This window comes from Numenius arquata, chromosome Z (genome assembly GCF_964106895.1).
Source record: "Numenius arquata chromosome Z, bNumArq3.hap1.1, whole genome shotgun sequence".
Classification (NCBI taxonomy): Eukaryota; Metazoa; Chordata; class Aves; order Charadriiformes; family Scolopacidae; genus Numenius; species Numenius arquata.
This window is the reverse complement of record NC_133616.1, coordinates 51382093-51454181: the sequence shown is the minus strand read 5'-3', so window position 1 is coordinate 51454181 and position 72089 is coordinate 51382093. Positions and strand designations below refer to the sequence as shown.

Genomic DNA, 72089 nt, shown 5'->3' with positions numbered 1-72089 from the left:
GCTAGTTTGCTGGGGATTTAATGTTGCTTTGGGATCATGCTGGGCTAAGTCTAAGTGGAGACTAAGCCAACTCTATCTCTTAACAGTACCTGTGCTCAGTTCTCATCCTACAACAGAAGGAAGTAGAGGAAGCTCTTGTAAAGCAAACCAGCACAGCATGCTGCCAAGGTCAGACCAGTATCATACCCAAGCTAATCTCATCTATCTGAGACAACTTTCTGAGGATACAATGAATTATCACACTTTAAGCATGTGAAAAGTAATTCAGGCTGGGGCATTTACATCTTAGAAAGTTCAGTGGGTTTCTGCAGTGGCAGTCCCACAAAGAGACAGAATCAGTCCTCTGGTACTCTAAAAAGTAAAGCTTTAAATCAGAGTTTAAAGGGTTTTGTTTCAGCATGGATGATAATATTTTCAGCAGGTTCTGAGCTATCTTTGGAGGGACCCTTTTTCTAATTGTAGTTCTCAAGAAAATGGCTAGCAAAAGCTGACATCATTTAATTGTGTAATGGCTGAAAGTCACTTCATATCGTTTAGGAAAGGCATTGGTTTAATCTGTCTTTTTTTTTCTTTTTTTAATTAAATTTGTCACGGTGATGTATTTGCGTTATTAAATCACTTTGAATCTGCAAGAAGATTTTAAAAACAATATATTTTTAGAATGACTCATTTTCATTCAATCATCTGAATGGGTCTGGCAGGAGAAAGCAGGCTGCAGAAGGCACAGTGGGGACAATATCTTCCTGGAGAGGGATGCAGGCTTTTTCTTTTCTGCAGTGTGCATTGCATTAACCTTCCACCTGAGCTATAGTTGGAGCAAAAGTTAAAGGTAAAAAGCAATTTAATGTGTCTTAACACCATCAAAGGAAAGGAAATTTTTGTTATCTAATAAAGGTCATTATTATTTATTTTAAAGAAGCATAGTAAAGGCTTTGATTAGGTCTGACAATGAGCCTATGCCTGGAAGATGTAGGCATGATCTGCTCTAGCTTAAGTTTATAACCTGCACCCAAGTAGAGGCAAACTCTATGCATAGAGGCAAGCTCTATGCTTGGAAAAATCAGGGCTGAAACAATATTTTGTGCTTTGGAACCGAGACAAACAGGGTTGAGTTTAGAACATCCTTGCTTTGTTCACTGCTTGACAAAGTCCCTACTCTTGGCTCATCTACCTTGCCTGTCCCTCTCCTCTCCTGATAGTTTTACAGAAGCCACAACAATGCTCAAGAAGAGCTGGCTTCATAATTGTGCTCCAAAACCCACCGAATCTAGATAGTTCCCAGAACAATGGACATATCCCTTTGCTTTCCAGAGTCTTGGTCTCAGACTCTTGCAGCTAGAAAGTGAAAAGCAGTCTAGGATGAGTTTTGGAAAGAGTTCAGTAGCCAGTACTGAGTGGCTTGCCCTACAACTCTGAAAAACCGTTCTCCATGTTTAGCCACCTGTCTCTGAAAAGAGGGGACCACTGCATATTGTGAAACTTATTAATTGTTAACGGACTGCATGTAAAAAAAACTTGGTGTGTCCAGTTGGTGTAGCACATCACTAACCATTTCCCCTTGGATTATGGGGGCTTCATTCTGCTCTCAATCCTTGTCTTCTAGCTCAGTGGGCTGGGTACTTGGAGAACAGCTGGTCTTACTATTAAAGACTGAGGCAAAGAAGACATTAAGAACCTCAGCCTTTTCTGCATCCTTGGTCATTATGTTTACCCCCACATCCAATAAAGGTTGGAGATTCTCCTTAGCCCTCCTTTTCACAGAATCACGGAATTGTCAGAGTTGGAAGGGACCTCTAGAGATCATCTAGTCCAACTCCCCTGCTAAAGCAGGATTGCCTAGAGCACATTACTCAGGACTGCATCAAGACGGGTCTTGAAAATCTCCAGAGTAGGGGACTCCACGACCTCCCTGGGCAGCCTGTTCCAGTGCTCTGTCACCCTCACCGTAAAGTTTTTCCTCATATTTAAATGGAACTTCTTATGTTCCAGCTTGTGCCCGTTAGCTTTTGTTGCTAATGTGTTCCTAAAAAGGCATTTTCACAGCAAGCCTGACCACATGGAGACATTAAGAGCAGTGAGCTATGGAGGGAAATCCTACTGTGTGGAATCAAGTCTCAATGGTGTACCATAGCCATTCAACTTCTGCCTTAACCTTTCACACAAGCTCATCCTTCTGCATAGTCTGGAAGGCTGGAAGAAGGCTAATGTCATCCCCATCTACAAGAAGGGCTTAAAGGAAGATATAAGAAATTATAGGCACATCAGTGTTAATGTCAGTCCCTGGGAAAGTTATAGAATGAATCCTCCTGGGGGCTATCACAAGCTAAATGAAGCACATGATTGGGAAAAGACAGCATGGATTCAATAAGGGCAAATCATGCTTGGCAAACCTGACTACCTTCTATGACAAAATGATCTGCTTGGTTGATCTGGGGTGAATGGTGGACATTGTATACCTGGAGTTCTCCAAGGCTTTCAGTACAGTTCCCCATAGCCTACTCCGAGAGAAACTCATGCATTATGGTCTAGACAAGTGGTCTCTGTGGTGCACATGGAACAGGCTGACAGACCACAAAGTCATGGTAATTAGGTTGTAATTAGGTCCTTTTCAAACTGGTAACCTCTCACAAGTGGAGTCCCCCCATGGATCAATATTGGGTCCAACACTGTTAAATATTTTCACAAGTGACCTGGATGATTGTGTGCCCTGATGAAGTTTGCTGATCATACCAAACTGAGTGGGGAAGCAGACATGTTGGAAGGGAGAACCACTCTGCAGGAAGACCTGGATAGGCTGGAAGATTGTGCTAACAAGAACCTTATGAAGTGCAAAAAGGACAGGTGCAAGGTCTTGCACCTGGGGAAGCATAATCCAGGAGTGCAGCACAGACTGGGATCCACCTGATCAGCAAGCAGCTCTGTGGAAAGGGACCTGAGGGTCCTGATGGGAAACAGGCTCAATATGACTGAACAGTGGGCTGCAGCAGCAAAGAAAGCCAACAGGATGCTGTGCTCCATCAACAAGGGCATTGTAAACAGAGACAAAGGAGTCATTATCCCACTCTATTCAGCATTTGTCAGGCTACCCCTGGAACGCTGTGTTCAGTTTTAGTTCCTGCTATACACAGAAGATGTGGACAGGCTGAAGAGGGTCCAGAGAAGGGCCACAAAGATGAACAAAGGACTGGGAAACCTGCTATATGAGGAAAAGCTGAGAGAACTGGGTTTGTTCAGCCTGGAGAAAAGAAGGCTTAGGGCAGACCACGTTCCAGTGTTTAAAGCACCCAGCAGAGTCAGTCCCAGAGAAGATAAAGGGTGCTTTTCCAGAACTATATTACACCTACTTGTCAGCCAAAGGTATGACATCTCACATTACATTGACATCTAACAGTACTGCTAGGTCTTAGTAGTATCCCTGAGAAGACATTCCAGTTGCTCCAACAGTAACAAAAGGTACTCCTGCAGAAATTGGTCAGGGCAGTGTGACAGCTACCATTGCAAGGCATGATGAGAGGGACAGTTTTCTTTCATGATCAGCAATAAGGACATCACTCTGGATTCCACTGAGACCATAGTAGGGAGGACCTTAAGGAAATGTGTGACACATTTCCTTAAGGAAGGAAGGCTCATATGAGAGGGTTTGAGAGTAACATAGTCATGTTGAGATGATGCCTGCTCACATAACCCCAGTGCTGCTGAGGTTCTTTGAACTTAAAGACCTGGCTTTGGATATAGTGCATTTTTTGTTCAGACAAATCAAAATTTTTGGCATTAGAGGGTTTTTTCCCATTTGAACCCACTGGGAAATAGTAGGGAGAGACCTTTCTTTGATGAATTAATTAAAATTAATTTCCCACAGCCAAGCCAATCTCAGGCTCAATTTCTTTTTGGTCTGTCATTTTTTCATCACATTTTTATAACACCCTCCCAATGGCATAGAAAGCTTAGGTATAATTAATTCTCTTGAAGAGAGTTGTTGCTTTTTTCCATCCCTAGATCATGCAAGTCTTCCTCAGAGAAGCATGAATAGAGTTTCTTCACTGTCACCTGACAAAGGCAACAGGCAACAGCAAGGCAGTATGTGAATGATGTAAGCATAAGTCTGCACCAGTTGATGAACCACAGTGGTATTAAATGCCTGCAGAGGCTTAGGGTGGTCCAGAGCCAGACGTTCTGTGCCAAAGAGCAACACACTGGGAAATGTTGTTCTGCATTATCTCCAAATAAAAGGTTACAGATATTGCCGTTATTTTTCTTATCTAAACACTCTGTTGTGATGGCACATAAAAATCCTGCATGATCCTGGGTGAGACGCTCACTCTTGGGAAAGAACTGGAGCCAGCCTGGCTGAGAAATATGGTTTTTAGGCCTACCACTTTGAAGAAGAAAAATCTAGGTCTCTAGGCACAAGGAATTCCCTGGCATTTTTTCCCAACAGCATGGGAACTCAGCAAGAGCTCAGGTGTTATAGAAACAAAAAATTGTTTAGGTTGGAAAAGACCATCAAGTCCAAACATTAACCTAACACTACCAACTCCACCATTAACCTAACACTACCAATTCCACCACTAAACCGTGTCCCTAAACACCACATCCACACATCTTTCAAATACCTCCAGGAATGTGATTCAATCACTTCCCTGGGCAGCCTGTTCCAGTGCTTGATGACCCTTCTGGTGAAGAATTTTTTCCTAATATCCATCCTAAACGTCTCCTGACACAACTTGAAGCCATTTCCTATTGTCTTATTGCTTGTAACTTGGGAGAAGAGATCAATACCGACCTTGCTACAACCTCCTTTCAGGTAGGCATAGAGAGCAATAAGGTCTTCCTTCAGCCTCCTTTTCTCCAGGCTAAACAACCCCACTTCCCTCAGCCACTCCTCATAAGACTTGTGCTCTAGACCCCTCACCAGCTTCATTGCCCTTCTCTGGACAAGCTCCAGCACCTCAATGTCTTTCTTGTAGTGAAAAGCCCAAAACTGAACACAGAATTCAAGGTGTGGCCTCCACAGTGCCGAGTACAGGAGGACAACCACTGCCCTGATCCTGCTCACCACACTGTTCCTGATACAGGCCAGGCTGCTGTTGGCCTTTTTCGCTGCCTGAGAACACTGCTGGCTCATATTCAGCTAGGTGTCGACCAACACCCCCAGGACCTTTTCTGCTGGGAAGATCTCCAGCCACTCTTCCCCAAGCCTGTAGCGCTGCATGGGGTTGTTGTGACCCAAGTGCAGGACCCAGCACTTGGTCTTGTTGAATCTCACACAATTGGCTTCATATCTGTGAGCAAGAACTTCAAATCTCCCTTCCTGGCCCTCTGATCCCCAGAAGTTGGAGAAGGTCCCAGGTTCTTATCAGACGTGTTGGTAACCAAACAGTCAGGATGCCCTTAGGTAAACCATTGAAAGAGATGTCGAGGAGTGGGAGGGAAGAAGGTATGGAAGCAGAAGCAAAGTATCAAAGTTCTGCATACTGTTACTCACTGTCTGTGTTCCTGTGATATTTGGCGAACCTGCTGGTTCCAGTTTCTGGGGCCGTCTACCAGAACAAATTCTGACATCAGCTTCCAAAACTGCCAATGAAGGCCAAGCACAGTTGTCTGGTCCACTGCCTGAAACTTATTCCCCACCAGCTTCTTTGCTGCCTCAGAAAAACTTCTCAACATGCCTGAGATGGCTGGTATAGAGGACAAGAGAACAAAGAAGCTATTAATCTGAATTGGCCACTGTGAGGGTAGGGGTTCCAGCTCTACGTCAACAGAGAGGGACAGAAGGAATGAGCCCTGCAAACAAAGAGGTAATGGAGATATGCAACATTTAATGCAAGAGTGGAGCTGGTAAAAATTTTTCACTGGAAATGTCTCATCATTTCACTTTCTAGGTAAAAAGCAGAGAGGTTTGAAAAGGGAAATATGTGGGACCAAGGGCCTATGCTTTAGAGAAGGGCGTGTATTGCTTTGTGATCACCAGGCTGAGCTGGGAATGGGCCTTCTGTGCTGTGCAAGGAAGGCAAATGTTTTTTCTTGCAGAGTTTAGTTGACACAAAAATGAACACATAATGCTTCAGCTCTGGTCAGCACTTCCAATATGCGCACAGTTACACCCTCAGCTTCCCAGACTTATGAAATATTTCCCCTGGTGATTACAAGTCCTTCATTGCTCAGCAAACTAGAGCACTATCAAGAATGACTGTACAGAGAAATTCACAAACTGTAGAAAGAAGGATGAAAAGACCCCATCCTTGCCTCTCCAGAATACCTCAAGAGTCTCTCAGGCTTGCTGAGCAGCCATTCCCTGACACAACATGTGCCACACCACTATTAGTGTGTGTTTGTGCCCTTTCTCACATCTTTTGGTTTTACGTTAGTCATAAAATCTGGGTACTCTTTTTGTACCAAGCCAGGGGTTTTCAAGTCCCACAGGACTGTGGGACATCACTCACAATGAACTGTATTTGTTCAGCCCTAAGCATTGCTTCCATCCTGATTACAGCCTCTCCTGAGCCCTCTCTCAAAGCTACTAGTGGGAGACAGGCAGGAAGGGGACTTGCAAAATTTTTGCATTTCATTAATTCCTTACATTACTTAGTAATACATAAAAGTCTAAAGGAGTTTTATTTCTTACCTGTTTTGTGGTTTTGTGTTTCTTTTTTAAACAAGCCAAGAATTGTGTCTTCATTGCTTTTCCTCAGACTATGATAATCACAAGTGAGTAAAATACTAGAGTAAATACTCTTATTTCAGAGAACTTCCTAACTTGGAATAAAAGCTCATGATGAGATGCTTGATGTTTCACTTCTGATAACGGTTAGTTTAACAACCATGCAATAACAGCTGAATGCCTTGAGTGAGGCAGGACTGTCTTGTCTCAGCATCTGAGAGAGGAAATGGGGGTAGAGAGGAATTTTTTGACTAGAAAACACTTGCAGTCTCTGAGAAACAAACAATAATATTAAGTGAATGCTGCTCTATGGTCAGCTTTATAGAGGCTTACATCAGTTCCTGCAGGGGAAAAAAAAGTCAACAGCAGGTAAGTTTTATGTAGTGAACTATGTCTCCCCTTTGCTAAGCTGCTTATGAAACACAGTTAACTGTTTAAGGGGGCATTCTGTGTCCTCCATTTATATAAGTATGCAGTGGATTTTACAGCTAGTAAATAAATTTCCAACTGAAAAATAAATACATTTAAATATCTGACTGTCACCTCCGCTGCTCTAACTAATTTTAGTGGTGTCATAGCTTACAATAACATTTGCTAAGTCACATCTTTTAAATTTGTTTCATCTCATCATTCCCAAGAGTCTTTCTGACATACATTCCTTGGGTATTGTTGACATCTGAGTTGCAAAAGTCCTCAGACTCTGCTATGTAAAGGACAGCGCATCTCACTGAAACATCTCAAAGAGGGGTCAGTATCATAATCCTCACTTCACTAGTGGGCGAAAACGAGGAGCTCTGTAGCTCCGGTTTCTTCTCAGGCAGGTGAAATATACTTTAATAACTGGACAGTGTTCTCTCTTGTGTTTTACATGGGGATGGTTCTCCACAGCCTATTCTTGTTCATGACCGTAGTGTTCCTGCTGAGCTATCCCTTACAACCTCAGAGAATAGGAGAACTTGTGCAGACTGCCTAGGAAATTTCCACTAAAATGTTCTATTCTCATTTTTCTCCCATGTAGTGCAGAGCTGTGCTGAGCTGACCTAAAAAAACCATGAGCAATGGCCCTCTGCCAGCCCATGATTTTAACTGTGTAGTGGATTATTGTTCTGGTTTGGTTTTGGTGTTGGTGTTCTGGGATTTTTTGGGTGTGTTTTGGTTTTTTTTGTTTGGTTGGTTTTTTTGTTTGTTGGTTGGTTTTTTTTTTTGTGGTTTTTTTTGTTGGTTGGACTCAGTGATCTCAAAGGTCCCATCCAACCAAAAATATTCTGTGATTCTGTGATTTTTTTCAGAGTCAAACTCTATTAATCTACTCATTTGTAAATGCATTCACCCTAAAATGTTCACATTCATTCTGAGATTTGCCATCTCAGTCTTCACAAAAAAGATGATTCTTTGCCACTGAGGGGTGAATATCTCATGAGCATCTGTTCAGTTGTCCATAAGACAGGGAAACCTGGAAAGGTGTATTGTTTTCAACAGTTTAAAAGCCAGCTGCTATATATTGGGTTCACATATGTAAAAAATTCACAGCTTCTTGTGATGGATGGACCATTCAGTGGATAAGGAACTGGCTGGATGACCACACTCAAAGGGTTGTGGTTAACAGCTCAATGCCCAAGTGGTAACCAGTGATGAGTGGTGTTCCTCAGGGGTTGGTACTGGGAACAGTGCTATTTAACATCTTTGTTGGAGACATGGACAGCGGGATAGAGTGCACCCTCAGCAAGTTTGCCGATGACACCAAGCTCGGTGGCATGGTTGACACACTGGAGGGAAGGGATGCCATGCAGAGGGACCTGGACAGGCTTGAGAGGTGGGCTCATGCAAATTGCATGAAGTTCAACCAAGCCAAGTGCAGGGTCCTGCATATGGGATGTGGCAATCCCAGGCACAAATACAGGTTGGGCGGAGAATGGCTGGAGAGCAGCCCTGAGGAGAAGGACTTGGGAGAGCTCATGGATGAGAAGCTCAACATGAGCCGGCAGTGTGCGCTGGCAGCCCAGAAAGCCAACTGCATCCTGGGCTGCATCAAAAGAAGAGTGGCCAGCAGGTTGTGGGAGGTGATTCTATCCCTCTACTCTGCGCTCGTGAGACCCCTCCTGGAGTACTGTGTACAGCTTTGGAGTCCTCAACACAGAAGGGACATGGACCTGTTGGAACGGGTCCAGCGGAGGGCCACGAGGATGATCAGAGGGCCGGAGCACCTCTCCTATGAAGACAGGCTGAGAGAGCTGGGGTTGTTCAGCCTGGAGAAGAGAAGGCTCTAGGGAGACCTTATAGCAGCCTACAAATATCTGAAGGGAGCCTACAGGAGAGCCGGAGAGGGACTCTGTCAGGAAGTGTAGTAACAGAACAAGGGGTAATGGTTTTAAATTGGAGGAGGGGAGATTTAGATTAGATAACATAAAGAAATTCTTTACTGTGAGGGTGGTGAGGCACTGGAACAGGTTGCCCAGGGAAGCTGTGGATGCCTCATCCCTGGAAGTGTCCAAGGCCAGGCTGCACAGGGCTTTGAGCAACCTGGTCTAGTGGTTGGTGTCCCTGGCCATGGCAGGGGCGTTGGAGCTAGATGATCTTTAAGGTCCCTTCCAACTCTAACCATTCTATGATTCTATGATTCTCAGGCTATGAAACTGCAATAGCAAAGAATCCCATCTCAATTACGTGTGGGCTTCAGGATGATGGCTTACATAACCAATTTTGAAGTGATTGTACATATACTTTGGCTATTTTCAGCACCAATAAAGTGCAAATTGAAACAGAATGTAAAAGCTTAGTACCTTGATTCCATTTCAGTAGACATTCTCCCTTCTCATACAGACTGGCCTTTGCTTGGGTTTGACTTCTTCTTTGACCAGTAGCTGACAAATTGGAAAGATGACGTTCCATTTTGTGTAAATTTTAAATTTTCTTTTAGTAAAAATCAAAAAGAGCAGAACTACATTTTCAGTCAGGCAGTTGTTGCTTGCTGTGATTTAAGCCTCTCATAGCCCAGCTGAAATGTTCACCACGAGCTTACAGAAGTCTTTTTCTGACTCAAAACACCCTCAGCTGCTGCAGCTTGAGCTTGCCAAATTGTCGTGGTTTCGGACTAATTTACCAAAACCAGACCGACAGATGGCCCTTCCCCTCCCTTCTCCCCCCCCGAAAAGAGGAGAGAGGAGGAGAAAGGGATAAGGAGATTCAGAAGTTTAGAATGAACTAAACTACTTTAATGAAGAATTAATATCAAAATAAAAATAAAGAAGAAAATAATGAAATAGATACCATATATACAAAACCATATCGAGCTTCCAGGATGACAGTCACGTCACCGGCGGGCACTGGGGAAGTCCCAGGCCAGACTCAGCGACGGATGGGAACCAGATTCCAGCTCTGGAGTCAGGAACACACGGATCGGGATCAAATGCAGATGAGCAGACGGAGTCCTTTCTGGACGTCGGCCATCGCAGGAAGAGAGTTGACCCTTTGATCCCTCAGCTTTTATACTGAGCATGGGGCAGATGGGATGGAATACCCCAGTTGGTCAGGTTTGGGTCACCTGCCCTGTCCACTCCTCCCCACTGATGTGACCCCTCTACGTTTTTTCCGTTTCCGACCCTCTAAGGGGGCAAATAACAAAATTGGCTGACCTTGGTTGTTATAGCAATAAGTATAAGCAAGGGCCTCTCTGCACACCATCCCTTGGCATGGAGCACAAACATTGGTCTTATCATTCTGAGAACGAGCAGTTTTCTCCACAATATGCCGTTCATTTCAGAGAGTTAGAGGAGGCCTAGCTAGGATGTAAAGTTACAGAACAGAAAATTGGTTCAGTTTTACTTCAAACTGGGACACAAATACACTGCTATATCTGACCCTCTAGTATAAAAACAGGTTTGGTAGGAAAGCAAATCTCAGATGAAAAAATCGTTTCCATCCCACAGCACTAGCAGAATTCTGCTTTCCTCTAAATACTGAAGTCTCAGGAAAGCATGGGTGCTTGACATCACATGCTGCAGCCATTTGTCTTTCTCAGTTGCTCATTCACCACCTTTCTCAAACTATCTGTAAAATCACCAGAGACAGGCTGTACCAGAGCTATCTTCAACACAGAATATCCAAATGCAGTTGTAACCTTGTTTATCCTGAAGAGAGGAGGGACAGTAGGGGAGGGAGCATTAAAAGTCTTGGTTGAGATTTTTTAACTGTGGTTATTGATGCTTGCCACAAACCTCCTGCGATGCCAATACACAGGACAGCCACACAATACACATTGTGCCAGCATTGCCCAGTAGCCTTCATTCAAGTCCCATTCATTTTCAAAGAGACTTTTATGAGGCCTAGATTGTCCATGGTACTTCAGGAAGAAAAATAAATGAAACTATTAAAATGGACTTACTCAGGACAACCAAAGGTGAGTATCACTGCACACAGCTTTTAATTTAGAAGTTTAATATCTGCCTCAAGTATGTAGTCTATACCTCCATTGCAGTCAGTGAAGGCTGAGAGCTTGCAGTAGGACTAATTATTGCACCCCAGGACCAGTGTCTGAGAAGTGGATCACTAATGCATCTCTGAAACAGGAGTGATTTTTCACCAGAGCCACTCAAGATGTGCCCACTGATTTCTTTTTGTCTTGTTCTCCTCTGGATAATGTTTTACCTGACAAAGTTTACTTTTAAAGGGGGAAAGTGTAGATTGCACCATCTTAACCACTGGAATTATCCTTCTGTATCTTTTCAATAAGGCTGAAGCTGGTTCCAAAGAATAATTTTTCTCCATTGCAAAATTCCTAATAGCAAAACATACTTAAAATTTTATAATCACCTGTCAATGTGAAACCTTATCAGTGTTTTTGACAAGTGAAAAAAACCCCACATCCATTCAAATAATATCCATGTTTCTCCTCGATTCTGTTACCATTCTATTTGTATATCAGAATCCATACTTTGATTTCCAAGTGTAGTCTGGCAGGAATTTCACAGGAAAGCATTGCAAAAAATGTATGAAATCACTGGGTTTTTTATTGGCTGTGATTCCATTTTAAAAGAACATCATACCATTTACCCACATCATGCAGGAAAAAGTAGCAGGCAAATAACAAATGAGATTCACATTCACGAAGTGTCTACTTTAAATCATCTTCTAGTTGCTTAGAGAGTACTGCATGCATCTGAAAGAAAGCTGGGGAACATTGCTATTAGAAAATGCATGGCTAAGTTGAATTTTGCTCTGTGTGTATGAGAGAGAAAGAGAGAAAACAGGCAAATTTTTTAACGACAGTACTGAAAAATTTTACTAACTCAGTGCATGAAGAAATGATTATTCTGATAACATATATTCAGAACAGATACAGACAGCTCTCAGATACATAAGACATTACGTTGAGGTCACAACAGCTAGTTTCTAACAATGCTTATTCTAGCACAGTAAGCTTGCCAAAAAGATGTATTCAGCAGCATTGATATGGTCTTTCTTGATGACGGAAAGGGGCTGGGAAGGACCTAAGCCAATGTATGGTACGAAACATAGAGGAACTCCAAAGTGATTTAGCACATGATTTTATAGTTTGTTTTATTTTTTTTAAACACAAGAGTAGCATTCATATTTCATATTGCAGTCTGATTTCATATGGCTTTCTCTAAATATAAATGTGAGTTTACAAGGTCAATGGCAAACTAAATCATTACCCTCCAGGTGTGGAGGCCCTTTGCCTTTTTTTTTTACTAACCGGTAAGGTCTTAGAGCTGTGTAGGAAAATGGCTGCAGTGTCTAGCCACCAAACTTTTTGTGTAAACAAAAACTAGTTAAAAAAAAAAGACCTCATTTACCTGAGATTGAACAGAGCGGTGATGCAAATAAAACAAAGGCATGGAAAGACAAAGAGATATTCAGAATCCAAACAATGAACCATGTTCCTCTTTGGTCTTGTTTAAGTGCTTCAACACCTGCTTGAGTGCTGAGGGGGAAAGTGTCTGAGACATCACTTTTCACATCCACACATGAGCCAAAGATGTCTGTGTCCCATGTTGCCAGTTCAGAGTGGGAAGGGAAATGGATGGACAGAAGGTAGGGGAGAGTGCCTCCTCTCAAATCTGTTCAGCATGGCTTAGGCACTTCGGGGACAGTGGAATGATTTGAGGAGAGGTCCAGAACTCAGGTGAGGTGCCAAAAGTTATGTGAGGTCAAACCTGTCCAGTACCTATGGTAGATCTTCTGTCATGTTTTTTTATAGAAAGAAAAGGAAAATTAAAACAGGAGCTACCATCTCACATCTGGCTGAACTCTCTGCTGTCCATGGAGGAAGGGCTGCTGTGGGTGTGGAGAGGTGAGGTACAGAAGTGATGACATGGCTGGCCTGAGAAGATCCCACAAAGAAAAAGACTTAGCAAACATTAAATAATGTTTCCCTTTCTCTCCTGCTCTGTAACCCTGGCATGAGGCCTAACAAGCTCAGCACAGAGTACTTATGGACCTCTTCAGGGTTTGGATCCAGACGTTCACACAGCTCAGGAGGAGCTCAACTGACAAAAGGAGTATTTTTAATGCTCTGAGCCCAGGGATAGCACTACATGCTTATGAAATTTGAGCACAGACCACACAAGATCCTGACTTAGACCAGTCATTCAGTGGCACAGCTACTGAGGCACAGTTAGAAAAAATAATACCAAACATTCTTCCCTTCTCTCTCCTCTCCCTTTCTTCTCCCTTTTCCTCATCTTCCACACATGTGGGCACACACATGCACATCAAGCTGCCAGAGAGACTGTGAAAACAAATAAACAATTGGCAGTACCATTCTGCAAGGAGGACACGAGGCAGAAAATTCTGATTCTATGTCAGGAACAGTATTTGGCTGGATGAGGAATTGTGTCCATGATGGAGGCTAGAGAAAGGTCAACAAGCAAATGGTAAAGAAAGGCCAAAGCAAACTTGAACGAGCTCATTCTCTTTATTTGTTTCTTTGTTTGCAGATTTTTCTAGCACAAGGCCAGGGGGAAATATGAATAGATGCGCTTCTTTTAGCAAGGGCACATTTCTGCTGGTTCTACTTATGTATTAGAGGACACAGGCCACAGAGATTAGTCAGAGCATTTCAAAACTATTGATGTCGGTATGTCAATGTGATCTGGGCTAGAAGATTTCGCTAGCAATGAGTGCCTGAAGCAAAGAGCCAGCCTCTGCCTTTTAGCTTTCAGGGGTTTTGGATTTTGCAGAGCATGAAAAACAGTTGCTGCCTTTGTGACAGAAGGAGAGTTTTCAGTTCTTTGAAGTTTACTTAAGTAGGCTCAAATTACTACCTGCTGAACTTGCATGGGGTGAGTGGGGCACTCTCCCTAGAAAATGGTAAATTGCCCAACACTGCTATGCTAAACCCAAGCATAGGTTCAGAGACAAAGAGTGCTCTGGGTCATTAAAGTCTTAGTGAGAAGACACTCATTTTTCTTTAAATGAAAGTTAGGGCAAAAAACACTGACATTATCTGAAAGAGTAAAACCTGCCTTCTCTTTCCTCTGAGGAGCCCTTGGCTGCTTGTACTTAAATGAACATCTTGTTTGTAGCCTGAAATAAGTTGCATTTTTATTGGCTGATTCTGACTTGTCGATCAGTCAAACTTCCTCAGCCTCCACTTTGGATTTGGTAGAAACTTATGGTTGAAGTTATTTGTGAAGAAGCGAGGACTATCATCGCTGAATAAGATTTGAGTGAGGACGCCAAAATAAATATATTTCTTCTCTCTCACAATATTTTTTCTCTATTATGAGAGATACTGCTAAAAGGCACAGAGTTCGCAAGCTCACTCTGTTAAGCATGGTGCAGATTTCTTCTGCTTACCTGAAAAGATGATAAATATCTTTTAAAATTTCTTATTCAGGAAAGTGCTGAGATATTTGCCTAAACTCAGTTACACTGAACAAGTGCATCAAAGAAGTTCCATTGGTGTAAAATGCTTATTTTAGGTACGTAACGAAGTGTCTGAGATTGCTTTCCTTTTTGTTGTCAGTAGAAAGCACATATTTGCTTCCAAATGTCTTCCATATACTTAGGACACTTTTGTTGTTCCCGTGACAGGGACAAGCAATAGTAGTTTTTCCAAACAAACCCTGATTCTGTTGCAAGTTTGTGAGACTTAGATGACACGATGATCTTGTAGCAGCAACTACAAAGACCCAGCCTAATGCAAAAACTCCAGAATCAGCTCTTCAGATGACAAGCCAGACACCTGATCATGAGAGACTGTGTTCAGAATAAGTCTGTCTCTGGATGTGAGTCTGTGTATCTACTAGCAAGTCAACATCTCCAGTAGAATTTGGCTTATCTTATGCAGTTAATAACTCCAGTGCCGTATTGAGAAGCCCTCTGTATCTGTGTCTGGGAAAGGCAACAAAGACAATGGTGAGAGAGATTTCCTTCCAGCCTACTAGCGATAAGGGATGCCACACACTGTTATAATACTAATTAACTCCTGCACAGCACTGGATAAGCATCCTCACTTTATGCCTATACAGTAGGCAGAGTCTGATACCTAAACTTTACAGCTGGAGAAGCTGAGTGGAACAGAAAAATAAGTGGCCTTATGCAGACCTTATGCAGTATCATGCAGTAATTTAGCATGATACATAGCAGGCATACTCAGAATTTCTGGATCTTCAGGGCTATGGCTAACATTCACACCACCACACTCTCCCATACACTGCAGGAAGAGGTAGGCAGGACACAGCCACAACAATATACTGGAAACCAAATATCCATCCTGCAAGCACTGCTGGGAATGGGACAGTTGAATATGGCACTCGGCAGAAAGAGGAAGATTAGTTAATCAGTGGTCTATGTCCTTGGTTATTGGCTTCAAAGGATTTGGGGAGGTCCTCTACCAAAGCACCATGCACTCTTCCTGTGCTTTCAGCTCTTGTATGGCAACTGTCTGACCAAATCTTCTCTTTCAAGATAAGTGTATGGCTAATTCCCAAAGTAACATGACTCTTGCTTAGATTCTGAGGCATTTAACTTCTACCAGCATCTGAGGGAAGATGACTCACTCCTTCCACAGTTCTGAGTGATGTCAGCTGTGTAAGTCACAGATGATTTACCTTCCAAATGATCTCTTATTTATGCCAATGATGGAATTAAAACAGAAAAGCTCTGCTTCCATAGGAGAACTGAGATATCCCTTCCAAGGGCAGATGTGCTCACAACAATTGGCTAGTGTGAGCCAATCAACAAGAATATTAATAATAATGACTAATAATTATTATCAATAATAATAAAAAGAGAATTAAAGAAAATTAAAGAGGCCACTGTTCACACTTAGTGAACACTCCTTCCTGGTTAGAATGGAAATGCACGTGAGGTTGTTCCTTTTCTATGCTTAATGTACAGTTGCCTTATTTAACATACATAGTACTATGGCTTATAATAAAATTTGTGTAGGCTGCAGCTTTTTAATCTTTACATCCATTCAGAGGCATCTACTGGATGTGACTATGTACAAAAAAGGAATGGATGAGTCTTGGCGTGGAGAGAAGGGAAGAGGCAGTCAGAAGGGAATGGGAAGCGAAAGGACTCCTAGTGAGCAGTAGAGGGCAGAGGTGGGGAGGGCTGCATGATGGATGGCAAGATTGTAAATCCCCATTGGGCAAAAGAAAAATCCTTTGCAGTACTGTTTATGCCCATCCAACAGTCTGCAGCTATTACTTCTTGAACATGTCCTGCAGGGGCCCTGGTAGGTATTTGATGACTGTGTCTAGAATGCTCTCTTCTTCCTCCTCCTCCTCATCCCCACAGCCAGGAGGGATCGCCTTCTTTGGGCGTGTCAGACTCCCTTCAGCGTTAGCTTCCAATGCGGCCTGGGCCTCTGCTTCCTTTTCTTCCTTCTTCTTTATACCATACTGCAGGGGAGAGATAACACATTGTCAGTCACCCACTGAACAGGATGACTGACGAAGCCAGCCATCACACACGGTGCCTCATATTCTGCAGTATGAACATCACTGTTAATATTCTGCTTTTGCTCTTTTACACAGACATCCAAATTATCAATCCTAACACCTCCCCACTAAGTACAGCCCAGGGGATGGACAGCTCTCGCAAGAGAAGATGGTCAAATGCTCAGATCACTCAGAAACAAGCATGAGAGAGAATTTGGGATTATACAGCTGTGGGTATAGTCGTGTTAGTAAAATTTTGGGGTAGTGTTGAGCCTCCTCTTTTATGTTAACAAGTCTGCTCAAGTCCATCACCCACAATGATTTTGAAATTCCATCTGCAGCATTTTATAGTAAAGGTTTATTGAAGTGGTAAAACTAGCAACAACATAATTATCAACAAAAGAAACCAAACAAGACAGGACAGACAGGCAGACTGCAGTGAAAATGACAGTTTTAAATATTCTCATGCAGGAGATATCATACACAACCTCATCCCTGTTCATATAAGTTGGACAGAAAGACCTCTTTGTGAAATAAACCTCCATAAGAAACTCTGTCTGTATTTGCACACTGAATTTTGCACTTCTGGGGGCAAAGCTGACTCATACTATCTGAAGAGAACCAAGCTTAAGCCTACGAGTAGAATGGATAGCTGATATTTGCTACTCCCACTAAGAATTAAAGGCACATCACTAAGATTGTACATGAGTAACTAGAATCTCATTTTATGATTTTATATTCAAAATGGTAGATTTAGTAGAGGAGTAAAGATATGCCTGAGTGAATCAGACTAGGGAAAGAAGTGTTGTAGTATCTCTGCTCCCACAGTGACTGGGACTATCTTTCCAACTGCTAGTTTGAAGGCATGTCCAAGGAAAACAACTCTGAACTGCTAACTCTTATCTGCTATCTCCTCAGTCTTCATATATTTCAATAATTCTCAGGTTTTGTTGCTACTTCCACAAGTATTTGCACAGAAATTTTGGAGATTATGGGGACAGGTGATTAAAAAAAAATCAACTCAAACTATCACATGCAAATCTACAGCAACAAAGATACCTGCAAGCTACCCTCTTTATTATAGAATCCTAGACTCATAGAGTGGTTTGACTTGGAAGGGACCTTTAAAGGCCATCTAGTCCAACCACCCTGCAATGAGCAGGGACATCTTGAACTAGATGAAGTTGCTGAGAGATCTGCTCTGTTTATTCAGACCAATTTAAATTTTGCAGACTGTTTCCGCTTTTTCTGACAATAAATTGAGGTTAAACTTTCTTGGTTTCGTGATGATCAATGCAGTCTCAGGAGCTGTCCTGTTTCTCGGTGCCCAGCTGTGCTTCAAAGAGACCAGCTGCTCGTTTCAAGGATGCTTCTGGTACCCAGACTCACAGCTCACAGGCTGGCAGGAACATTCTTCTGCTCAGTCATTTCTCCTTCTAACCAGCCAGCTTTATGGCTTCTCACACCTGTCTGCTACTGCCCTATTAGCTCTTCAGCCACCAGTGACCTCACAAACGCCTGTACTTACAATTATCTCACTTCAGCTACATAAGGGAGGCATTTGACCTTTGTGAGGAAGAGGAAAAGCATTCAGGTTTGCTGTAGCACCTATCAGATTCAAACTTATTGCTCTGTGAAAGCCATTCCTTTACTTATGTCTAAATTTAATTAAAGTACCAAATGGAATTAAGATTGCTCTCAGTACCTCGGAAACATAAAGTAACTACCCCAAACACATTTAAAAGCCAGCAAAACATTTTGCATGACAACCTTGAAAAGAACTTTGAAAAGAAAAAAAATAGATATGATTTCAAAAACATCAAAGAATTATGTTGGTGCAAAGTACTCAGTATTTTCTAGTATCAATAGTGTGATACTGCTGAATAGACATGAAGTAGGTACTCTTTTCATTATTTTCTCTTTTCATTTTTTCCATTAAGGATAGACCAAATTGTTTGCCAGTATATCAAAAAATACATTGCTGTTGACATGACTTCCAAAGGGCTCTTGGGTTTGACAAGAAAGTCCTAAATGTTTCTGATCAAAGGCAATATTTTTGCTTCCTTTCTCCATCATCATCAAAATTTAGGATGACAGCCTGCAAAGTTGAAACTAATAGTTTCAAAACCGCATAGTTCTCTAAATCAATTCTTTCAAATCAAAATATTCGTTTAAGGACATTTGCCATGATTTTTATACCTGATGGATGCTGGTCACATAGATTTCATGGGAGAGATGTTCAAGGCAAATGGTATCTCCATTCACATCTGAGGCAAAGGAAGCATTTGATCAACTCATAGTTACAGGGAACACCACAAAGAAGATCCAACATAGGACCAGTAACCACTGCAGGGGGAATGGCATACACTGCTAGGGTGTGGACAGTCTGTATGGCTGGCTGATATTCACTCTGCCTCTCAAGTCACAGGTAGATGACTCTAGGTGATTCCCAATGTAATTTATCTACACACTTTACCTTCCTTTGCCAGCTAAAAGAGAAAAGATGTAGTGGAGACAACACAAATCATAGTAACACAAAAGTCCCCTGCATGCTTTCAAATCCTCCACCTGAAAACAAGTATCAGCTAATGGCAGGTTGATGGTCTATCTCATGAACTTGTTGAACATTCAGGCCACAGGGAACTGTGGAACAAAAACAACCACTCAAGCGCTACTGTGTGCTAGGACAGAGTGAAGCTCAAAGATCATATTAGCACCATGCTTGTCAGCCTGTGCTGACATGTTTCCTTAGGAAGCCTCTACTGATTGCCCTCAGAAAATTACACAGTGCTAGACAGACCTTAGTTCTTATGGCCAGTTTTGTGGGGCAGCTTTAGAATGGGGCAATACATGACCTGGAGAGGGATTTTTTTCACTATGAAAGGGCATTAAGGAAAACTAAATTCGATTGTTTCAGCTTACTGCCACAAATGTCAAGTACAGAAATTCATTTTCCTTTATTCCTACCTGTAGTGATGCTATAACATGTAGAAACAAGCCATTTCACCCTAGACATATGTAAGACCTAAATACAGATTTACTTTGGACAAAAGTATTCCTCTCTTGAAGAAAGATGACATTGCATCAAAACCAATTGTTATTAGAAAGGATCAGTTTTGACAATTCAATGTTATCATTTAAACTTGATGGCACTTTGTAATGCTTTACATTAAACAAAATACAATGTTATGATGATTTATAGGTGAATAAAATGACATTTTTCAGGTTTGAAACTTTCAGAGGAAATCAAGCTGTAGAAAGGAAATATTAATATGAATAAATTTTTTAAAAGACATCTTAGTGTCATCACATGAAATCTTTTAAGGAAAGTCAACAAATAACTAAAAAAAAAGCCTAAAAATAATGAATCATTTTGGTGCTCTGGCTTTCCTGAGGATGGGAAATATTGCATTATCTCAAAAAAAATGGAAGGATGAGAACAACTTCATCTATTTTCAAGGTCCAACCCCACAAAATTTAATATCAGAGGCTGTATTGGTGTTATTATCTGTTTGGCCTTCACTCTTGCCACTCTTGCCAGTTAATAATGTAGAATTATGGAGGTAATCCAGCAAGATACTGAAACTTTTTAAGTACGTGAACCACTTTGCCGCTCATCAAGTTATTACTATTCCATCACATAAGGATTGTTTTCACTGAGTCATATGTTGATGAAATACTTGAGGGCTGGAGTCCTCAGTCATCAGGGGGAAAGAGTAGGAAAAAAATAGCATGGTCCTTGGTTTACCCCACACTCACTGACTGCATGTCAGAAAAAGACCAGACTGACAATGTTGCTATCAGCTTGCTCCCCATGTCTTTGTTTCCGTATTCCTTCTGCTTTCCACAGGAAGCCAAAGTGCATAAACTAGAAACATGGTGAAAATTCAATCTAACTCTAATCGCATTAAGTGTGTCAAGGAATAGGGGGACTATTTAGCCAAGGTGGACCTGCAGCTAAAATATCGACCCACCACAAATATAGTTACCATTTCCTATGACAAGATAACCATTGCTTACTAAAAATTAGCATGTCTATCTAGGAAATATCTGGGCCACAGAACAAATAAAGCAGTAACATCACAGTTAAGACACTTCCAGAAGGAACCGCTTATCTCTGGGTCAGTTGTGGAATTGGCTCTCCAGCAAGACAGCTGTAATCAGGATGCAAGTGAGTGGTTATCTTTGGATCAGATTTGGAAGCAACTCCTTGGGAACAACAAGTGTTTTATATGAGGAAACTAAGGAAATACAGAAACAGCTTTGTGGGGGATACAAAGGCAATTCAAATACTGCATGGTGGGACCAGCAGAAGATTATCAGTGCAGAGGATCCTGGAGTCTGAGAATAAACTTCTGCCAAGATGAACAGCTTTCCCATTGACATGCCAGGAAGGGTGCCCCTGGTACTCCCATACTCTGGGTTGGGATTCAAAAGATCAACAGAGTGGTCTTGCTGACCTTGGCAGGTTGGGTTAACCATAATACAATAACCATAATATTATGTTATTAATATTTACCATGATTGTGTGCTGCTAAGATTATTATAGTTACTCACATAATTGTATCTGCTATTGACATGGTTGGACTATCATATTTTACAGTCTCTCTAAACTATTAAATATCACTATGTACATACTTTGTATAGTCACAGCTTCTTTCATCACTCCTAATACCTGGATAAGCAGGGAATAAGGACTGGTGCTCGCCTGTCCTGCAGCCCAGACTTGCAGCATCAGTTGCTGGGAATGTAAAGAAGATAAATAAAGACATGTTTCAGTCCTTGGAGTAGAGAAAGGAACCATGTTCCCTTGGCTAGCTTGACATATTCACAAGTCTGAATAATGCAAGGTTCAGCTGACTTTGGGTGTGCATGTGAAGCCTACAGCAAAAAGAGGGATGCAAAGAAATGTTGTAGTGCCTTGCTAAGACAAACCCATGAAGGCCTGCATAGCAGGAATTTTGTAATGGAGCAGCTGGACCTGTTGGGCGAGCACTTTCCGTGGCTGGTAGCAGCTGGCAATCGAGTCTCCTCCACTGTGGCTGCATCTGGGTGACTGAAATCTGGAGGTATGCATACAGGAACCCCACAACACAGCTGTGTACCATCCATGGTGCTAGGAATTGTTCATGACTGGTGTTTTCACTGTGGACAACTGGCAACATTGCTCTTCTTTCATTCAGGAAATACGTCTTTCTCCCAAGGTGCTCTGAGACACTGAAATTGGTCTTCAGTCTGCATCCCAAGAAATAATAGTGCATATGTGCTAACACTGAGTTTCAGTTTCTGGGAAAAGGTTGGCATATGAATAATACTGGTTACATCTCTCTTCAGTGATTTTTTCTCCTCGGTGATTTTGTGTAGCTGCAGGTGGTACTGAATCTATGTCTGAACAGATGTGGCAGATACAGCCACCTCTGGAATTACTATTTTATTTACCAGCTGAGCTTTTAAAAGCTACCAAGAGATTTCAATGCCTGTTCCTTATCTTGCTTCGTACACAAACTAGGGGAGACCTTGTCTCTTCTTACACAGGTCTGTCTATTAAATTTAATTCACATTCCAACCCACAACACAGTAAAAGAAGGGAAAAATTATCAGCCAGACTTGAAAGCATATGGTTAGAGAAGACACTGAGAGGGCAACTTGCTCACCCTTCCACCTCAAGGGTTAACTTCACCTGAACTAGTCTTTTTCTTAGAGACTTCAGCTGGTGAAGAACTCTCACCTGCTCTGGAACTTAACTACCATTTCCAATGAAAATATTTCTCCTTATATCTAACCTGATTCATTCCAAAATGCCTTTTTAAAATAAAAAAAAAAAAAAAAAACCTGAAAAAATTAATAGACACAGCTACTGCAAGAAGATTTGTCTATAATCTGTCCTTTGGGGCCTCATTTATTATGTGTGCTAAGTTATTTTTTTCTCTTCCATTACCAAAGAGAGTGCCAGCCCACATAAGAACTTCCTATCATTACCTCATGGAACCTTCTACCAGGACTATATATAGGACTGAAACAAATTGAGAGCAATAGATAGGATTTAACACTGAACTTCAGTTTCACAACTGAGAGAGTCTGGGCTACAGAAAAAGACTCCATGTGCATTTCATTTACACAGTCTGAAACCTTTCTGCATGATTTCTTTGGTCTCTCTCTGAGTGAACAGGCTGCCAAGTGTATCTTTGGCTTTAAGCATCAGGTGAAGATGAGGCAGTTTTCAGTCAGAGGCTTAGGAAAGTATCTGCCATTGTGATGGACTACGGTCTGCTTTTGTATTTTACTGATGCTTCAGTATTGTTTTCAGATCTTCCTGTAGTGAGAGTGCTGCTGTGCATTTATGTGGCAACGGCATATTTTTCTTTCCCTAAGAGTTTCCGGCCAAGCCCCTGAGTTGGGGATGTTGCAGAGAGAAGGGTTTTCCTACAGGAATGACAGTGCTGAAACACAGAGCCCTGAGTTCTCTGTTCTCAGCACACAGAGCCTGCTTTGATGTGGATCTTGCCCAGCAATGTGCACTGGGTCTTCTTCCACCTCAACATTCAGGATCTCTTGATTTCATTTTTGTGTGAACTTTGGCTCTTTTTCGTTTGGTTTGTTGGTTTTGTTGGTCTACTTCTCTTTCTGATTATCCCCATTTATCTCCAGCTTGATGTCCAAGTAGTGGCTATGGACAGAGGGAGAGGATTAGTCCCCAGAAAAGTTCTGGGGAAGCCTTTTAACACATTTGAAAGGAGGATGTTATCTTTGTCCCTCAATTTATCCATCTTAGTCTAAGCTCTGCCGTACACAGTTAGAATTACCCAGACTGCTTCACACAGCTCAGCCATGCTGACCCTGTATAGTCTCTGCACTTTGTGAGGAGCCATAAACAGAGAATCACAGCCTGCCACATGGGGAACATGCAACTTTCCAGCTGTAGTAAAGAATGAAAGGTAAGAGAGAGACTTCTAGGTGTCTCAGTACCTGTCACTCCCTAGGGTGAAAGGAGTGGGTGGGGAGGTATATGTCTGAGTGTTCTTGATACTACATGCTGCTGCATAGCTCTGCTGACCAGTTGTCATGGTTTCGGCTGAATTTACCAAACCCAGACCGACAGATGGCCCTTCCCCTCCCTTCTCCCCCCCCGAAAAGAGGAGAGAGGAGGAGAAAGAGATAAGGAGATTCAGAAGTTTAGAATGAACTAAACTACTTTAATGAAGAATTAATATCAAAATAAAAATAAAGAAGAATAATGAAATAGATACAATATATATAAACCATATCGAGCTCCCAGGATGACAGTCACGTCACCGGCGGGCACTGGGGAAGTCCCAGGCCAGACTCAGCGACGGATGGGAACCAGATTCCAGCTCTGGAGTCAGGAACACACGGATCGAGATCAAATGCAGATGAGCAGATGGAGTCCTTTCTGGACGTCGGCCATCGCAGGAAGAGAGTTGACCCTTTGATCCCTCAGCTTTTATACTGAGCATGGGGCAGATGGGATGGAATACCCCAGTTGGTCAGGTTTGGGTCACCTGCCCTGTCCACTCCTCCCCACTGATGTGACCCCTCTACGTTTTTTCCGTTTCCGACCCTCTAAGGGGGCAAATAACAAAATTGGCTGACCTTGGTTGTTATAGCAATAAGTATAAGCAAGGGCCTCTCTGCACACCATCCCTTGGCATGGAGCACAAACATTGGTCTTATCATTCTGAGAACGAGCAGTTTTCTCCACAATATGCCGTTCATTTCAGAGAGTTAGAGGAGGCCTAGCTAGGATGTAAAGTTACAGAACAGAAAATTGGTTCAGTTTTACTTCAAACCGGGACACCAGTACCCTGGTGTTCTGCTGACCGCTAGCCTGTACCCACTGTGTTAGTGGAAGAGGGCTGATTAATAATGGAAAACAACAAGGCAAAGTTGGGAAACTGCAGTCCTAAATTACATTGTTCAATGTACGTAAGCCAAACAGGAGCACAGCTCAGGAGAGAGGTGGCAAAGAGAAAGGAGGACAATAAAACTTCAGGAAGGAAACACTTCAGATGCAAAGGCAGACCTATGGATATAAGAGCAGTTTCTGCTTCATGCCTCGTCTCTCCTGGAACAGACCTTCCCAAGCCATCTTCTTGGGGGACATCAGAGTTTTTCAGCCAGCTTTGCTGCAGAGATTATTTGTAGACACCGCTTCTGTCCTTTGAGTCCTTCACCTCATTCAAGGCTCCATCTCCCCACAAGTTCCCTGTGCTGCATATGCCTTGCTCCTCTCTGCTAGCTCAGGCTTTCAGCTCTGTCAAAATCACAGACATCATTCATCAACTATCTTGGTTCAGCTCTTCCAGTATGCATTTCAGTCTTATCCCCTATTTCTCTCAGGGGGTTCCCATGGCAAGTACACAGAGGCCTGAAGGTTTCCACTTGCACTACAAGCACGAATCAGATGCAGATATGGATTTCAAAGGTCTCACCTGATCTTCATCTGCCTCCTATCAGCATCTTCTGATGACACTGGGGGAGTCTGACAGCCACTTCCTTCTCCCTCACAGCAACGTTGCTGTCTGAGAACCACACACCTGTTTTCAGCTATGATTAGCTGCAGGATTACAACACATTCCCATAGGAATACCCATTGCCCCCTGCACCCAACAGCAGTGTGGTCCAAATCAATAGATACGAAATTTGCTTTTCTGCTGCCCCACAATGGAGACAGTGGAAGACAAAGCACTGGTCTCCTGAGCAGATCTGATCTGTACTCAACAAGCCTTGCTACTTCACCTTGATTGGAAGCAACATCACATCTGTCCAATGCTTCCTGTTTGCATAACTGTAAATGAAAAACAGAGCTGCATCTGGTTCCTGGTTGCAGAGGACAGTGTGAACTTGCTGCAAACTTAGACCAAGGGGAATCTTTCCATTGGTCTCAACAGAAGTGGGAACAGACATATACAGTTGAAAGAGAGAGATGGGAAGAGTGCTTTGGCTTGATCCACTATGGACGCTAACTCTATGCTTAAGCAAACTGGCCATTCTGCTCACTGCTCAACTGCCTGGACTATGCTGGGCTGTCCCAGTCAAAATGCTTATTTCTTCTTACTAAATTAGATGGTGTGAACTACAATTTGTGAACAAATTTACTCCTCTTTGGAAAGCATGACTATGAGAAAGAGCAGGCATGGGTATCACATATCATGAATTTTTCAGAATATTCAGCAAAAAACGTGTTTTCTTTTTCTCTGTGTTTGCAAGTATCTTAATATGCTTCATCTTGTGTATGCAGCATCCATATTAAAACAATGTTTTACTGCATAACGGTCAGCCTCAGTGAGAGGGAATGAGGTTTAGAAAGTTTCAGGAGTGGAGGTGATTACATTACTGCTGAATAGGAAAAAATTCCATTTTGTAATCAGAGAAGAAATCTCCAGAGTAAGCAGAGAATATCTGACTCATGAAGAAGAGCATAGGATCAGAGGCTCTAAAATATTGATTTTAGGTACCTGGAGGGTTGACTGAAATCACCACACTGACTCATAACCACAGGGCCCAAGGTAAGTGCTGTGCTAAGCCTGTTAGATCCTTTGGAAAATCTCTTCCCCGTAACCCAACTTGCAGCTTTAATTAGGAAAATCTGGGTCAATTCTGTTCTTCAAAGCAGCTGAGACAGGATAAAAAGAAAGAAAAGTTACATATTCTGCACTAAAAATTACAGTTTAATTGGTTACAGGTTGCAGTGAAAATTCATTTTTCTCCATGATCACTAGGATGGGGTCAAGCTGCAGAAGCTTCCCACCAGAACAGAGGCATTTTCCAGTGATGCAGGTGTGCTCCTAGCCAAGTGGGATATGATTTCTTGTATTTCCAAAGTCTGCATTTAGTTTTTTACAAGGAAAACTTCCCAGAAGCCAATGGCAGGGGCCTTGGAAATGCACAACCACAGTTGCTTGTATAAGTTTAGTAGAATTTATATCATGGTTATGTATCTGTCAGCATAAATAAATCCCTTAGATATATTTGTGTTTATGTGTGCACTTTGCAAGATCAGAACACGGAGTATAAGCTGCTGCTCCTGCCTCCTGCAATTTTTTGCTTTGCCAAACAAAAGTCTTCCTTTTAGTACAAGGCTGGTAAAATTAATTCCCCAGTATGCTGCAGCAATTTAGATTTGGCATAACTGTTTATTTTCTATAGCCTCTGTTTACCATATGTTAAAATGTTAAAAGCTCTTTTTTCTTCCTTTTTTTGGTTTTTTTTTAATTTGCATTATTTAATCTTATTTTGAAATTCATTGTAGGACTAGGCTTGTGTTTCTACAAAAACCTAATACAAGTGCTTCCATGGATGAGGAGTGGTTCACTGCAGGATGAGTCATCAGATTTGTCTTGGAGTGTAAAGCATGGTGAAGGTGCAGGTAACTGCCAAAAGAAATGCTGTTTGTCCTCTCCAGGGGGATAGGGAACTCATTGACTCCTCATGAGGCTTAGAAATTATTATCATCCTGTATTGCTAGGTTTGTGCTTCCTAGGGCTCATCATTTCATTGCCTTATTGATCACAAGCACTTTGGCAGGCTGGAGGTTGAAGCCAGCTGAAATTCGGAGGCTGAATATCTAACTAGCTGATTCATTTCGGTAGACAAATTAAGTGACCTCTCTGCATCTGATCTCTCCACAAATCTCTGGGAGACCACTAAAAGTAGATTCTGTAAAAAAGTTTCTGAGTGCCAGTTTTGTTTCTAGCACGTTGCATTCATTGCTCTGTGCACGTCAGCTCTTCCTATTATGAACTTTAGGTTGTCCTTGGCATTTTGTAGTACACTAAAAAGTGCTCTTGAACATGTAGGAGTGTGTTACCAGCAAAGAAAAGTGGCAGAGCTCATCACAGCAGATAAAGAACAAATTAAAAAGCATTCTGGAAGTGGTATCATTGTATACAATTAAAAGTATGTTCCAGCTAAATTTATGTTCCCTACTGTAGTTCAACACTGTGAGGGACAGTTGCATTCAATTGTACTCTTCTATTAGATAACAGATTTGAGGGAAATGAAAAAGATGAAATTATATCTAAACACAGACAACAGATGAAAAACATAGGTTAACTGTTATACAAGAAAAAAAAAAAACTAACATCCCAAAATATTAGCAGAGAACCAACTAACAGTCCTAGATACAAAAGAAGTACTGACATCACCACTGCTGAGAATCCTGGGGACTAACCTGGAAGGAAAATAGTTCCCTAAACTGACATTTAGGTATGCATCTGCATTTTTTCCCAGGTTTCTGTGTGACCTATATGGGAGAGAATTAATTTCTTCTTCGTGGACAGAGAAATTAAGATTTACTCTTCCAAAGGAGTTTCAGTCTGCTCTGAAACACAGTCATTGCTTATGATGATGCCACATTGAAATATAACAATTTGCTTCCATGCCATTTGCAGAAGATTATTCTGCCCTCAGTAACTCCCCTGGATTGACAGGATGGATTTGACAGAATATTAAGCTCCCTCAAACTTTTCACTAAGATTTTTTTTTCCTTCAGTAACCTACACCAATGTTTTCAATGCTGACTTTGCTGACAGCACAAGACAATGTAATTCCGCTATAGTAAGAGCTCAGGAAAGATTAGTTAGGTGATTATCTTTAGTCCTTGCTGTGACATTATTTAATTTTTGTCATCAACTCCTTGGGGATTTTTCTGTGTGGAATAAATCTTACCATAACCCATTGTGGCTAGGATCTAATTAGCACACCCACCCTGACAGTATATCTGTGGAGACCAAGGCATTGCCACAAGTTCAGAGCCAACACTCAGTAAAATCAAAGGAAGTTAATCTATTAGTTTCAAACCTCTGACATACACTTCCCTCTGAAGTACAAAGAGTACTTCTCAATCCCATTAACCAGCAACAGAGAGGAGAACTCTGACATCAAAATGCTTTAAAAATGGAAAGAACACTTTTGACACCCAAAAAGAGCAAGTAAGAAAGTATGAGTGTTTATTCACATGCTCTAGCCCTTCACAGGAACATGAAAATATGAAGGGCAAGTCACTTATCTTTCTATAGCCGATTTTGATCTGGCACACCAGCCTCTCCCTTTTGTAATTCAAGGTAGTTTTCTTGCTCCCTAAGAGCAAGACTTCCCTGTGGAAGTCATGTTTGTAGTGAATGAAAGTTGGTAAGGAAAAATATCTGGTGCAGCTTAATAATCCAACTGACTAGCATTAATGGTGGTGTAGTGCTAGAGGGACCCACTCAGGCTCCATAGTGCTGCAAGATTGGATTGCTATTACAAATTTGGACAACTGCTGCCACCTGTGAACAGCCACTGCATAGTAAAGCTCCCACCATTGCAACAGCCTGCAACTAGCTTGGGCTGACAGCTCAAAACTCATACTAGAGATGAGGTGCATGTTTCTTGTTTCTTCCAGGTGGAATCAGCTGTTGACCTTTTATCATCTTTTCTGTTGACTGGCCATGGTCAGAGAACAGGTGTTTAGCATTGTCAGTGATATGTGAGTAGGTGCAGATCCCATGAAGCTCAAAACCCACATCAAGCTAAGAGCTGTACAGCTGAAGGGAGAGACAAACCTTGTATAGAAGAGTTTGCTAAGTCTACTGTACTTTTCCCATAGATGCACCTTTGTTTTATGGCAACAAGACAAAGGAGTTTCATGTCAGTCCTACCGGCTTCTACTTACTAAGGTAATAAAAGGAGCCTTTTCAAGGGAGAAGGGTTACCATAATATTTTTTCAAAGGTTCTTGAGCTCTTGCCTGCAGTCTTTCTTGCCTTCTTCATATATGCAGGACCTTATAGCAATGCACACAGAAGGGAATGGAACAGCTGAAATGTTAACCTCTTGCTGGGTGGAGGCACTTATCCTCCAGAGAGTTAGTCAGAGCAAGAGTTACAAGCCCATTTTCTTTCTGTCTCTTGATCTGATTTGGGTATGTTTTTCTGACACAACAATGAATGGGATCTTTTGCATTGGCATCTTGGCTTTTGCTGTGTCCATTTCAAAAAGTAGCAGGTCTAAGTACTCACTTATGGGATAAGTGTTACCCAGCCATGCTTATGTTATCCTTCTCAAGCTAGGCAAATGAAGGCTGGCTCTCTTTCATATTGTCTGAGCACTTTGGCATCATTAATGAGACTTCCGGTACTCTTGGGTGGGGTGGCGTGGGGACGGATGAGAGAGGAAACCTTACAATCACACCAAAATTCAGTCTTGGATGATATGAAGTGGCAGGGAGTGCTGGAAGGAAACAAGTCAGTAACTGAGCCTGCACAAGCATGTGACTGTGAACACAAAAACCAAGTTCAAATGGTCATGCTGTTCCATGTCCCCAACCCTTATGTAGTTCCTTCCCATAATTTTGCCTTTATAAACTATCTACGCATGCCTAACAGAACCATCAACCAGTGGGAATGCTATCACTTCAGAAATTTCCATCTCTTCACGCTATTAATGAACAGTCATTCTTCAAATGTAAAGAGAGTAATTAAAAAGAACAAATAAGAATACACTTCATTGAAACATATACGAATTTTTTTGGATCAGCTAAGTTGGGTTTTTAGCCAAAGCCTCAGCACATTTCAGTAAATTATCCAAATTGCTGGTAAAACCTGGAATCTTTTCATGCAATAGCTTTTGCTGAGAAGCAGGGAGAAAAGCTCTTTCAAATTTCAGTGTTAGCTGCCACAAAAGAAGTCTTGTGTCAGTGGAAGTGTCTCTTTTACTAATAGTAGAGTACTTCAAAAATTACTTCTCTGCAAGTACACACACAGAAGAAGCTAGCACAAATGCAGTGAGGAAAACAGAAACTTTGATATTGCCATAATCAATATTATGCCTCTGAGAAGCACAAGAAAGAAAGGGTTCTCTTTGTGCAACCAACTCAGCCCAACTTAGAGCAACAACAGGACAAGTAGAAATGATGCTCTGTGTCTGAGCTGGCTGGGTTGCAGGCCTGAAAGGAGATGGTGTATCATGCCCACTGATGGGCAGCTCCTGGCACCATATCAACACATCAAACAGGTATATTACCCTGTGATTACCTTTCAGATCTTGCTTAGCAGATGCTGAAGTGTGTGTTTGAGTTCTGGTAATTGTAGATCTTGATCTGATATGCTTTGAGAGTGGAAATCTTCCATCTCCAGAATTTCTGCCAAAGGGGCTTGTAGAGTGTGGGAGTATAGGAAGTTTGCTTGTTGGCAAAAAACTTGTGTGCAGATATTTAAACTAGGCACACATTTTTAATTTTGGAGTACTTTCAAAGAGAGTGAGAAACATGGTGTGCATTTTCTTGCTGATAAAAAATTTCCCTCTTATTTATATACTCATACATTTGGGCATCCTTTCTGGTAACAGCTTGCCTGTCGCTTTCCCAATGTGGCAGGTTCCTCAGCCCAAGTTCCTGATCTTGTTTGACTTGGTCCTCTCCTTAGAAAGAAACCAGCCCCTCCCACAGGCACATCAGGATAAAAAAGCAGGAGTCTTAGACACGCATAATCTCTGATTGCCTGAAGACAGAATAACTCATTGACAGCATGATTATAGCTTCCCTAAAAGCACCTGCTTGCTCTTTAGATTACCCATCAATATTCCATCACTCACCTGCTTCCCAACACAGCACAGCAAGCCTTAGGACACTGTGTTATTATTCAGTAATGCCGTGTGCAAAGGTTATTTGCCTGGCTGTTCAGGCTTGTGCTTGGAAAATTACTTTTCTGGGGTAATAACTTCATCAGCCTTTATCAGAGAAGGTGTGGGACTCCCAATAGAAAAAGGTGCCAGCTCGTGCTGGAGGAGGGACAGCAATGCTGCAGACAGTGAGCAACATAGGAAGCAGGAAGCTGCTTTGTTTCAATGAATTTAGTTAGAAGACATTAACAATATTATTCCCATTTTGCCCTTGACTTTTCCTGCTGGAAAGTATATTCAGTATTTTCCTGCCTGGAAAGTATATTCAAAACAAAAGCAAAAACTCCAGACATATGAGCAATTCCCCCCTGTACCATGCTTTAAAAATGCAGGGCATTTCTACAGCTCAAAGGACAAAGCTCGGGAAGCCACATTATACCGGGTTTTTGTGTCCAGATGCTGGCAGCAGGGTTCTACAGAGGTGGCCTGTGTGAGAAGAGGCCATGGGCTGCCCTGTGGCAGACACAGCCAGTTCTAGCTCCAGAGAGAGACATGGACCGCAAACTGTTAGTTAAGAGGAACTAAGCTGATTATTCAACAACATGTTCTCCCATTTCTGGCACTCCTCCCCATAAAGGCTTTGCAATGAATCTGATAATAGAGGAAGAGGCTCCTCATAAGCACCTTATTCAGTTTGATAGCTACAAGTTAAGCATCTGTTCTGAGCTTTTCTAGTCAGTGGGTAGAGACATACACTGTGGGTATCAATACAGGCACCTTTGAGTATGCATTTCTCCCTATTGAGTACTGAGGAAGAATTGACCAATAGTTCAGGTGGAGACAATGAACAGTTTGATAGCTAAAGCTTGATAAGGTAAACGTACTTCATGAACCTGGTTATCCCTAAAATGGTAGCAAAATTGCCAGGGCTCTCTCCTCAACTGAATTTCATTTCCCTCTCACTCTGAACTCTATATGTGCCCATTGTGAAGTTCTTTAATTTTTTTAAGTAGATACTTTATTATCCATTATCATTCTGACCCATTCACTAAAATTAGAAAGCAGTAAGTTTCTACCCCCCTTTTCTCCCTCTTTCTCTTTCTTAACCCCCCTCCCCTTAGGCGTAATCAATTCCTTCTGCAGAAATGCAGCCAGCCTGGGAATACCTTTGGGTTCTGCTAAAGAAAGCTGGCAACAGCTGTGAGATTCACCATAGCATGTCGCAACCGTTTCCAATATATATTATATCACACACTATCATTTCACAGCTAACAGCTAGTACAAAGAAGTGTGTTTTAAAATGAAGGCCAAACTACCTTCATTTAATGCTGATTGAATATAATCTTTGGCTTACTCACACGTGGATTCAATTTATATGTAGTTTCAGGGTAGTCTTCTTGCAATTCTCATTTCCTTACAAGACTTTTTATTGCATGACAGATCTTAGCTCTTTTTAAGTGCACGGCCTACCCCTTTGAGGAACTAAAGATCAGCTTCAGTGGGTCCTCTTCTTGCCCTCTTTGGAAAAAGAAAGATATGTCTCCCCTGACTAATATGAAAGACCTTCCACAGAGTTAATGGCTTTCCAGTCAGGATGATAATACTTGCTACCTGCCCTTCAATTGATAGACCATGCACAAAATTATCATTTCAGCTGGGGAATGTGCAGCAGGAATAGATGAGCTCTTGAGATGTCAAGAGTGATGCCCCACCTCACTAACTCTACCTGTTTCCCTCAAACCAGGGCATGTAGAATCTAGAAAATTACAATGGCTTTCTTTGTCCTCCAGTCCATACCTTCAAGATTCCACAGCCCTATCCCAATGTCCAAAGTTCTTCTCAGCCCTGGCACTCCTGTAGCAGCACCTTTCTTCACTGCAAAAGATTAAAATGATAACGTAGTCTTCTGCTGGACTGAACAGAATAGTTGTGCTGTGGTTTGTTCAGGCTCTTTTCTTTCTGCCTTCCAGTATGACACAATGCCCAGACATATCACCTGGAGTTGGGATGGATCAGGATAAATTTTGAAGTAGTAAATATGGATTTGTGATAGAGTCATTTCTATGCCCACCGAGAGGAGAGAGGGGAAGGACACAGTCACCAGCAATAACAGCCCAGACTTGCTCTTTTTTTTTAATTGCAGTAGAGGTAAGTCACAGTCTGGGCTTACAAGGAAAATAAATAAAGAAAACCCATGGAGCAAAATGAGTAGCAGAAGCACAATGGTACAGCAGAACTGTAATACTGTGTTAGATCAAGTGTCCAGTTAGCGGGCCAGAAGTTGCTGTTTTGAGAAGGATTGTGAGAACTAGGGTAATATTAAGTGATCCTGCCTCTGCCATCAACTACTTTCAACCATCAGCAGCTTAGGGACATTGTGAAACCAAGCTTGGATTTAGGCTGTCATATTTAGCTCATCTCCATGGTTGGATGTAATGTTTCCTCTTTTTTAATCCTATATTTTTGCATTTCCAATTCTGTTGAAAGACTTCAGACATGATGCTTGAAAATGGATGCAACCTGTACATAGAGCACTGCAACACACCTGAAACCGTGACAAGGATTTCATAATGCCTGCAAAACCCTACATCTATACTCCTTCTCTGATGACTTGCTACAGTGACTTGCCAAATCCCACCCTTACTGGGCATCTCTGTGAGAATTTGTTGAGATGGATGCAAGTATTGTGCATTCTTCTGAGCTCTCATGTTGCAGCACCACACTTTGGGTGCTCTTTCAGTCACAGCTAGAGACTGAATTACTGTGCTCAGATTAAATTCCAGAAAGCATGGAAAAGAGAGTGAGTGTTGTGGGTGGATGTGACCATTCTTCAGTCTGAAGGAACACTTTCTCACTAAAAAAGTTATTATTCAACCAAATGTAGCAGAGTTAAATACTCTGCTAATTTTTTATTATATATATTTAAAGACTTATACATACAGCTAACCCTACAGCCACATGGAAATCAGAAGACTATCTTTATTCAGACTCAGCAAAGAAGTCTGAGTCCTGGAGGACATGCCAGCTAACTGACTTCGCTTGTTCAAAGCTATAGTGCAGAGCTGGGACAGTATACACTTAGGGGAACGCTTTTGTGCACAATCTTCCCATTCTGTGTGTTTTCAATTTTCAAGGCCTTTTAAAAAATCAAGTGATTCTTCAATTTTTAGTGAAATCGGTTTTTTACAATCCCTTGTTTGTCTTCTGTGTCTCTTTTCTAGGAAAAACTGACATGAGCTGTAAATGTTTTTCCAGTGTGTGCATGTCATGACTACTGGTAATTTACAATTGGTAAACAAAAAGCTCAGAAACATGTGAGCTCTTTGTTTTGTTTTGGAAATGTATAACTAGACAATATTAAAAAAAATATCTTGACACTTCATAAAATACATATCAGATGACATTAAATATACCCTATATTTTACCATGCTGGTCTTTATGATTGAGTTAAACGTTGTCATAATGAGGCCTTACTGAGCTTACTTACACTGCTCTGAAGATAGAGGTCAGAGCTGACTTTTTAATTTTTCATTCTGTGAATATACCAGATGTACTTATTTCTAATTGCCATGCTTACCCCTATCTGAGTTAACCACATTCATGACTTTTACCAATTTACGTTTTATAAAATTTATAAAGGCACTGAGGCCATGTTTTATTTATTGCTTACATTTCTTGATATAAGATTGCGTTTTCAACTGTGATTTCAAGCTAATTTCATGTTCCTAAAAATATCAATCCATTCCAATTAACAGTAATGCAAGTCTCTCAATGATTTTTCTGAGCAGAGGATCAGGCTTGGGACTGTCTTATTTCTTCTCCTTATGTCTATTAAATTGAATAAATTTTACAAATATTACTCCGCTAATCACTTCAGAGCATTTGCACAAGGGCGTCTGTTTTGTCTGGTTTGCCAGGGCCTAAAGTACATGAGTGCTCTGCTTTTCTCCACACCACATGAACAGCGTCTCAACCAGATTTCTTTTCTTCTTACAGTATTGGAAATCTGAGATTACCTTCTCATGCTGAAAAGCTGTACAGTTAAGCAGATACAGGAATTCAAGGAACATGGATTTTTTTCAGCTTTGCCACTAATGTGCTGTGACATCTTGATGATGTCACTTAACCCATTTTGCCTCCTTGTTATTTGTCTTTTCTCTGCTGTTCTAAGCTCTTTATGACCAGATATTTAAACCTTATCTTGCACCACAGCACTCAATGATAGTTTTGCAATTGGCTTTAACAAAAGCTCAGAGACTCAAACTTTTGCCATTTTGCAAGAAATTCTCCATGTTTGATTTTTTTCTCCCTCACTGAAATTACCCTTTATTTTTTTTAAAGAAAGAAGCTGTACTCAATCAAAATAAGCTCCAAACAGAGGCTGAATTGATCTGTTCTACTAAAATTAAGATATTCCACTTACACTGGTCTTTTGAGGACTTGCTCTCAACAGTAAGTCCTCACTTGAAGAGCTATTTCAATATTAAAGAAAAACAATTCCTGAGATAGGGCTGTTTCATAAGGCCATAAACATTTGGTTCTTCTGTTATTAGATGAAATTGCTTTCAAATTGATGTATTTTCTTCAGATCTTCAACGTCAGTGTTTTCTTGTCTGTCAATCGATTGATGGGACTTTCAGAGCTACCCACAGCACACATTCTTCTTGCTTAACAGTGATTTTGCTTAAGATCTATAATGATCCATTGACCAAAACTAAGATACAGTTGTGGTTTAACCCTCACCACGCAGCTGCTTGCTCACCCCCTCTTCCCTCCACAAGGGAAAAGAGGGAGAAAACGAGCAGGAAGAAAAAAAGCGGTTGAGATAAAGACAGTTTAATAGAACAATATCAAAAAAGGAAAAATAACGCTAATAATAACACTAAATAATAATAACAACAATAATAATAACAACAACAACAATAATAACATCACCAGGCGTTCTCACTGCATGGTGAATTGGCACTGTCTCAGGTGAATTTCTGCCCCCTGGCTAACCCTCATTTAAATACTGAGTATGACGTCTATGCTATGGAATATTTCATTGGCCATTCCATTGTTCTGTCTATTCTTCTATGGGAAGCACTAAAAAAAATCCTTAAATAATGTAAAAATCACTTAGCAACAACCAAAACTAACAGGTATGATTGAAAACCCTTTCCCAGCAACCACTAGAAAGAGAAGTTAACTCTTTCCTGGCTGAAACCAGGACAACACTTTAGGCAGTCAGTATAAATTTCCCTAAAATTCATCCTGCAGTTGCCTGTTCCTCTGGGAGAAGGGAAGAATTTGACCCAGGGAGGCTGCAAGACTTGACCCCCTTCAGTCTCCTCTCTCCTGTCAGGTAACTGGAAATAAAGCAACCGGAAATCCATTCAGATTTCAGATAACTTGGTGGTTCAGTTCTGGCAGCATGCATGACAGGGGTAGCTAAGTGAAGTGGAGTCATTAGCAAGCAGAGCTGTGCACTTATGCAAAGCACAATTAGGTGTTTCATTCTTGTCTTTAATTATCTGAGACAATGCAAAGCAATTTCCAATTGTAGAAAACAGATGCCTTTTTTTCCCTTTTCTTTCTTTTTAAAATAATTTATTATTTTAACAAGGTTGAGTGAAGCTACAATTTTTGAAAGAATTGGATGTATTTCCATCACCAAACTACAGGCTCAAATGAACTCTGTCCACAGCATTTTTATTGTCACATGATGATTTACATGAGTTTTTCATGGGATGTTATTTCTTGCTCTTAACCTGGCCTGCAGAAAAGGAAATGGATTTCCTCTTCTTTTGTATGCTCACTGATATTATCTCTATTTCTTTTTCTGATGTATCCACCTAACTGGCACGATCTCTGGTGCATACAGACATGTAAGGTGACATGTAAGTCATCTAAGGTTGCTCTTTTGGTGTCAGAGCTGTTATCTAGCATCATCTTTGGCTGTGAAAGACTTTTTGAAATTTTCATATCGTATACATTGCTTGTGTCTCCTGTACCCAGAATATTTTTTTCAGCGTTATCACAGAATCAAAGAATGTTAAAATTAAAGTTGGAAGGGAACTTAAAGACCTTATAGTTCCAAGCCCCCTGCCATGGGCAGAGATACCTCCCACTAGACCAGGTTACTCAGAGCCCCATCCAGCCTGGTATTGAACGCTTCCAAGGAAGGGGGATCTACAACTTCTCTGGACAACCTGTTCCGGTGCCTCACCACTCTCACACTAAAGAATTTCTTCCTAATATCTAATCTAAATCTATCATCTTTCAGTTTAAAACTGTTACTTCTCATCCTATTGCTACACTGTCTCATGAAGAGTCCCTCCCCATCTCTCCTGTAGGCTCCCTTCAGATATTGGTAGGCTGCTATAAGGTCTCCCTAGAGCCTTCTCTTCTCCAGGCTGAACAACCCCAGCCCTCTCAACCTGTCTTCATAGGAGAGGTGCTCCAGTGCTCTGATCATCTTCATGGCCCTCCTCTGGACTCATTCCAACAGGTCCATGTCCTTCTGAAGTTGGAGGCTGCAGAGCTGGATACAGTACTCCAGGTGGGGTTTCACCAGAGTGGAGCAGAGGGGTAGAATCACCTCCTCGACCTGCTGGCCACACTTCTTTTGATGCAGCCCAGGATGCAGTTGGCTTTCTGGGCTGTGAGTGCACATTGCCAGCTCATGTTGAGCTTCTCATCAACCAACACCCCCAAGCCTTTCTCCTCAGGGCAGCTCTCAATCCATTCTCCATCAACCTGTATTTGTGCCTGGGTTCGCCATGACCCAGGTGTAGGATCTTGCACTTGGCCTGGCTGAACTTCATGAGGTTGGCATAGGCCCACCTCTCAAGCCTGTCCAGGTCCCTCTGAATGGCATCCCTTCCCTCCAGCATGTTGACCATACCATGCAGTTTGGTGTCACGGGCAAACTTGCCGAGGGTGCACTCAATCCCACTGTCCAAGTCTGCAACAAAGATGTTAAACAGCACTGGTCCCAGTACTGACCCCTGAGGAGCACCACTCGTCACTGGTTTCCACTTGGACTTTGAGCCGTTGACCGCACATCCAGCTAGTTCCTTATCCACTGGCCACCCATCAAATCCATACCCTAACAGTTCTGCAGAATTCATTTAATAGCAGATCAATAGTATTGGAAATATTATTTTGTGGTGCATTTTAAAAAAAAAAATAAATTACAATTTTATTGCCTCTAGTTCTGCCAATTCTGCTCCAAGATCTGCTGCAAGAACTTCAAGTGCTCCTCCTGCTCTTTTTCTTCCTTTATAAATTCTTGTACATTTTACCATTTTGACAGTATTATTCTTCCACGATTTATTTATTCTAGTGTGTTTTCTCTTTTTAATGCTGACTTTTGTTCACACCAAGATCACCAGATTTCTTTTCTGTAATGTGGGCATGCACTTGATAACATTTCTTCAACAGTTTCAAATTATTAATTAGTTTTTCCTGCTTAAATATGATCTTTTAACTCATTTAATCCATTATTGTTTTGAACTTTCTAAGGCCACACATCGGAAGTATTAAATAGTTGTTGTCTGCTTATTTAAACTTAGCTTTGCAAATATATTCAGGCCATGATCAGCGGCATCTGAGAATCATCCACCCTTAAGTATTGAGATTGACTCCTACTTAACTGTGAAGATGAGGTCTAATATAGAATTCTCCTGTGAAAGCAACACCTCTTGAGCTAGGGAAAATATTTCCAAGGATGTTTTTAGTACTGGTAGTAAGAATCACAGAATCTTCATGGTTGGCAGGAACCTTTGAGATCATCGAGTCCAACCACAAAAAATAAAAAAAAAAAAAAAAAGAGAAACACCACAAAAAAAAACCCACCCACAACCACACACCACACCCACCCACAAACAGACACAAACCAACAATCTCAGCCATTAGAGCATGCCCTGAAGTGCCATGTCTACACGTTTCTTAAATACCTATGAGCTATGCAGCATACTCCATTTCAGTTGAAGTCCCCGATAATAAAGAAGATTTTTTTCTACACTTTTTAGGTAATTCTTTTAGATCCTTCAAGAACATTTTGCTCCTTTAACTTGTATAAATTAATGACATAAGTTAAGCAAAATTTAATTTATGACTTAAAGAGTCAAAGGACAGAGTAAATATTGTAAACTCCATTTCATATATAGTGAATATTTCTAATCATGTAAGGAGATATTACATACAATATCAGGCTCTGACATTTTCTTATCAGTTAACATTTAGTGATATTGTTTCAAGAAAGAAAAACCACCTACAAGCTGTGTGAAAAGCAGTCATGGGGCAGAAAGGCTGATATCCTGGGTCTGATAAACCATAAACAACCATCCCATGCACGCACACCCAAACAAAACAAGTTTAACTATCCACACAGAAAGGATTGCAAAGCTTCCTCTCTTACAGTATGTATAATATCTATGGCGAAACAACTCTGCATTTGTCTCCAGAAATACTTTCATTGGTTCAGAACAAAGAATCAGAGCACACCAGCTCTTACAGAAGCAAAAGAAAGGGAAAATCAGCCTTTACTGGAAAAGATGAAAAATGTTGTGATTAGCATAACAATATCATTGTTCCTGTATTAATCTGTAAATTTGCATTTTAAAAAATTAAATACTGTAGGACATTTCTCTGCAGTTTAAGAGCTCTAAATAAAATTGTCAGTCACTTTAATTTGTAGCTAATATTTTGGTTGCTTTTTTAAGTGGAAAAAGATTCTATGCATGTATTATCTTGTTTAAGCTTATAATCAGCAACCTACTGTGACTTTGAATTAATTGGGTTTCTATTTTTTTTTCCTCTGGCAGTGGGAGGTGGAGGGTGGTGTGGAATCCAAATTTGATAAGGGACATAGACTCAAAAGAAGCTTATAACTGTTCTTGTTATGCTCTGTGATGATCTTCACAGTGGGATGGCTCCTTAGCCACAATGTACCACAAGTGACAGGAAGCAAGGCAAATTTAAGTTCTGTTGTCCTCATTAGGATAGCAATCTATAGCAGAATCATTAACAACACTTCTCTACCACTGGGGATTTTTCTCTTAGCTTTGGTATCATCTTCCAAAAATGTTCTGCCTCCCAGCTAAAAGCAACTGGCTGAATAAAGGAGAAAGACAAGGATCTGTACTGTCACAAACCAATTTTTCAAGCAGGATGGAGGAAACCACTCACCAACGTGTGACCCAGGCCCTGTCATATGCTTAGCCTACACCACACCTCCTCTCTGCATCTGCTTTTCCTTTCAGTTTGGCACATCTGTCTAGTAGTTTCCTCAGGACAGGAATAACCCTGACACCAAGTGCATGCTGCCCTTCCCATGTGGGATTGTGGAGACCAAACAAACCATTTTATAGACCTAGCTCAGACAATTGCAGGAAACAGAAGGCAGGCTCCTCCTTAACACGGAGATCCTCTTTTCCAGGCTGCACTGGAGGGGAATTTATCCCTATGTTACTTCATCTTTCACCCTGTCACAAAAGCACAGACATAATTTCTGTTTTAGAAAGCATGAGGCTTCTTACAGGGGTGGTACTTACTGTATTTTGCAGATTATAAACTGACTGCAACTCTTGAATTTTCCCAAGCACTACCCATAAATACAAATGAGGTTCTTGCCTGTGAGTTCTATTTTTGTAAACTAGGAACTATCAGAAGTTTTAGCCACTGTGATCAAGAATATATTGCATGCACAACTGGAGGTTTTTAGAAGAGGGGAGCTGCATTTAAAATCATGATGACTAGAAAGTGCATAGATTACCTGATTTAATCAGACTTGTGAAAACAGTGCTGTATTTTATTAATCAAAATCATAATAGATCAATCCAATGTAGCCTTTTGTTAGCTCTACACCAACCTATAAATTAGTCTGTTTCCACAGGCATCCCATTGCGAGGCTTCCAGTTGGATTTTTCACTTACATTGTGAAGTCGTTCAGTGTGCCCTTGAGTACAGTAAAGCCAGAGAGACCTGGCATTTCCTAGCAAGACCCATGTGCTTTAATAACTATTACTCCACTTTGCCAACACTTCAGAGCTTTCAGGGTTGATTTTAATTAGAGGAGCTGTGACATTTTTAGTACCTTTTAAGCAGCTGCCTTGCTTCACAATCATGATGCTCTGATTACAAAAGACTGGGGGAACACAAACTGTGTGATGCTGTTGCAAGATAGCTGCACTAGGAAGAGCCATAGTTTAATCCTATTGGGTTCTTACCAAACTCCTTCAAAGCTGTCCTTATCTAGTGTTGAAGCTTTGAACTTTTTACTTCAGGCTTCTTTGTAAGAATTGTGTACAAACTTATACGTGCACAACAGTGCAGGGATTACCATGTTATTTCTGAGTCATCACTGAGCAAATGTCAAGAAATTCTCCTAAAAATGTGGAGTTATATTTTGTGTTAAAAGCTTGCAGGGTGTACACGTGAGATATGGGAATGGATTTCATGCTGTTTGTGCTCTCAGGACAGACAAAGCACCTTTACTGGTCTCTCTGTGCCTTAATTATTCCCCACCCTCAAGTTAACAGCTTGTTTCACAACTCCATTTCACATCAGACTTGGGAGAAATTGATGAATTTTTACATATAGTTTTGAACTTAAAATTCAAATTGACTTCTAAACTGCCACTAGAGGAAAGCAGTCTACGTTAGTCTAATAAATTACTCACTAAGCCTGAAGTATACTTTTTCATTTCTGAGCATCCTCACTAAAAGCAGAAGACAAATCCTAGATAATCTTTTATAGAGCTACTGTGGTTATTTCACTGAATTTCACTGAATTTTTTTTAGAGTTGGAAGGGACCATATAGATCATCTAGCCCAACTCCCCTGCTGAAGCAGGATTGCTTAGAGAATGCTACTCAGGACTGCATCCAGGCGGGTCTTGAAAACTTATGCCCGTGCTTTTCTTCATGCTGCTCTCTGGTTAAGACAATTGCCAAGATGATGTATGTTGTAGAAGTAGGTAGGAAGGAGTACAGTCTCCTGCCAGGATTTCAAGTATTATCCTTGCCTGCCTCAATAATATATATGAACAACACAGGAAAAACACAAGGGGTGCCCAAATCACTGGACCTGGAAAAAAAGATGTCTCAAAATTTTGTAAGTGGTGAGACTTCTTAAAAAATATAATGTCACTGAGCCTAAAATATTTCTCTGAAGAGGTTTGATCAAGGGTACGGTTTCATAATTGTGTTAAGCAGATTTAAATTATTTTAATGGGTTCAGACTCTATGTTACTGTCAAATGTTTACTCTTGTTATCTATCATGTGGCTCCTCTAACATCGATGTGTTCATGTGGATCATTAAATAGAAAAGAAGAGACAGAAAGATTTAAGGCAAGTCAGTTCCCAGTTCTGACACAGTGTGGGAGTGCTGAATCTAAGGCAAAGCATCCTGTCTTCTCTCCTTTGCCTGATGCCTTTTTAAGTCCTCTCAATATTCAAAAAATCCCAGATTTGCTCTTGAGAAGTAGCTGTATTTTGCAGGGAGAAGCTGCCTTTTTGAAACCCAGGACAAGTCAGTGAAGGAGAAGAACACAGTCTTGTTTGGTTTAAAATCTGATTTTGTGTTTGTGATGCGTGTAGAGGTAAAAAGCAGTGCTGGGAACATGAATTGACCGTTTTATGTAGCAGCACAAGTGAGCAGCCAGAAGGCAGAAGAGAAAAATCAATACAAATGTTGGTGTGTTGAGTTGTCCCATAATCTGTGATTGCTTTTGCCTCATCACTGTGATCACTTTCGCTAACCAAGTTCACTCAGGGATTTTTGCCAAAAATGTTGGTGAACAGACCTGTGATTCCAGCCTCTGGAAGGGCCTGGAGGGTGCAGTGCCTTATACACAGGCTCTAACATGACATGTCAGAGTGAGAGGCAGATTATGACTAAAATAAGTGACAGGCCTTTCTCCTTGACACCTAAGGACCCTGTCAAATGAGGTTGAGTGCTAAATCTCTGAGAAAATGGAAGCTTAACCCTGGGACCACACACACCTGTTAAGGGGAAGAGCCTCCAGAGCAGTTCTGAGAAAGTTAGACTCCTGCTCCTTCCCTCACAGTGTCAGATTCCCTACAGGAGCAGTGATATTCCCATCTCTGGACATAGTTTGTCATTTGAGATTCTCACACTATCTCTTGAAAGTGAAGCCCTGAAGTACCCCCTAGTTTCCTCCACTTCCAAATCCACACCTAAAGCATGTGGCAGCATGGATCAGCTTAAACCACTTGCCAAACAGCCAGTCTGAACGGCAGAAGAGTGGCCATTCATCCAAAAGCAGACCACTGCTTTTCCATTTGTTTCTGTTTGCATGTCACCTTTTCTAGCAAATCTGTTGGAGGAGGAAGGGATTCTTTCATCATGCATTGAAATTTAACAAGGGCACTTTATTTTCCTTTGCAACAACCTGTAAGAAACAGAAAATACATCCTCTCCCTACACTGAAAACCATTGGTTGGGGATGAGATGACCACTTTTCAAATGCCCACTCAAATGACCACTCAAAAAAGTATAGAGATGAGTCCACAACCCTCTCACTGTCCAAGTCAGACTTCACCACAACAATTCAACATAAAGCTTCCCTTGCAGCTCTCAGCTTGATCTGTGGTCCTCAGTTCCTCCTCTGGAATCTGCCTCCTTTCTCAAGACATGGGAGAAAGACAAATGAAGAACAAAATCACACATCAAGACAGAGAGACTGTTTCAAGAGCACATATAGGTTATTGCCTCTTTTATTGAAGGAGACGGTATAGTTAGGAGTGAGAACTGTCTCTCTAAATTAGACAGGACAGATTTGCAAAGGCTGGAAGACCAGCTGGCACATGGATAGAAGGCATTGGTGTTGTACTTCCTGACTTACAAAGCACTGTCAAACTTTTTGGAGTTAACTAAAGTAAACCTACTTCTGTTAAACTGCATAAGACCGACAGAGCCCTGGGTGAAGCTGTTCTCTGACTTCCAGAAGGATCTGCATCATATCCAAGGCTTTGTGGAGATCTGAGCATACCTCAAAAATGTCTTTCTCTGTTTCTGCTTTAAATCTTCTCGTTCATCTCTCCTATCAGAGCTGGCCAGGAGCAAAAACAGTTTAGAGCTGTATTTAGAAAAGAGCTGTATTAGTAGTAATGAGGTATGGATGGAGAATATCCCAGAAGTCTTGCTCTCCTAAAACTCCCAGCCTCAATTCCAGATCAAAAGTCAGCTAAATACAAGCCACATATCTGAATTCACACCTTGGGCTAAAAACCTATGTTATATGAAACTAACTTGAAGTGGGCAGAGGTGGAAAATTCTTCCTTGTCCCTCAACTCCAGATTGGCTGCAGAAAGTGGAGGTGCAATCCTTTGCCTGACTGAAGGCAGTTTACTAGCTTCTTCTCTTCTAAACAAATGTCATATCCACTGCAAATTACAGTGCATGGAAGTCTGTGATTACAACAGCAGAGCACAGGAAATGTGATGACAGCAAGCGAGAATTTTCTAGCCAGATATGCACCTGGACGAAGCACACAGACATGACGAAGCTGATTCTCTACTTCTCTGCGATACTGTTTTGCCACTTTTGGCCAAGTTTATAGTTTAAATTGGTAGGTTCTGTCTATAGAATCTTCAATGGTAAAAGCCACTTATCAGACAGAGGAAAGAAATGCTTTCAGCACCACCTACTAGTCAACAACCAGGGATTCATCAGAAATATCAAAATGTGACATTGTAGGGGTTTTCAAGAGATGTGCACTGAGAAGTCTCCATTCCCAAAACTCCTTGGCAGAAGCTAGAATAAACTTTCAGGTATACTATGCTGGTATGCTACCAATAGTATGCTACAACTGACATTGCTAATGCATTTTTTCGCTATTCCATTAGCAGTAGAGTGCATGCCACAGTTTGCTTTCACCTGCAGAGGCATCCAGTACACCTGGAACTGACTGCCCCAGGGGTGTAAACACAGCCCTACTATTTGCCATGGACTGATCCAGACTGCACTGGAGAAGGCTAGAACTCCAGAACACTTGCAATACATTGTAATTGTAATACATTGCAATACATCATTGTGTGGAGTAATAAAGCAGAAGTGTTTGAGAAAGGTAAGAAAATAATCAAAATTCTTCTGAAAGCAGGTTTGGCTGTAAAAAAGAGGTAAGGTTAAGGGACCTGCATGAGAGATCCAGTTCTTGAGAATTAAGTGGTAAGATAGGCGTCAGTAGATCCCAATGGATGTGATTAACAAAATAATGTCTATATCCTCACCGACTAACAAAAAGGATACACAAGCTTCCTTAGGCATTGTGGGTTTCTGGAGAATGCATGTTCCAGGTTACAGTCAGATTGTGAAACCTCTCTATGAAGTGACTCTAAAGAAAAGTGATTTTACATAGGGTCCTGAGCAACGATAGGCCTTCAAGCAAATTGAACAAGAGATTGTGTATGCAGTAGCACTTGGACCAGTCCAAACAGGATGGGACATTAAAAATGTGCTCTACACCACAGGCAGGGCCAAAGGCCCTAGCTGGAGCTTATGGCAGAAATCACCAGGGGGAACTTGAGGTTGTCTCTTAGAATTCTGGAGTCAAGGTTACAAGGCACCAAGGCCAACTACACCCCAACTGAGAAAGAAATCTTGGCAGCATATGAAGGAGTTAGAGCAGCTTCAGAGGTAATTTGTACTGAAGCACAGCTTCTCCTGGCACCCCAATTACCAGTGCTGGGCTTGATGTTCAAGAATGAAGTTCTTTCTACTCATCATCCCACTGATTCTACCTGAAGTAAGTGGGTTGCATTAATCACACAGCAAGCTTGAATAGGAAACCCAAATCATCCAGGAATTGTGGAAGTGATCACAAACTGGATCAAAAGCAAAGGCTCTGGAATGCCACCAGAGGAGGTGGTACTCATGCTGAGGAAGCCCCACCATATAATGAAGTCTCAGATAATAAGAAACAGTATGCTCTGTTCCCTGATGGATCTCGTTGTACTGTAAGAAAACATCGAAGGTGGAAAGCTGCTCTGTGGGGTCCTACACAACAAGTCACAGAAGCTACTGAAGGACAAGGTGAATCAAGTCAATTTGCAGAGGTAAAAGCCATTCAGTTGGCCCTAGACATTGCTGAATGAGAAAAGTGGCCAATACTCTATACAGACTCATGGATTGTGGCAAATGCTCTGTGGGGATGGTCTAAGCAGTGGAAACAGAGCAACTGGCAGTGCAAAGGTAAACCCATCTGGGCTCCTGAATTATGGCAAGATTTTGCTGACTGGCTAGGGAAACTAGTTGTGAAAGTACACCATGTAGATGCCTACATATCCATGAGTTGGGCCACTGAGGAACATCAAAATGATCAGCAAGTGAACCAGGCTGTTAAGATTTTTCCAGATAGATTTGCACTGGGAACATAAAGGTAAACTATTTTTAGCTTGGTGGGCCCATGACACTTCAGGTGATCAAGGAAGAGACGCAACATACAAATGGGCTCGTGACCAACGGGTGAATTTAACCATGGATGCTATTGCACAGGTTATCCACAACTGTGAAAAATGTGCTGAAATCAAGCAGCTAAAAGGTTAAAATCTTTGAGGTATGGGGAACAATGGTTAAAATATAAAGCCTGGCAAATTGACTACATCACAATCCCCCAAAGCTGCCAGGGTAAGTGCTATGTGCTTACAAAGTGGAAGCAAGCACCAGATGTTTGGAAACCTATGCTGTACCCCATGCTACCGTCCGGAATACCACCCTGGGCCTTGAAAAGCAAGTCTTGTGGCAACATGCTACTCCAGAAAGAATTGAGTCATACAATGGGACTCATTTCAAAAACAGTTTTTGTAACTGGGCAAAAGAACATGGCATTGAGTGGGTATATCATATCCCCTATCATGCACCACCTTCTGGGAAAATTGAGGGATACAATGGATTGTTAAAAACTACCTTGAAAGCAATGGGTAGTGGATGCTTTAAAAAATGGGACAAGCATTTAGCATAAGCTACCTGGTTAGTTAACACCAGGGGATCCATCAATCGAGTTGGTCCTGCTCAATCAAACATTTTACATAGTCTAGAAAGGGATAAAGTCCCTGAGGAGGATTAAAGAAATATGCTAGGGAAAACTGTTTGGATTTTTCTTGCCTCAGGCAAAGGCAAAAGCACTCATGGGACTGTTTTTGCTCAAAAACCCATCTGTTTTGGTGGGTGATGCTGAAGAATGGAGAAGATCAATGTGTACCTCAAGCAAATTTGACCCTGGATGAGAATACTTAATTCTGAGTTGTATGATGTTTTCTTTTACGTAATACTAGCAGTGTTCAATAAGTGTTTTTCAGGATAACATAGTGGTGATAAAACCTGAGATAGCTTCATCAAGTGGCATCCAGCAAAATTGTTTGAGCTGGACATGGTACCTGTGGGCACAAAACACAATGAATTTCACATCATCTTTCCTGCGCTGAGAATCTGCTATGATAGGTAAAATCCTACAGTTATGAACTAAATGGACCTAATGAACTTTTGTGTATAAAGATAAATCATAACTGAGTGGCCTGCATGTATCTATCCATCTATATATATGTGTATATAGATTTGATAGATAAAAGTATTAGTGATCTAAGCATGACATAAATGGTATGGAATAAGGGGTGGAAAGTCCTGATTTGAAGTAAAACAGAACCAACTTTCTGTTCACTAATTTTGCTTCTTAGCTAGGTCTCTTCTAACTCTCTGAAAATAACAGCACATTGGGCAGAAAACTGTTCATTCTCAGAGTGATAAGACCTGTTTAAAGCTGATGCCAGGAAGTCGTATGCAGAGAGGCTCTTGCTTATACTTATTGCTATAACAACCTAGGTCAGCCAATTTTGTTATTTGCCCCATTAGAGGATCAGAAACAGAAAAGCATAGAAGGGTCCCACCTGCAAGGAGAAGCAGACAGGACAGGAGATCCACCCCATCTATCTCATGCTCAGTATAAAAGCTGAGGGATCAAAGGGTCAGGCCTCTTTCTCCAATGACCAACGTCCTAGGAGGACCATGTCAGTTCATCTGCCTTTGATCCTGATCCCTGTGTTCCTGACTCCAGAGCTGGAATCCAGTTCCCATCCATCACTGAGTCCAGTCTGGGACTTCCCTAGTGCCTGCTGGTGACATCATCCTGGGAGCTTGATATGGTTTTGTATATGTTGTATCAATTTTCATTATTTCCATTACTTTCATTTTCTATTTAATTAGTAATATTTCAGTAAAGTAGTTTAGTTCCTTCTAAACTCATAAATCTGTCTCTCCTCCTCTCCTTGGAGTGCGAGGTGGGGGGAGAGCATCTGTCAGCTCGTAATTGACTGATTCAGCCTAAACCATGACATCATGCCTGCCTCAAAACTATCCAGTGAGGAAGGGAAGAGAATTCCTGAGGCCTGTCTCAGACACTCAGGAAGGCCATATGAATTGCCACTCACCAGGAAAGGGTATGCAAAACCTCCCTTCTTTTCCCAGCTTAACCATAAGCAACAAGCACCCATGAGGCACAAAGACAAGCAGCAGGCGTACTACACAAGTACAACAAGCAAAGTATGCCCCAAACTTTATCACACTGTCCCATGCATGAACTCATATCTGGCCTTGTATCAGCCCTTCTTCTTTCAGGCATGTCGGGTGACTAATTCTCCCTGACAGCCTTCAATCACAGGCTGATGAAACCGAAAGCAATGTCAGAACAGATGCAGAGCTTTGTGGTGAGGCCAGCACAAAGTCACATCTTGGTCTAAGGAAGCAGCAGTATTTCAAAGGCTAAGCCCGGCTCTGATGACTTTTAACACAAAAGAGTGGTGCATACCTTAACTGAGCAGTGAAGGCATCAGGCTGCATTCTCAAGCAGGTGTGACTCCACTGCTCTCATTAAGTCCTGGTGAGTTATCTGATTGTTCAAGACTTAGATATCAAACTTCCAATATAACAGACATAATGTGGCTAATGCCTGATTTTAAGCAGCAATGGGAGCTCTTCGGTTGCAGCAAAAAGGGGACAGACCTTTAAATTCTGTTTTTCTGTCACCTTCACAGTCCTTGAATTAGCTTGACATAAAAAAGAACCAACAACTGTATCCCCTTGCATCTGATTTGCAGACTAGGAAAAAAAAGAAGTTACATGAAAAATAAAGGTGTAGCTGCACTTATTGCAGGCAATGGTACTGATCAAATTACTCTCATGCTACTGCCTGCATTTAGAGGCTGACACAAGCAGCATGAGGCGGGACAGAATTGTCTACCTTTAAAGATGAGATGAATTAAAAGATTTGGAGAGGGCGTGTTGGAAAAATCTCAGAGCTTCTCCAGCCACTTAACAAAATTTTATAGTGTCCTGACTAAGGGGTTTTCCACTGAGGAAAGAATATTTTATTCCCCCAAAACAGGAGAGCAGCCAATAAGCTGTTCTGCCTCTCAATGTAAATGGATGCATTCATGCTCTTGATGGGATTTAGCCAAGAAATGATTCCATGTGGGTTTGGCTATGTGGGTTAGCCAGTAGAGGCTAAAGAAATTCCAAGTGGAAGGGTGTGGGCGTGGCAGCCACTTCTAGAAACCAGAAGCAGTGGGAATGTGGGATATACAGGCCCTGGGATGGTCTTCACTTCTAAGTCCTAAACTTCTGTCATGGACAGCTGCCTGTGGAGGTGCTCAGGTTTTCAGGAGGGGAAGAAACCACATTTACACAAGAGTATTCCTAGGCCTCCAAATCAGGAAATTGATTCCCTGCTCAACCACTGCATGATTTTGGGCAAGGCGCTCAATTATTCCACCTGGAAATCATAAGCAGTAATGCTAAGTAAAATTAATAATAATTAAATTATTAATTAAACTATATAATTATTATATTATACATATATAAGTTATGTAATTAATATATGAGATATATTTTATATATAATTAAATAAAAGAATAATAATTTAAAAATTAGATTTTGGAGATTGCTTGGGAAAAAGCACTTTGTGTACCTTGGACTTGCTGGCTGATGTGAACAAGAAACATCATTTGGCCACTTACAATGACAAAGAAGAAAAAAAAAGGCAGAAACAGAGCTAATTGGTATATCAGAGGTGATTGCATACTGTTACCTCTATGTTTCTCATAGATAGCCCAGACAGAAATCCACTGAAAAGACCTGCCATATTTTTCTTCATATGAGTTCTTAGTTCTAATTGTACAGACTTGGGCAGTTCCTGTTCTGGAGAGCCAGCATGAATGGCTCCAGCCAAAACTCAGGTAGACAGTGGGCTGTGCCTGCCCTGCTGGGGAAGCAGTCTAAGACAAGTACCTTTCCTTCCTTTATCATGTAGTGGATGTGACCTGTTAGCGTAGCAATGACTGTGAGTGCTACTACCCAATAGACTAGAGCCCATTAGTCTCTTTATGCAGGTGTTAACAGTTGCTAGTTCCCTGAAGAAGAGCAGGTCCCTTGACTTCCTGAAGCTGTGGACTAGACATGGTGAAGAGTGAATGCTGTCTGCCACTGAAACTGGAATGAAGTACGGCTTTGTCCATGATGCAGACATTCACTTTACATTCATCTTCTCCTATATGCAAAGAAAAGAAATCTTTCTGGTTAAAGAAAATCTATTCAAACTCTCTCTGTATACATTTTTCTGGTGCGCATACATAAAAACTTGCTAATACACAATGGCTGTGTATATTATTTCCCTATAGTAATGAAGTTCTGTAGAATTAAAGCAGTGTTTCATATACAACACATTCTTGCTCTGCAATGTAGTCAGTATATCCTGGCTCGAAAAAAAAGGAAAGCCTCTAAAACAGCAGTACAAATTTGAAAAAAAAAAAAAAAAAAGGCACAAAGGAAAGGGAAGGAGGTTGTAGTGTGTGATCAGACAATAAATTACAAATAGTTACTGCCTTCTCACCTTTCTTGTCCACTGGGTAGTAACATAAACAAGTAACTGATGGGGTGAGGGAAGGCTGTACTGAAGAGTGCCTTATTATGAACACAGCATAATTTGTCAATTAAAATTGTTGGATATCAGTTTCCAAACAGATCTTCTGGTAATGGGGCATGCTGGTATGAGGGCCAGAAGTGTAGATTGGATTGTGAGATGGCAGAACAGCGCCTCCACCAGAGTAGTAATATCTGGCTGTTCAGACACAGATGCTCGGTTGCAATACTATTGGAAGACAACTTGCAGAAGGCCATTTGTGGGTTCCAAATTTTTTGTCTTTCCAAGTAGGTGAGCAAAATGCTTGGAGTTTCAGTAAGTCACAGCTGGGAAGGCTTGAGACACCATTCAGATGTCCTTCCTAGCCAAATTCCAGCATTAACCACTGCATGTGATCTGCTTGGACTTATTTTGCACCCAGTCCTGAGCAAGTGAATCTGCTCAGCCCTGTGCCAGCAATGTACATAGGTTTTGCCAGCCAGCTCAGCGAGAAAAAAACTGTTTAAGTGAGGATTTCAGCTGAAGGACTTTACAAGACACCCTAGTCAGTGCATAACAGTAAAAAAGCCTGCATTTCAACAGACATTCAGTAACTCCAGAAGCATCACCCAGTGGGATCTCGTTAGCAAGTATCCAAAGTGACATCTACTGGTGTAGATTTGGATTAGTGTGAAATCTAGAAATGATGTTACAGCAAGGCAGAGCTGCACAGAGCAGCTGACTAATGAGCCCCAAAAGGTATTAGTGGGGGAATCAGCAGCTGGAAACCAAACCTGCTGAGTTCTGCTAAATAATTGAACCTCTAACTATTATGGAAGCAGATGAAAAAGATGTCAGCTTGCTTCCAAGCTCCAGTGGTTTGCTAATGGTGTCTCCCTTGTCTGAATTTTAAAAATTACCTAACACTACAGCACGGGAGGAAATCCATGCAGCTTTTCGCATCAGGGAAGCTCTGTTAGTTTAATGCCAAGAGATAAGACCTGGCACACACATATTCATTCAGACCACCTAGAGAATTCTATACGTGTAGGTAGCTGGATTCACAAAGACCAAGACATGTTGCATATCCTGGGACTTCCAAGGGAATATAAAAATTAAACTACAGGGGCTAGTACTGTTTCCCTAAAAACACTCCGAAGATGGCTATGTTTAATAATGGCCTTGGAGGTCCTTAGCAGGTACATCAATCCCTTTTTTGTGCTGAAAAGCACATCTTGTAAAGCCCTGTTCTCTCTCTCTACTTTCAAGAGAGACTACAGAACTTAGCCGTACCCAGATAACTTTGTAAACCTTTGTCTTTCTATTTGTGCTTCCTCTTACTAGGGGAGACCAGTTTGTTCACCATTTCACAAAAGACAGTCTCTGCCTTGCAGAAAAGGGGACTCTTTTTGGAGATACAAAGCAGAAAATTAAATCAAGCTGGAATTTCCAAAGGTTGAAAATGTTAGAGAAGAGAAGTGGGTGATGTAGTAAAATTGCAAATGGCTGTAGTCCGGAAACTAGTCTGATGCTAAAAATCTGTACTCTAAGCTGTGGAGAAAACTGACACAGAAACTCAAGAATCTGGCTCAGAGGCAACACAGCCCAGTCAGGACATCCTTGTATACAACTGGTTGGGGGACAAGTTCTGACAGAAGTCTAGTCCAGGTCAGATCACTTTATCCTCTTGCATGCCTCCAATTACCAACACGAGAATGATCTGTGGGGTTAAGGTGCCCTTCAATCACTCTGCAGATGTCCTTCTCTTGTTCCAACTCTGCTTGGGCTTACTCCGGCTTCCACTGTCCTCAATAACCAATGAATCAAAGGTGTCCAGAACACAGTAAACACTACAGGACATTGCCCTTTCAACCTTCTTCACCCAGAACAGCCCGTGATTTAATTGCTGCAGAGTGCAATTCTTTTTGGTTGTCATCGTTACTGGTATTTTGACTGCTCCCACCCACCCCAGAGCCCGCTTCTTGGAAGGCACAATCTAATCCCTGTCTTGCAAAGCATCACACTGGGAGTGTCTTAGCCAGGTCTACTGCTTTCTCATAGCCAGAGGGCCTGTGACCCAGTTGTAAACACTCTTTGGTCTATAGCACAAAGAGTATCTGCAGTGAAGTTAACTAAGCAAGGAATTTTTTGTATGTTTGGTTTTTATCCTGTTTGTATGTTTGTATGTTTTGTATGTTTGGTTTTTATCAAAAGCAACTGTAGAAGCAGGAGGAGAATCAAGTTAATGATACCTCTCCATCTGCACAATACATATACATCTCTGAAAATCTATTTTGATGCTTACACACCAAACAGTAGCCACAGCTTCATTAGACCACAAGTGCTGGATAAAAATTCACATCAGTGGTTTGTTATCAATGATTTAAAAGTGAAGAGATAAGACAGAATGTTTCTGTTCATTGAGTTATGAATTTTATCATTTAAATTACAGAATATGATTCATTGCTGAGGAAAATCTTTTCTTTGTTTGAGATCCTTCACCTTTTGACATGCAAAGAATACAATTCCTGCATGGAAAATACTTTTTCAGTTGTTGATAGTCTCCAATGAAAAATGTACTATATATTTATCCCTCTCAAGGAAGACTGCGCCTTCAAAATTGCATTTTCAGGCAGTGACATTTCATTCCTTTGTACAGGACTTTTTAAAGCCCTAGGCAATATCTGCATCTCAAGTTAGACAAAAATGAAACATCCCATACATGTACTAAAGTTTAGTTAACATTATGAAGCTGGTTTATTGCAACAAAGTTTTACGAATATTGTTTGCCCCCATGAGCCTGGAACTTAGCTTCAAAGGTCTCATATTACTGGAGAACAAAGCCAATTCACATTCTGGTATTTTTCCTGCCTAGGACAGGATTTTCACAGCTATGCACTGGTTACATATGAAATTAAATATTAAAAGTAAATAATTATATGATGTTGCATGTTGATTATCTCTCATAAGAATCTAGGACCACAGCAATAAATGATCATTGCCTTTTTGTCTGAGTGATTTAGTGCCAGAAGTGAGCTCACCAATCAGATTTAAAAGAAAAAAAAAACAAAAACAAAAAAAAAACAACAAACAAACAACCAAAAACCAGCATTATGAGAACAGTTTCACACTGGAGAGGACAAAGGCTCTAACTTAGGATTTCTCCCATTGCCAGCAACCCAAATGTTCTCACTTTTCTAGCAGTAAATTTGAATATCACCTACCTGAAATCATAGAAGACCTGGAAATTACATGTTTTAGATATCTACAAAGAACTGAATAGTTTTTATGGTTTTCCTGGGATGTGGACATTTCAAAATACTGCAGGGAATCCTTCTGCCTAATGAGAGCATTTAATGCCCCAATAAGAAAAACAGGAAGAATTAATGGTACACATCCAGAGACAGAAGGACTCATGCTTAAACAGGACAAGGACTGCACATTCTCCTGCTGCATGATAGGTTCCCTGAAGGAACAAACATCAAAACCCAGGTGTCACCATTTCCCTGTTGCCAGCAAAGAGACAAGGAAGTCCTGAGCATTTCTTACTGTGCCACAGAGCCTCACTGATGCAACAAGATGTTAACATTCTTCTGCCACCGAGGCTTTAATCATGTAATGACCCTTCAGCTTTTGTACTTTGCAAACAGAAAAAAATTAACAAAACTCTTTGTTCCCCCAGCCAGATAAATCTCAGAAGAAACTGTGCTTGGAATGAACTCATCAACTGTGTTAGTGAAAGTGTAATAATAATAGCAACATAAAATTAAACCCTCAAATGAGGAAAATCGTCTTGCCATCAGAATTCAGATATTGCATAGTAAATGAGGTGAGCAAACACATTGTAAGGCATGACAGAGATGAAATACTGAACATTCGCATATTAAGAAAACCGTTGACCTTGTTTTGTGCAATGGGAGAGCTGAGGTTCCTAGAAGCATACACATACAACCACGTGATTAAGTATTGTGCCACAATCAGCACAGCAACCAACAGGGTCGAATACAATTGTAGAGACAACTTCAATTCTTCCAGCATTTGAATTTTCTATTTACAACCTTTCCATATTTTTATGCAGATTTCATGCTCAATTTGGAAGGCAGCAATCCTTATTAGCATAACTAAACTTCTGCTTTATTACCCACAACATATAAGACTGGTCAAAGACAAGCTGGGCTGGAGACACTTCCCCTTCCACTCTGAGAACTACTATAGCTACTGAAGCAGTTCATGCTCCACCTCAAGCATGGCCTGAATTCAAACCTACATCCTGTCTTGAAGCCAAGACACTTGGACAGGGGACCATGCTTACATCCTTTTTGGTTGATACCCCCCATTGTGAGAATAGCTTTGAGGTCTTGCTAGTTTTCAGCATGGGCTCAGCAATGCTGATGCTATATAAGCATGTGTAAGATTTGCAGAAAGCCAAACCGCACACATTGTCTCACTAGCAGCCAAGACAGATTGCTAATTGCAGAGCATGCGCTAGGGCTCTCTTGGGACTGGGTTCTTCAACAATGGTGGAAATCACAGAATGGTATAGGAGTTGGAAGGGACCTTCGGAGATCATCTAGTCCAAACCCCCTGCCAAAGCAGGTTCACCTACAGCAGGTTGGACAGGAACATATCAAGGAAGGTTTTTAATATCTTCAGAGAGGGACACCACACAATCTCTCTGGGCAGCCTGTACCAGTGCTCTGTCCCCCTCAAAGCTAAAGAATTAACTATGTAAATAAGAAATTATGGATCATTACATGAAGAAAGTTATCAGCATTCACTGATGAGGTGTGCAGGTATATAGCACAAAGTCATCTGTTAATAGAAGGCAGCGTTCCACCCAAGAGCACTGGAAACAAGATGGCTGCTCTAACACGGCAAGCTGATAGTACTTGGTATTAGCAAGGTAATGAGGATATTAGCTATCCACAGCCTCACCATAAGGGCACTGGCAACAGACCCTAACCTACCAGGCACAAGGGTACTGCTGGTCTCTTGGCAGTCTTGCCTGTGTTGGTCTAGTGTGGCACCTCTCCCCAGAGACAGCTGTGGTAGGGCCTAGATGATCTGTGAGGCAGTAGTGTTGAGACCAAACCTAGATCACATCAAAAAGCAAGCTGCATACATGTACCTAGGGGTAGAAGGAAGCTGGGGTATACCCCAGTTATGTTCTTTACATTCTTTCAATCCATTTTTAGTATCAGATGCTGGACTTTAATATTAGGTAGGAGTTGGCAGACAACTGCTGGTCCAGTTATTTCAAAATGTCATGTCCAAATGTTATCTTTAAAAATTCATTTTCAAGTGAAAATGTTGCATATTTTTTTATGAAAAAATATTTGATTGCTGCATAATTCCTTCTACTCTTTCCCTAAGTGATTTCCGTGCCTAGTTGCCATGCTGGGCTGAGGGCATATGTATCTCTATTTAACAGATTGGATTTAAAACCTGAAGTTAGGACATGCTGGAACATATCTGTGGTATCCATCATCATTCCTTTCAAGTTCTGCCATAGCTCCTACATTTCCTGAAGCCCTAAACATGAGAGTGCTTTCATCACTCATGTTAAAGCGCCAAGGCAAAAAGGTCAAAACAACAAACATGAATAGCCTGACCTTTCTGTAGGCTTCACCTAGAACCATTTTAACTAATTAATGAAGCTGTGATTCCCTGGCTTGTTTCCCCGACATCCTGCAGCTTCACTAAGGTGGCTTTGTGACTGTGGGTTCATGACCTAGGACACACACTTCCAAACTTGTATTCTGCATAAATAATCTGTTCCTAGTCACTCACTCACTTATACCATGTGCTCTTTTCTCACATAAAAGAGTGAGAAATATTACTGGGGAGATCTCTAATACTTTAAGCTTCTTGGATTTAATTCATACCTGCTAACAACAACTTGTCTATGTATACATACCAGGCAGAATCTCCATTTCAGTTTTCTCCTGTATATTTCTGCTTTTAGTGGAGTTGGTGAAGAAATGAAGGTAAATAAACAAGTTTCATCTTTCAAATGCATGCTACTTGGGGTTATTCCCAGGAGAAAGAAAACCACAAGAAACTGAACTCCTGTGTTTTCACAAGCCAGGTGCACTCCCCAAAGCAGGAATTCCTGGTGCTAATCTCAAAGGTAACCCATCACATCACAAGAAAAAATGGAATCCAGAGCTTTGAGATCAAATAACATTCCTCCAAGTATCCCTGTTTACTCTCTCTGCAGAGCCAACCCTTTGCCATATCACTTAGGAGTCAATGCATTTCCAAGAGACTTCACCACCCAGTATTCAGCCAGACTCAGCAAAGTCTAGATAGCTGACATTATCCCAGGGAAATCCCCATTGGCTGGAATTTTTATCCAAGCTTAGTCTATATGCATCCTACTCATGCATGTGTGAATTTTAGTCTAGATAACCTTGGATTTGTAATAGAGGTTCCTTAAGGATCTCAGATTCCTTAAATGCTTATAGAGCTGTTTGCCTAACAGCAAGAAAAATACAACCCCCATCTACCTCTGGGAACACTTCACTGGTCTAGCATAAGAGACAGCAACCATTGAAAACAGAGCATTAGCCCATCAGCCTACAACTCAGACATTCATTGTTCTTTTTTTTTTTCCCCTTGTGTTTAATGCAGGTCTATGTCATTGCTTAGAAACAGTTCCACCTATAAACATACATTAAACATATACTGCACATATTAATATGTTTCTATTAATATATTATATTATCTACCTACATATTCATTAAACACATTATTGAACCACAAATTTTTGACCAGGTAGGTGTTCTAAAACTGTCTGTCTGATAACCAATACCCTCTTTTAAATGATCTTATGAATATCTTTCTCTGGCAGTTACAGGTAGACAATTTCCTCTAAGTACTTGCTTTCCTTAGAAGCGTAATCCCAAATCTCTTTATTTGCAGAACAATTCTCAATACCTCTTTACAAGATGCATTATGCCACCAGAACAACTCATCCTTATCCATGCTTCCCTCCTGAATCAATAGGATTGGGTCAGAAGTTTGGCCTAGTGCAAACATGTTTTGTTTATGGACAGCCACTCTCAGCTCTGAGAAGAAACCTTCAAGCTTTCTCCCAGACATGTTCTTAGGTCACTGTAACCCGTACAGAGGTAGGGACTGCACAGGGAACATCACTTATACTGAGCAGGGCTTCTTCATTCTGTCTATAGGTATTTTCTATTTTCCTTGGCAAATGATATAAGTCAACACACAGTCTTTCATGATCAGAAACCCCTCCTCAGCCATTACCCACAGGGCCTCTTCCTATAAAATGAAATTATTCTAAAGAAACAATTTTCACTCCGTCTTGGAGGTAAGGCAACAAAACTGCCTTCTCTCTCCACACATCAATCCCTAATGTATGGTAACAATGGGCTTAGCTACCTTAAATTAGCTCATTTCTCTAGTAAAGGTTTGGTTTGTAAAGTTCTTTTCAATCTCATTCTGAATCCTCCCAGTTATTAATTTCCTTCTTGTTACAAGAATCAACTTAAGTAGAAGAGAGCAGAAGATACTTAACCAATGGTAAGGTCCCCAGATAAATGAAACTCTCTTTCAGATGGATCCCCTGTGAGTAGCGGAAGTCTAAATGTGAAAACTAGTTTTGTCCCACTTTACCTATCAATGCAAAGAAAGCCTTGGAAGCAATACAGAATCTCTCAGAAACACACTGAATTATGCCCTTCTCACAAACCACAAATGCAAGTTTGGAAAGCACCCACGTAGGGATAGTGATGTCTTTAACATTTAAAATAATGTGAGCATTTGACAGATAATGAGAAAAATAGACATTTTTCTCCCCTCATCTTCACTCCCTATTTCAACTTTGCAGGTCTTTTTCATGTGGGAGGTATGTTTAAACAGGGACGGAGCTCAAGGGACAGTAGAAAGTCCAGTGCAGCAAAGTACCTGGCTCTACCCAGGTGCTCAGGGACAAATCAGCTGAAAACAGTAGTTCTCCAATGAGCATTATGAGTTTTCCAGTGTATGCTGAAAGCCAGATCCCTACCTTGTCTCGAATCCCTTGTCTCATAACTTCTCTTTCAGCCTCCATCTTGGCATATTTGGCTTTTCTCTCTTCCTCTTCTTGCCTGAGGGCTTCCTGTCGTTCCTCTTCTTTCTTGGCAGCATCTGGGTCTTTCTCCTCATCCCCACCCAGCATCTTCCCCATGTCTTTGGTAGCCCCTAGAGAAAGCACAAGAGAAATTCAAACCTATAAGAGTGTGGGAAAATCATTCTCCTTCCCCAAACTCGGAGCCTCCTTCCACTCCCTTTGCATCTGGAAAGGTTTCTCCTTCCACTGAGGAGGAAACACTCCCCACAAAGGCAGGAAGTGGGCAAAGCACCCAGTCTGACTGAGTGGATTACCTGCCACTGGTGTGAGAAGCATGACAGCAAGGGGAAAAGAGTACATCTGTAGACCTGTGTGATGGCAACACGATTGGTTTGCAGTCCTGAGGGGTGCAAGCTGCCATCCATGCAATGTTTTCACTCCAACAGCTCAGTCAAGTGACTGAAGATTGATTTTGGAGAGTCTTTAATGTATCAGGCGTGAGACATCCAGGAAGAAATGATACCAGGGCTAGGAAAGGAATTTGAAATCTCAATTTCAGGGATGAGTAATCAGTGTCTTAATTGTTGCCAGAAATTATGCATCCCATGACAGATAGGAGCACACAGAATTAGCAAACATTTGGAGTTGTTGATGATTTCTAGGCTCCTACCATGGATCAGAAAGAAGCAGCATCACTTTCCTTGGACATCGCTGCCTCTAATGCTTGTTACATAGGTGGGATCATGGCTCTGTCTGGTCTTCTTTCTGTCCCTGCATGCACACTGGTCCTAGATTTTCAGGCCCTGTGTGCTCTTGAATCAATTCTTTGTTATTGTGAAAAGCCCTTGCACAACCATGCAAATGGGGAGTCTTCTGGCATGCCCTTCTATATCCACAGGGCTGCATAAAGCTATTTGCACTGTATTTCAGAGGCACTTTCATTGACAAATGACATGTAATCATCCAGCTGGGGAGAAAAGCAGGTGCTGGGGAAAGAGGGAGGGCATTTACTGTGATACTTCATCATCAGGGCACTGGAGGGCTGCAGCAGGATCAAGCATGGTTACACAGATGAAGTGAAGATATATATCCTTTGTGAGCTGTGCTGAACTTTGCTTAGAGTAGGAGAACACACTTCATAATTTACTAAAAAAAGTACCTTCACCCTGGAAGTACACTGTAGGTAACTGGTTACTGTCCTTAGCTCCTGGGTCAAGACAGATTGGTTCTTTGCTGGCTGAGACTTAACTCAGTTAATCTGAGACAGCCTTCTTGTAACACACACTTACATGCACATACACACATACATATTTAACATCTCTTTCCTTGCATAAGGCAAAGTTATCTGGCCTTTTCAAAGTCTTACGCTGGAAGGAGGCACTGTGAAAGTCCTTCCAAGTAGTTGTTTGTTGGCATTATTAGAGGATAAGTGAAGGGAAAAGATTTTCACAATCCCTTACCCCTCTGTTATAGATTACCTCTTCAGTGTGCCAACAGTGCCAGAGGACAGTCTTTGCTCTTGCTTTCCGTGTGAATTCTTGGGATGGAAATGGTGAAACCTTGGTTCTTTCAGGGAAAAACATCTGCAACCTGTCAGGCTGTTCCTTTCTGAATTGCCCCAGAGATGACAGTTATCAGATTAACTACTGAGTCTAACAACCACCAAGGAATTTGTTGAGAGGTGAGCGGATCCTGTGGCTTTTCCCCTCTGCATTTCTTTTCCAGGTCACATGTTCTCCCAGAGTCCTAAATTGAAAGCAGCCTTGAATCAAAAGCAACCCTCCAATCCCCCAAAATGTGACAGAGAAATGGTCTCTTTATATTTCCCACAGAGAAGTATGGGGAAAGCCTGACAAGATCTGGTTGTTAGAGATGGGATTTTGCCAGGTGGGAAATAGTAATAGTCAACATGACTGTCTCCATTCAGCTAGCTAACCACAAGCCTCTTGACTCTTCCATCCTGTTGGGAAGCCTGTGGATAAAAAGAGGAAGACACACAGGGACCCCAAACAAACCCCAGCTGGTATGTTTGTGGTCCCTAGCTACTGTCAGCCTTCCTGTACTGTCATGTTGGATCTTCCTCTGCAGTGTATAGAATAATACAGGAACTCTTGCATTTTGAGGGCAAATTTACTCAGATTATCTGGTGATTTCTTTTCTGGGATGCAAGAAAGGCTAAATGAAACTGCAAGTAAGTTATAATTTCATAGCAAATGGAAAGGCAATGCAGACTAGTTGGGTCACACATGCCTATTGCAGGGATCTCACTAAGCAGCCTTACTGTGCATAGATCATTGGTGATCAATGCCAGTAACACCTTTAATTCTGGATTCCCCTCAACAAATATTTACACTGATGGTCAAACTGATTTGGATTCAATAGTCTATCAAGTTTATCTCTTTTTAGCTTTTCTCCACTTAGAGCTACTAAGTAACACTAGCTACTTACGAAGCAGAATTCAGCAGCAAAAAGAGGTTATTTTTCCACTCTAAGGAGTACTTCTAGGCTATCATTAAGTTATAATGTCAACTCAGCTCATCATGTAAAGAATGAAATTGCGTAGACTTTCTTTTATCGCTTAGACAAGACCAAGATTTTGAATACTTTATGCATTTGATTTTGCAGCTATTCAGTACAGAGGACACCTACAAGAACAAGAATGTAGTTTCAGGATCCTCACAGGCTCAAGTCTTAATTCACCGCTGATTTCAAAGTCACCTGAATGCTGCACTGTGCTATCACTGTTAACTAATTGGAAGGAAATGTATATAATAGAGAAGCAAAATTTCACACTTCATTTTAACTCCAATCTCTTGTGTTCTTTTTGGTATAGTTGGTACATACACACACACACATATATATATATAAACCTTGGTGTAGTTTTTTGGTGTAGTTGGGTTTTTTCTGTCTCATTTTTCTTCAACCTAAACTTTAGGCTTTTTTGTTAACATTCCCTGGATAAAAGCTTCTGGTTTTTTGCAGTTCAGCAGACAATGCTCCACAGAATTCGCCTGCATGTAACTGAGATGCTTCAGGTACAGGCACAACCAGAAGGAAAGCGCAGAAGTTCTGTCCTTAAGCCTGCCTTTGAAGCTTCCAAGGAAACAGAGGTAGAACAGATGACTGAATCTGTTCATATGATAAGCCTAGGTCTTTTTATCTTCTTTCACATCCCAACCATAACATCTACCTTGACGTAAAGAGAAGAGAGAGAATGTCAAAAAGGGAGCTTCAATCAACATTAGTTTGAACAAGACCATAGGAAGAACACAGAAATGGTTAAAGCTCCAGGACAGTATGTGCAAACTGTCACCTTTCTGACTATAATAAACAGCCCAGTCCCCAAAGGATAAAAAACTTCCATGAGGGAAAGCATCTCAGAGGTGGTTTGTTTAGAAGACAAATAGCATGGCAGACATTCCAAACTAATAGTCATTCCCTTGATCCATATGGGCTAAAGAACTAGTCAATCAGGTGTTAAGCCAAATACTATGAGTGCACTCAGATACAATTGTATGTGATGTTTACTGCTTTTACTTCTCATCAGCCGTCTGAAAACCAGTAATAAAGTATAAGAGTGACTGAAGTTAATTTTGCAAGAAAAAAGGTGAAGATCACATACTCAAACAGATCCTGCATCTGAACCAAAGGAAAGTAAGTTCTTAAACTGTCTCATCTCCATCACAGGAGCACCACCTCCTATGACCTAACCCTTCCATAGCTGACTGTCATCAATCCAGCTTTCTCACAGAAAACATAAACTCAGAAATCAACTTGCAGGAAGAGTGCTCAATGTGTTACTTGTTAAAAAAAAAAAAAAAAAAAAAAAAAAAAAAGAGGAAAAGAAAAAAATTTTCCTAGATATTGACATGCAAAGTTATTTGCTGCAAAAGCTATATCGAACTGCATTAGGATTTTTAAGGATTTACAGAGAAAGAGGTTAATAGGAACATCTTGGGCATTCTTAATTAAGCACAGGATGATGGAAACTTGCACACACCGTTGCTTCAGGTAAGGTAATTAACTGAAATCAGAAGAATTTCTTTTGCTCAAATCTCATTTCATATTGCAGACAAATAGCACCACATACCTGTTTCTCAAGAGGTCTGCATAAATGTGTACTTACATCTCAGAGGATGTTGCAGAAGTTCCCCCTCTCAATCAGCTGTCAGAGGAAGTAGTGAGAGGTTTACTTGAAACAGACACGCCCTGAGAAAATTTTGCAGGTCATCTTTTGTGGCTGAACCGTACTTAGATCAAACAGACAGGTCAACTGATGTCTCAGAGTTTCTGAATCACAGTATGATTTTTATCACATCATCCAAACATCTGGAGCTAATCACAGAGTACTGTCCTACAGCAGGAATAGGTCATTCATTTTAGCAGCATCGCTTCAGGAGCAGAAGAGAGACCTTTTTCAACAAGGTCATAATGCAAAGTTTATGTCAGGTACACAAGAAGTCCTTTCTCCATTTTAAGGCTCATGAAAAAGGTGAATTTGCCATTGAGAAAAAAGCCTTACAGCAATCATTATGGGACTTCTTACTCTGTTCAGAAGTCAAGATTCTTAATCACCAATTTGTCAGAAAAGGCTACGCTGTCATTTATATGAAGACTTCACAAAACAAAGGAATTTCATATGCAAATTTTAACCCAATATGAATCATATATAAAGGAATCAGATCTTGTCGAACTGTTTTTGTCCAAATCCCTTAGATGTTACAGAGATGTTTTCAAATTATTCCCCCTGGCTACTGTGACATAAACTTCATTGTCTCTTGCAGCCAAAATACCAGCAGATGATATTCTTTTAGACAAAATATAAACTTAACCTCTGTTTCCCCTGTCCCCAAAATATGGTGTTATATTTCCAACCCATTTACCTTCCTCCAGCAAAGTCATGACCTCTGCTGATTACACTTGAATGAACTAGACTTGCTGAGAGAGCAGTTCTCACAACCAGAGTGAAATCCATTTCCCAACAGTGATGTCTAGATTCAAGTTTCTGCTTAGAGCTGTGTCCATATGCGCTGGGTATCTGCCTTCCCCCTCAGAGTAAATGGAAACCCACTGTGACCTTCAGTTGCCTCTGTCTACCACTTAAGAGTGAGGTTTCCTACAGAGCCTGAATCACAGCCCAAGAATTGGAGTCCAAATCAAGCTTCAGGTAAAGCACACTCCTACCTTTGGTAAGTTTAGATACCTCTTTGCCTTGTCAATGCCTCGTGTAGACTCCTTGGTCTATGTATCTTACACAACATGATGCATCTCCACATATTCTGATCTAGTAAACAGTGAGCTAAGCATCATGCTAAACTCCAGGTTTATATGCACGTCTTAGTTGGAGACAGACTGAAAACCCAAAGCTACAGTATACAGGAGCAGCATGTGTATTTGTGTGTGTGCATGTAACTTCTCCCTAGCCTAAAAAATAGACAAGAAACAGCAGGCTCCAAAACATGTTATGTTTGGACAACAATCCAATGTAATGCACTTCCTTTCACCCTTAAGAAAGAAAGAGGTGTTTCCAGCATATCCCCAACCTCCACTGCAGCAAAGACAAAGTGATAGATGAACGATCACTAAACAGAATTTCACAAAGAAGCTAGTTCAGTGTCAAGAAAAATGGAAAGTAAGGAGTATGTATTCTACAACCAGACCTAACCCACTGATCTCTAGAAGTTGTTTGGATTTTTTCAGTGCAATTGCAACACATTTCCATTCCACAATGCCTTGCAAAATCAACAGAATTATCCATGAGTTTTTCTGACTCCCTAAAATGAAACAGCCCCAAACTTACTACTCCTAACTCATTATCTTGTACACAAGTAACTTCTGCAATTTTGTTTAAGCCCAGTAGGAATGTAAATTTTCCCTCTTAGGACTGAATGAAAACAAAACAATGGCCTTGGGACTTTTAGCAACCAGATGGGCCAAGAAGGAAGGAATAAAGAACAGTCAATGGGCTGTACAACCTCATTTTTGTCTTTCACTCTGAGAGTTCTTGACATTACAAGATGGTTTTGACAACTTGCACTTTCCCATAGTTTTTTATCTCACTCTTCTTTGAAAACAAGACAGGGAAAGAATGAGTGAACTGAGTTCTTCAGGATCTCTGCTCAGCAAGATCTCCTGTGTTCCCATCTGAAACTTATGGTCTGTATAGTGTGAGCTTTTCAGACACGCCCTGCTGCATGTCCTTTCTTCAGTCTCCTCATCTGTAAAGTGTCAATGAATCTCTCTCCAAGGCTTTGTGTTCTGAAGAGTCACACAATGTAAGGCAGCTCCTGACTTCTTACTTTTTTTTGAGTCAGCTTCTGTCAAGCAATGCTTGTTTCAACGCAGAGTTTGGTACAACCCAATGGAAAGTTATCAGAGTTGACATGAGCAAAAGAGGTTACAAACTACGTAATCAAAAATCACTGTATTCAGACTACACCCAGTTCAAGAACCCTTAATTGCATGGACAAGTTTTTTCTTGTCAAGTATGAGATCAAAATAACTCATCCAGAAAGACCCAGTACATACTACCAGCTGGACAGAATAAAACTTTGACTTTTCCACACCCCTGGGGCAACCTGGTTGTCTGCCTCATCTTTCTGTCCTATTGACGAAAATGAAGAAGGCCAAAGAGGGGCCTGGCCCATAGGGATCCAGGCCATAACACCTCTTTTGGAAGAAAAAGTCTTACTCATATCAGTACAATAAGACAATAGCCAGGAAAGATTTTATTGCCTGTGTCCACATTAACCCTGTGCTCTTTGCAAGTACAAAAAGTACTCCTATCTCTGCTCTTCATACATTCAGGAATAGAACAAAACAATGCTTTTAAGAATGTTTTGAAAACAAAAGAGTACAGCTCCATGCTTGCTGTAGAAAGCTGATTTCCTGCAAATGTTTGCACATTTATTCAGTGATAAGAACAAAGATGCCTCTAGTCTCTGCTTTCTGCTCCTTTAATTAGGAGATGAACGTGCTGAGTCTTTTCCTTCTGCAGTTTTATTTGCTACCACATTACTGTTTTCCATCAAAATAGTAAATGCTCCACTAATGCTTTCAGCTGAAAAAAACCTCTGACTTCCTCCTGTTAAAGTTTCAATAAAAATGTAGCAGCCCTTCAGGAGGGTATTGCATGGTATTCCAGAGTGGTACTTGCATGAATGAAATACTGTGTTTATATATTAGTATTGAATATATATTAGGTAGAATGGATGTATTTCAGTGAAGAAATTTTTCCTAATATCCATCCTAAACCTCCCCTGACACGACTTGAGGCCATTTCCTCTTGTCCTATTGCTTGCTACTTGGGAGAAGAGACTAACCCTGACCTTGCTACAACCTCCTTTCAGGTAGTTGTAGAGAGTGATAAGGTCTCCCCTCAGTGTTCTTTTCTCCAGGCTAAATAACCCCACTTCCCACAGCTGCTTCTCATAAGACTTGTGCTCTAGACCCCTCACTGGCTTTGTTGCCTTTCTCTGAACACTCTCCCAGCACCTCAATGTCTTTCTTACAGTGAGGGGCCCGAAACCAAAATTTTTGACATGCAGCCTCATCAGTGCCGAGTACAGCAGGACAATTGCTTCCCTAGTCCTGCTTACCACACTATTCCTGATACAGGCCAGAATGCTGTTGGCCTTCTTGGCCACTTTGGGCACAGTGCTGGCTCATATTTATCCGGTTGTCAATCAACACCCCCAGGTCCTTTTCTGCTGGGCAGCATTCCAGCCACTCTTCCCCAAGCCTGTAGCATTTCATGGGGTTGTTGTGACCCATATGCAGGACCCATATGCAGGACCTCATACTTAGTCTTGTTGTTTGTTATTGTTTTTTGGGTTTTTTAATTTCCAGTCACAATTTCTGTTTCATGACGAACTAGAAACAGACACTGGGCTAATACATATCTGTTATTCATAATGACCCAACAGGGCTTCTTCTACATTGAAGCAGGTACTGCATATTATAATAAATTTGTGGAAGATTCAAACACTGTCAATGGCTTGTCAGTGGTATCTCATTTGTATGCATCAGAGTCAGTGTTCTTCTTGCCCCTTATTATGCTGTGCACATTCAATTTAGTATACTTCATATCTCTAAGCAGTGAAATGTTCACTTCAGTTGATTCATTAGCTTGCAAACCTCCTCTGCTGTAAAAAATGAGTGCACTTCCTAGTTGAAATAGTTTATATTCCCTGATGGACTTTCATTCATTCTTTTTCTGCTCTGTGACCTCTCATGAAGCCTACAAGGCAGCATGAACAGTTATTTTCTGATACATAATGTATTGTATGCCAAACTGCTATTAATATCATAAGATAGCACCATTTCATGTCGGGAACTACAAGATGGTGGTACACGACGAGATGATTGAGATGAATGTACAATGCAAATGTGGGAAGACAAAAGTTTATTATCTACCTCTGACCTGTGGATGGTACGGTTTTGCAGCAGAAAGAAACCTAAGGCTAGTAGAGGTGTTGATACAGTCTGCTGCACTTTGCTTTTGAAAGGTTAAAAAAGTCTTTTTTCCACACATGCACACATCTCACATTCTACAGGAGATTGATTTCCTTTTTACTTGAGTGCATCATTCTACAACACTCAAACCACGATGAAGCACTTTTACCATTGTCTTTGTGGACACACAAGTCCTTAGGAAAGGCTGGCTATTACTTCAGTCACTGGTAAAAGTAATACACCTGTCGATTGCAAATAGACTCTCTGGAAAAGTGGTGAGGTCACCTAAGCATGTCCCATTGAAGATAAGACCAGAAAACCAGCTCAAAGAATAGTTTTTCTGCAATATTTCAAACATAATTTATATTCTACTGTTTTGACGAAAAGCTTTATTGCAGTGTGCATATGTGTTTAAGTAGCATACCTGCAAATCCAACGTTGTCATATCAGGGGAACATCTGATAATGCACATGCAAAGTTTGATGTGAGCAGAGCCAATGTGTTGAGGCCAGCCCGCCCCAAAATGATGCCTTGGGTTGGGAGCACACTATCAGACTAACCCCGCTCATCACCTTACTGGCCCAGACACCTCCAAACGTAAAAGTTAAGCTTTCACTCCCACATACTTTATGCAGGCATTTTCACAAACATGTCTCGAAGGAGCATTCTCCCTTCCCCATCCCACACTGATGCCTCTGTCCACTGCTGAAGAGCACCAGGTCATGAGCTTTCAAGGTCATGCAGCTGTGCAAGGAGGAGCCAGGAGGAGGTGTCTTTGTTCGTGAGACCATCACACACAGCAGGCAGATTCCTGAGCCTCCTTTTACCTAACTCCTCCCAGTTAAATCCTGCTACAAGTCAGCAGGAGGAAAGACCAAAAGCTAGAAACAGAAATAATCATCAGACTTCAGCACCCAGCACTAAGAGGATATTCAGACACTGTGCCCCTGCTGTGTACAGGCAGCTTGTACAGGAACAGAAATGAAAATGATACAGATATGATGGAGATCCTGGTGTACCAGGTTGAGCTGTCACCTGAAGAGTGCAAACCTAACTGGTCTTTTGGAGGCATATTATTCCTCCATACCTGGAAGGCCACAGACCTTTACTTATGTTGCAAGGTGTATGCAATCCTAGTTAAAAAACACTCTGCCTTGCCACAGGCACACTGTATAAATATGGTTTCAGCTGCATTACACCAAAATAACAGGCCATTCACGGGTGAACTGTTCTTTTAAGCTATTATAGTTTACAACTCTTTTCCATAAAAGAAAAGACAGGGCCTTTTATGACTGGGTAAGGGATTAAGAAACAAGTTAAGAATAATAGAATTAACAGGGATTAATATAACAGGAAGTTCTGTTGCTGCCTCTGTTCTAGAGCTGCTGTATGCACCTTTGGGAGGTACCCACATTTCCCCTTCTGAGGACTTTTGTTCATCTTCACTATCTGCATTGTAAACCCTCTGGAGGCAGGCATTTTTGACCTTTATCTCTGTAACTACCTGGAAAGGTTTCAGTCCCATTTTCAGGGGGACACTTCATGCAACCCCACAATCAAAAATCAGGGACCAATTCCTGTGTGCTCTAAACATAGTGTCTTCTGTTTCTGTCCTGATCAATAATCCCTAGAAAGTGCTTGTCTTGTCTTCCTGACCCCTCTGACCCAGCTAGAGTGTAGCTATAAATAATCTCTGCTAGCCAGTTGTCACAATCCAGCTACCCAGGTTCCTTTTCTAGTCCATGAATCTCTACTCCAGAAATTCAAAGAGCTTGGGATAAAATTCTTCTGGCCAACTGAAATCTCCTCTGGACTTGGTGGCTGGATATCTACTGATGGAGAAGAGAACCTAAGAACCTTGTTCACATGATCCCACCTGCACTGCAACATTCTGGCAGTGGTCACATGCATCTTGTATTTTCTACAGAAAAAAAAAAGAACTTGAAAGCAAGTCTGCTTGCCACAAAATTTATTTGCCTGGGATTTATGATTGTTTCAGTCCTGTTTCCTTTCTTCACAGAAACTATTCGCTTTGGCACAGAAAGAATAGTTGAACCAAAAAAACATTGCAAAGTGTGCAAATTTCTGCTGTTCTAATAGATTTCCTACATTCATGCTGGTGACAGATTCCAGACCTTCCCTGTTGCCTCCAAAAATGACAGTCTTCCCTATGGTTTCTGATTGATGTGGAAAATGAGCTTATCCATGGAGCCTATCCAGGAATCCCAGACAACATCAGCCTGTCAGACAAACCTGCTGACTGAAATCTCCCTGTTATTTTAAAGAAAAGATAACAGGAGAGACTGAAGCAACACCATACCGCAGTAACTTTGGTGACATGTATGTATGCATACAGTGCTTTACAATTGGCATCAGGTTTAAACACATCTAAAGAAAGCAGTGAGGCTGAAGAATTCAGAACAATATGACTTCCCCCTCTGGTGGGAGGCAAGTCACCTACCTCTGCTGCCATGGAAGGGCATTAAATGCTGCTGCGTATGTGGACTTCTGTGTTCCAAGGTACCAGATTCAAAACATTATGCTAGCATCAGACAAATTTATTCAAGAGAATTAAGAGCAACAAAACAATCTAAGAAGACTTAGGAAGGTGTTATGGCTGCCTCGGTTCCCCAATAGCTAGATGGGAAATTGCAAACTGTCACCCTGCCCCAGCAGATTTCCCAGGAAGGCATGCCTCCTTGAAGGATGCTCCTGTAGAAGCCTATTAGCAGGAAGAAATAATACTGCATAAGGGCACTGGGACTAGGCATGAGCTAAACCATCACTAAAACACAGCATACTACCATAGCAAAGTTTTAAAGTCACTGCAGTCAAATCTTCAACAATCATGAGCCTTTCCCAGGCAGCCGAGTTCTTCTGATGAGTGATCATCATCAGATTATCATTGTAAACCTCTTCATAGCAGCATGAGATGTTTAAACAGCTGTAATTTACTCTAACTGTTGAAATTACTTACCTATCAGAAAAATTAGTAACTCCTTAGAAGTAATTAATGCACCTTCACTTATTTTCTTAATATACTTCAAGAAATATGGATGCTTGGGAACAACAATGTAGGAACACACTAGTGCTGTGACACTTCTTGGCAGCTACAGTGATATCAGTGGGGCGGTACCAGACAGAGAAGAATATTCTTTGGAATGGCTTGTTACTCAAATTAGGTGCTTGTAAACCTCAGCTTATTGCATACAATAAAGTTGTGCTTGAAGAAATGTTAACTTATTTTCTGTCAGTGATTTGTCATATTTTCTCAAGCCTGAGGGTCAGTAGGTAGGCTGCAAGTAAAGGAGAGAGAGTTTTCATAAGAAGCTGTGAAACTTCCATAGTCAAGAAATAACAATGATTGCAGACACACCATGCCCAGAATTTAAAGAAACTCTTTAAATTTTGTTTGCTCTCGGTAGTCTCTTCATACACCCACAGACAGAAACATAACATACACACACACAAATATGGTATCTGCTAGCCAGACTAGCTCTCTCTTCTCTCTGCAGCTTGGGCTATTTCAGTTGTATGTGGGAGTTTCATCTAGTATGCAGCACTAATAGAACATAAATAAAACCCCAAACAGACAAATCTACCAGGAAGGAAAAATTCAGACAGTAAAAGGCAAAGTGTGCCTCCAGGACTATCAGAACAGAAGCTATCAAAAGATTTTACCTTCCCTTATCAAAAAAAAAAGAAAAACAAAAGAAAACCGCAAACCCAGAAATCGTCCAGGTGATAATTCCAACAGGTTTATTAACAGATTTGACATCATTTGAGGGACAGGATTCTTTATCAATGCTTGGAAAGTTTCCTTAACAAAGGGAATTGCTTTGCGCCTTTTACAATCCCTACCCTTGCACAATCCCTACCCAGCACTGCCAGAGCTAGCCCAGAGTCAGCAAAGGGGGTACACACATATATCCCTGCAGAACAGGTACAGTGTAATTTGCAGTGTCTTTTGAATGGAGATGCAAATAAGCGAGTCCCAGGCTACAAGGGCTTCCTTGGTGAAACCAAGGCAGAGGAATGTATTTTCAGCTTCACATGAGAGGTACTTCCAAGTCCTGCACCTGCACTGAGTGACTTCTCTACCCAGGAGTCTTTCTGTCACCTGCTGCAGAGCCTTAGGTCATTCCCTCCTCTAGGATCACTTGACGGATCACCTGACAAGGCAGTCCTGCCTGTATCTCTCCAGCAGCCATGCCCAGTCTGACTCTTCCCTGCTACTCATCCTTGGGCTTGCCTATCACTGTGGCTTGAGGGAGCTACCTCCATATTACCATTAAGCTACACTGTCCTGGTAAAGTAGCGCTGCAGATGCTCCCAGCCCATTCTCACCTCCTGCTTCCCACTGTCTTTGATTCACACAAATGTTACACAGCATGAACAGTCTCCTCTCTCCCCCCACATGCACTCACACCTTGTAGTCTTTGCACTGGGGCAACAGTGAAACTTTAAGATG

At 41.3% G+C, this 72089-nt stretch overlaps 1 protein-coding gene across 1 annotated transcript; it reads right to left on the bottom strand.

Moving 5' to 3' along the window:
* Positions 1–16335: 16335 nt before the first annotated feature.
* CPLX1 (complexin 1) lies at positions 16336–64066 on the bottom strand. Its single transcript, XM_074166393.1, has 3 exons — positions 64048–64066; positions 59120–59295; positions 16336–16533 (listed from the first exon to the last, which is right to left on the bottom strand). The coding sequence occupies exons 1-3, from the start codon at positions 64064–64066 to the stop codon at positions 16336–16338; spliced, it is 393 nt and encodes a 130-aa protein (XP_074022494.1).
* Between the last annotated feature and the right edge of the window lie 8023 nt (positions 64067–72089).

What these genes read in the sequence shown, in the direction of transcription:
- CPLX1 (XM_074166393.1), bottom strand. An exon ending in GACAAGGGATTCGAGACAAG is followed by an intron (nt 16,534 to 59,119) that starts GTAGGGATCTGG and finishes TCTCCCCTGCAG; the next exon opens with TATGGTATAAAGAAGAAGGA.